Below are 72,089 nucleotides of genomic sequence, written 5' to 3'. Positions count from 1 at the left end.
CTTAGGGAATATGCCAAAATCTTCAAATGTCCAAAAATCTATTAATAGCAAACTTTGAGAGTGGATCTTATTTTCCATATGTATAACATGTACATAACCAATGACTTTTCATACATAAGTTTTCTCTCTTGCAAGTTCTCATCAGTAATATTTTACCACATAATTTTAATTGAGAACTTATTCTAAATACTGTAGAGTTATACTCACAGTTTTTTTAAAAAAATTGCAACTTTAGATGCATCCAACCATAATAAGCTTTAGATAGAATTATCATATTCTATTTCTCATGAGTAGATCTTTCATAGTCAAATATTTTGCTTGCAACCCTTTAATAAGGATGATGACAAAAGAATATCATAAATATTATAAATTAATAACTCAATCCCCTTTTTTTATTCATATGAGATCCATTACAAATAACTTTTAAAAGTAATGCATTAACCATCACAAATTTTCACTACAGCAAAACAGGTTTTTAGCAATGTTTTTTTCGGCCTATAGCGGCGCGGCGCTAAAACAATTTGTAGCCCTTTTACAAGCGCCGTAAAAAATGCCGCTAAAAAAACGCCGTTAACATTTTTGCGGCGTTTATGTAAAAAAAACTGCTATAGAACATAACCTTTAGCGGCTCTTTTTTCACAAACGCAGCTATAGAGCATGACCTTTAGCGGCGCTTTTTCCACAAACGTAACTATAGAACATGACCTTTAGCGGCGCTTTGCCACAAATGCCGCTAAAGAATATGACCTTTAGCGACGCTTTTTCCACAAACGCCGCTAAAGAACATGACCTTTAGCGCCCACAAATGCCGCTAAAGAACATGACCTTTAGCGATGCTTTTTCCACAAACGCCGCTATAGAATAGACCTTTAGTGGCACTTTTGCCACAAACGCCACTATAGAATAGACCTTTAGCGGTACTTTTCTCACAAACACCGCTAAAGAACATGGCTTTTAGAAAAAATATTTTAATTAAATAATATTTATTTCTATGATGAATATTATATTATGTTTTATTTTTAAAATTTGAACTTTAAACTATATACTTTTAAGGATAAATAAAAAAATATTAATTAAATTAAATTTTCTATTAAAATTTTAACTTTAAAACTAAATATAAAAATTAATGAATTTAAAATAATAAACTAATAACACAATTAAAATCCAAAAGTTAGACTCAAGTTATCTTAAATATTAAAATAAAAATAAAAATTTAGAATCAAAACTAAAATAAATAATAAAAATTAGATTAAATATAAAGATATCAATAAAATAAGATATTATAATGAAGTTACTTAAATGAAATAAGGACTTAAATCATAACTATGTAAAATATAAGATTTGAATATTCATTCCCATGTGAAATATCAACATTGATTATTTAAATTGATTAAGCTAGTAATTAATATTCTCTTTTCTAAGTCAAAATTGTAATTCGTGTTTTTCTTCTTTCAACGCAAACAAAAATAAAATGTTGAAAACAAAACAATTAAATAAAAAAATAGAATAATTAGTTGACAGAAGATTATTATTAAGTATATGCAAATATGCAAGTAGACGATTACAAAACTGGGTGTAGTTTTTGATCAACTAATTAGTTGATCCTACTGCAGGTTCTATCTATAATTTGCTTAACTAACATACAAACATAAGGCACTCTAATACTTTTTTGCACATAAAATATCTAAAACTCACACCTGAATTCAGATTCAGAGCACATACGGTGTCAACTGCATGTTGATCAATACCATTCTTATTCGCTGCTGCAATGCCTCCCACAAGCATTCGTAAAGGTAGGAGCCAGTCATTATGTGCCTTCTGCAAATTGTTCTTGGACCGCAATCTAGTGTAGTTGGTTTTTCCTATTCCATTTGTCACCAGTCAAAACATAAAAAAAGTTATTGCCACACAAAAAGTAATCATCAAAACGATATCCAAATGAAAATGAAACAAAAATGGATATAGAGGGAGAAAGAAATAGACAAATAAACATACCATATCTGACAAATCTTTGCCTGTCTCGACATCCCATTTTTTGACAGAGTGATTGTAACACCCCTAACCCGTATCCGTTACCAGATTAGAGTTACGAGGCATTACCGATCAAATTACCACTCAATACGGTCATACAATTCAATCATGCTCATAGTAATATTAACTCCTTTACAATAATTTTTTTTAACTATGTTTAACCAAATATAATCATGCATTGTATTTTATTCCAATACATACACATATTATACTTAATATGCAATATCACATGGCAAATAAACCAAAACACATTCGGTATAATCAACCTCACCAAATGATCAAGTATAAAATTTTTAAACATCAACGTCATGTACTCATTTTACCTAATTAATATAAACCATTTTAAAACACATACTACTAATCAAAGTATAATCAATTTACAAATTTAATAATCAAGCCAGTCCAAATATTTTTTTTAATTCACCTCATGAATTATTCGGTTAACACAATAATCTAAATTAAACTATTTCCACGGCATAGTAAACACATATATTTTACACATAAATAATCTTTATAATAAGACCAATACAACAAATTTTGTGACGGCCCTAATTAGACCCTAGTCGGAATGTGGTTTCGGGACCACAAAACCGAGTCACAAAAATTTATTTTTGTTTTAATTGCATATATTTATGTGTGATAGTGTATGTGTGAAAAAAATTAAATGCTTAAAATTAGCCTTAGGAATGTGAATTTTCTTGAAAGGACTTAGTTGAGAAATTTAGAAAAGATGATAGGTAAATTGTAAGGATTAAATAACAATAAGGTGAGAAAGCATGGATTTGCATGTCAAAATGCCCATTTTTGCACTAAGTGGCCAGCCAAGTAATGATGCCCTTCCACTAATTTAAATTAATTTGTATATTAAATTGGCAAAGGAATAAAATATTCAAATCATAATGAATAAAAAAATAAAAAGATGAATAAAAGAAAAGAATAGTGTTCATCTTCTTCCTGGTTACAAACCGAAACAAAAGGGAAAGAAAAAAAAAAGAGAAATTTCATTAGGGCAATTCGGCACCTTCTTGGCTAGTTGGAGGTAAGATTTGAAGTTATTTTTGGAATTTTTCCTTTAAATGTTTAAGTTAATTGTAAATGCATCTCTTGGCCATGTCAAAAAAAAAAAAGAAATCAAAGTTCTATGGTAGTTTGGGCACTAAGCCGTATATCAATGTAGTAGAATTGGAGGTTGTTTTCATGTTGTTTTGAATATGTAGATGAGAGAATGAGATTGAAGTTGTTGAATTATTAGTTGGGTAGTACATTGTGTATTAGGCCATATGAGGATTTGAATGGAATATTCATTTTGTTTGCTATTTTCTTGTATGAGTAATGGTTCAATGTAAGCCGAATAAGTCATGATAGATACGTTAAAATGCAAAATTCAAGATTATGAGGTAAAATGAGTAGTTGACTGAGACATGGAAGAAGGAAATAGATTGGTGTCTTATGTTTTGGGAGTGTAAGGCATGATGTAAACATAGTAAGTTTAAGTGCATATTTTAGTATAAGTGATAAGTAAAATTTGGTTAAAATAGTTTGACATATGTATGTTTGTCGATTTTAAATCAAGATAGTTTGGGGTGACTTAATTTATGTATTCGAAATTTATTTGAGTAGTTACTATGGGCACTAAGACGTTGAACTCATGAAATTAGAAGAATACGAGCTTGATAGATTTTAAAAGAGCACTAACCGAAAATGAACTTAGCTAATAAAATTTGGAAATGTGAATTGCCGAAATTGATCTTATAATGTATTGAATTATAGGAATATATGAGAAGTATGTTGGATATAAATTAAGTTTAAAGATTTAAATTTTAAATTATGTATGAGCAAATACTGAATCTTTGTGTGTGTGTATCTATGAGGAAGAAGTATAAATTGGGGTTATGATGATTTAGTAATTTTATTTGCTTAGCTGGAGTTGGAGCTCAAGATCAAAGGGAGCCAAGTTCGGAAAAAGGGAAAGCAAGAGTGATGGAGTAGCCGATCAGAGTTGTCATCCGATTAAAAAGGTAAGTCCTTAGGTAATCAAGTTATAGTTAACTTTGAGCATAGATGAGACAAATTAAGTTAGATAAGATATCATAGTATATATATGTTCTTGGGAATCGAATGTGAAATTATTGATCAATCTATGATAATATGATGATTAAAGATAAGAAAATACAGCACTATGTGTGCGAAGCTATGTGGCACTATGTGTGCGAGAAAACATTGCACTATGTGTGCGAATAAGTAAAAGCACTGTGTGTGCGGACTTTCAAATCGAGCACTAAGTGTGAAATGTTGATTATGGAGTATTATTTGTGGCAATTGAGAATGCAACTAAACATTAAATTGGAGATTTGATTGATAGATGGAGTGGCTTGGTTTATGCTTTAAATTTTAGGCTTTGTATATTATATATATACATATATATATGTATACGTCAATGGTTGTATATGACATTGCCATGGTATTTTAATTGTGAATATTTAGAGTAGGAGTATATGGTGTATTCGGGTAAGTATGTACCAAATGCATAAGGTACGTTTGTGACATAATATATTTCCTTGTGATATCATGGCTAAGTTCGAATAGTATTGAGTTAATTATTTAGTTTGTAGATAATTGAATTATTATAGTATTGAAATTTTCTTAGGACTTACTGAGTTAATAACTCACTCGGTGTGTTTTTCGCTTTGGTATAGATCATTTTATTCGAGGAAAGCTTGGGAACCATCACGAAGTCATCGCAACTTTTGTCAACCTTTTTGGTACTTTTGTTTAAAACTTTAGTAGACATTATGGCATGTATAGGATAGTAATTTTTGGAGGTTAGCTATTTTGATATAATTGTATATAAAGCCATACGAATATGGCTGAAGTTTTATGTATGAATTTGAAAATGTTTTGGTTATAAATCTTGATTTAGAACTTCATATTTGTGATAGGATTGAATTATATATATTATGTATGTGCACTCGGTCAATAGGGGACAAATCATAAAATGAATAGAAGGGTTTTAATCGGGTAATATTATTCGTAAATTTTAAGATTTCACATAATCGACTCTTGAACGTTGAACAATCATTGTCGTCAATCTGAAACTCTGATTCCACATTTGAAACACATTCAGCTCGTTTAGCAACCAATTCATCGTCGACTTTTTGGGATTCAAGTATTTGATGAATCAATAATGGTTTGGCCTTTAATTCTGCTACTAACACATTATTGGATGAAACGGACAGGTGAACATTCATCGCTCTCAAAGCAAACAGCGATTTACGACTTAAAGCATTGGCAACCACGTTAGCCTTTCCCGGGTGATAATCAATGACGAGTTCATAATCTTTCAACAACTCAAGCCAATGTCTTTGTCGCAGATTCAAATCTCTTTGGGTCATCAAATATTTGAGACTTTTGTGATCAGTATAAACATGGCATTTCTCTTCAAATATATAATGACGCCAAATTTTAAGAGCAAACACAATCGCAGCTAGCTCGATATCATGAGTTGGATAATTTTTCTCGTAAGGCTTTAATTGTCTCAAAGCATTTGCAACAACTCTACCCTTCTGCATCAGTACACAACCCAAACCATTCAAAGAAGCATCACTGTAAATGACAAACTCTTTACTGGATTCGGGCTGCACTAGCACTGGAGCTTCAGTTAAATAGGTTTTCAATTGATCGAAACTTTTTTGACATTTTTCTGACCATTCAAACTTAACATCTTTTTGAAGTAGTTTCGTCATTGGTGTGGCTATCATCGAGAAACCCTTTACAAACCGTCTGTAATAACTAGCAAGTCCCAAAAAGCTCCGAACTTTCGTAACATTTCTCGAAGGCTTCCAATCGAGTATGGCTAAAATTTTGATCAGATCAACTTGAATACCCGATATGGATACCACATGTCCCAAAAAGCTAACTTCTCTCAACCAGAACTCACATTTACTGAACTTAGTATATAACTGCTTATCCCGTAAAATCTGTAATACTAATCTCAGGTGCTCGGTATGTTCGATTTCATCTTGTGAATAGACCAAAATGTCGTCAATAAACACAACTACGAACCGGTCCAAATATTGTCTGAAGATTCGATTCATCAAGTCCATAAATACCGCAGGGGCATTAGTGAGCCCAAACGGCATCACTAAGAACTCGTAGTCACCGTATCTCGTTCTGAAAGCAGTTTTAGGTATATCTGAGTCTCAGACTCGCAAATGATAATAACCCGATCTCAAATCTATCTTTGAAAAAACTGAGGCTCCCTTCAGCTGATCAAATAAATCATCAATACGCGGTAATGGATATTTGTTCTTTATTGTTACTTTATTCAATTGACGATAGTCGATGCACATTCTCATGGTATAGTCGATGCACATTCTCATGGTTCCGTCTTTCTTTTTCACAAACAATACTGGTGCACCCCACGGTGAGAAACTCGGTCGAGCGAAACCTCTATCCGTCAACTCTTGCAACTGAGTTTTCAATTCTTTCAATTCCGTTGGTGCCATACGGTACAGAGCTATCGAAATTGGTGTAGTCCTAGGTACAAGTTCGATGCTGAATTCTACCTCTCGAACGGGTGGTAATCCCGGTAATTCCTCAGGAAAAACATCTGAATACTCACAAACCACTAGCACTGATTCAAGTTTCTTTTCTGACTTTTTGCTATCAAGTACGTACGCATGATATGCTTCACACCGCTTTTTCACATATTTCTGAGCCAACATCGAGGATATTATTGCTGGCAATCCGTTCAGGTCAGTAGACTCAACTCGGATTATCTCATTATTTGCACATCTCAAATCAATGGTCTTTATTTTGCAATTTACAACTGCATCATGTACAGTCAACCAATCCATACCGAGAATAACATCAAATTCATCAAACGGTAAATGCATCAAATCGGCTGGAAAACAGGAACCTCGGATTAATAGGGGGCATTTCTTACACACCTTGTCGACAAGCACATATCGACCCAAGGGATTCGACACTCAAATTACGAACTCAGTAGACTCAACAGGTAGAGTCTTACTGGACGCTATTGTTTCACATACGTAAGAATGAGTTGAACCAGGATCAATTAAAGCAAGCACGCTAGTACTATAGAGAGTAAATGAACCAGTGATAACGTCAGGGGAGGATGCCTCCTCTCGTGCACGGATGGCATAAGCTCTGGCGGGGGCACGAGTCTCAGATCGAACAGTCGTATCAGTAGTCCCTCTCTGATTACCACCCCTGCCTCCTGCATTTCTCGGTGGTCTACCTCTAGTTGTTGTACCACTCAACCTCCCACCTTGCAGTTTATTTTTCTCGTCAGATTTCGTGCAATCTCGAACGAAATGATCTCGCGAACTGCATCTATAACAGGCTCTGTTAATAGATTTACCCCAACATTCACCTACATGTCGTCTTCCACACTGTGGACATTCGGGTTTTTCTGGCCGATTGTTGCCAACACTAGCAACCGAAATAGCTCAAGAGTCCGTTGATAATCGCTCCTTAATAGAAATTCCTGCAGTCGTCTTTGATCTATTAGTATCGTCTCTAAACTTCTTTGCAGCCGAGAAAGAAGTTTTACCCATCGATCTTTTGCAAAAATCTCTAACTTCAGTTTCAGCTTTCTTTTTCTCCTTTCCAAGCTCTTCAGCCTTGCAAGCTAGTTCAACCAGTGTTACAAATTCTTTTAGTTCTAAAATACACACCAGTACCTTTAAATCTTCATTCAATCCCTCTTCAAATCTTTTACACATGGTAACTTCATCAGCTACACACTCCTGAGCATATCGACTGAGCCTTACAAACTCACGTTCATATTCGAATATCGTCAAACGGCCTTGTTTAAGCTCCAAAAATTCTTTGCACTTTTGATCAATAAATCGTTGACTGATATACTTTTTACGAAACTCCATCTGGAAGAAGTCCCAAGTAACTCGTTCCTTTGGAACAATTCAAATCAAGGTGCTCCACCAATAGTAGGCCGAATTGCGTAATAAGGATATGGCACACTTTAGACACTCATCAGGTGTGCAAGATAGCTCATCAAAAACACGGATAGTATTATCAAGCCAAAACTCAGCCCTTTTAGTGTCATCAATAGCGGTGGCTCAAAATTTCTCGGCCCCACGCTTTCTAATCAAATCAACAGGAGGTTTACTCAGCCTCATAGGGTCAGTAGTTGCTGGTATTATAGGCACCGGAGAAGGATTATTCAAATTCGGGAATTGTTGAGCAGCCGGGTTTGTTCGGGCATACTGTGCAACCCACTCATTCATCATGGTAAAGAAGGCTTGTTTAGCCCCATCATCTTGATTACTCGTAGATGGTTGAGGTTCAACAGGCGTTGTCCCTTGCGTGGGAGCAGGTGCTACACTCTCAACGTCATCCGCTAAGGCTATCTCTGGAGTAGATTCTATTTACTAATCAAACAACAATTTCAACCATTAGAAGTCATCACACTATCATATCCTAACATTATGGCATGTATAGCTAGACTCATACGCGCTACGGTAGTCCTAGAATCGACTAAACCTGGCTCTGATACCAATAAAATGTAACACCCAAATATCCGTGTCGATTACTAGAGTAGGTTCATAAAACATAACATGCTCAACTTTTCAATTTTCTTTTGTATCTCAAGTGTTCTATTGAAAAGTTGAGCATGTTATGTTTTATGAACCTACTCTAGTAATCGACACGGATATTTGGGTGTTACATTTTATTGGTATCAGAGTCAGGTTTAGTCGATTCTAGGACTACCGTAGCGCGTATGAGTCTAGCTATACATGCCATAATGTTAGGATATGATAGTATGATGACTTCTAACGGTTGAAATTGTTGTTTGATTAGTAAATAGAATCTACTCCAGAGAGAGCCTTAGCGAATGACGTTGAGAGTGTAGCGCCTGCTCCCATGCAAGGGACAACGCTTGTTGAACCTCAACCATCTACGAGTAATCAAGATGATGGGGCTAAACAAGCCTTCTTTACCATGATGAATGAGTGGGTTGCACAGTATACCTGAACAAACCCGGCTGCTCAACAATTCCTGAATTTGAATAATCCTTCTCTGGTGCCTATAATACCAGCAACTACTGACCCTATGAGGCTGAGTAAACCTCCTGTTGATTTGATTAGAAAGCGCGGGGCTGAGGAATTTCGAGCCACCGCTATTGATGACGCTGAAAGGGCTGAGTTTTGGCTTGATAATACCATCCGTGTTTTTGATGAGCTATCTTGCACACCCGATGAGTGTCTAAAGTGTGCCATATCCTTATTATGCGATTCAGCCTACTATTGGTAGAGAACCTTGATTTCGATTGTTCCAAAGGAACGAGTTACTTGGGACTTCTTCCAGATGGAGTTTTGTAAAAAGTATATCAGTCAACGATTCATTGATCAAAAGCGCAAAGAATTTTTGAAGCTTAAACAAGGCCGTTTGACGGTATCCGAATATGAACGTGAGTTTGTAAGGCTCAGTCGATATGCTCAGGAGTGTGTAGCTGATGAAGTTACCATGTGTAAAAGATTTGAAGAGGGATTGAATGAAGATTTAAAGCTACTGGTGGGTATTTTAGAACTAAAAGAATTTGTAATACTGGTTGAACGAGCTTGCAAGGCTGAAGAGCTTGGAAAGGAGAAAAAGAAAGCTGAAACTGAAGCTAGAGATTTTCGCAAAAGATCGATAGGTAAAACTTCTTTCTCGGCTGCAAAGAAGTTTAGAGACGATACTAATAGATCAAAGACGACTGCAGGAATTTCTATTAAGGAGCGACCATCAACGGACTCTCAAGCTACTTCAGTTGCTAGTGTTGGCAACAATTGGCCAGAAAAACCCGAATGTCCACAATGTGGAAGATGACATGTAGGTGAATGTTGGGGTAAATCTATTAACAGAGCTTGTTATAGATGCGGTTCGCGAGATCATTTCGTTCGAGATTGCACGGAATCTGACGAGAAAAATAAACTACAATGTGGGAGATCGAGTGGTACAACAACTAAAGGTAGACCACCGAGAAATGCAGGAGGCAGGGGTGGTAATCAGAGAGGGACTACTGATACGACTGTTCGATCTAAGACTCGTGCCTCCGCCAGAGCTTATGCCATCCGTGCACGAGAGGAGGCATCCTCCCCTAACGTTATCACTGGTACATTTACTCTCTATAGTACTAGTGTGCTTGCTTTAATTGATCCTAGTTCAACTCATTCTTACGTATGTGAAACATTAGCGTCCAGTAAGACTCTACCTGTTGAGTCTACTGAGTTCATAATTCGAGTGTCAAATCCCTTGGGTCGATATGTGCTTGTCGACAAGGTGTGTAAGAAATGCCCCCTAATAATCCGAGGTTCCTGTTTTCCAGCCGATTTGATGCATTTACCGTTTGATGAATTTGATGTTATTCTCGGTATGGATTGGTTGACTGTACATGATGCAGTTGTAAATTACAAAAAAAAAGACCATTGATTTGAGATGTGCAAATAATGAGATAATCCGAGTTGAGTCTACTAACCTGAACGGATTGCCAGCAATAATATCCTCGATGTTGACTCAGAAATATGTGAAAAAGGGGTGTGAAGCATATCTTGCGTACGTACTTGATAGCAAAGAGTCAGAAAAGAAACTTGAATCAGTGCCAGTGGTTTGTGAGTATTCAGATGTTTTTCCTAAAGAATTACCGGGATTACCACCCATTCGAGAGGTAGAATTCGGCATCGAACTTGTACCTGGTACTACACCAATTTCGATAGCTCCGTACCGTATGGCACCAACGGAATTGAAAGAATTGAAAACTAAGTTGCAAGAGTTGACAGATAGAGGTTTCGCTCGACCGAGTTTCTCACCATGGGGTGCACCAGTATTGTTTGTGAAAAAGAAAGACGGAACCATGAGAATGTGCATCGACTATCGTCAATTGAATAAAGTGACAATAAAGAACAAATATCCATTACCACGTATTGATGATTTGTTTGATCAGCTGAAGGGAGCCTCAGTGTTTTCAAAGATAGATTTGAGATCGGGTTATTATCAGTTGCGAGTCCGAGACTCAGATATACCTAAAACTGCTTTCAGAACGAGATACGGTCACTACGAATTCTTAGTGATGCCGTTTGGGCTCACTAATGCCCTTACGGTATTTATGGACTTGATGAATCGAATCTTCGGACAATATTTGGACCGGTTCATAGTTGTATTTATTGACGACATTTTGGTCTATTCGCGAGATGAAATCGAACATGCCAAGCACCTGAGATTAGTATTGTAGATTTTACGGGATAAACAGTTATATGCTAAGTTCAGTAAATGTGAGTTTTGGTTGAGAGAAGTTAGCTTTTTGGGACATGTGGTATCCGCATCGGGTATTTAAGTTGAACCAATCAAAATTTCAGCCATACTCGATTGGAAGCCTCCGAGAAATGTTACTGAAGTTCGGAGCTTTTTGGGACTTGTTGGTTATTACCGACGGTTTGTAAAGGGTTTCTCGATGATAGCCACACCAATGACGAAACTACTTCAAAAAGATGTTAAGTTTGAATGGTCAGAAAAATGTCAGAAAAGTTTCGATCAATTGAAAACCTATTTAACTGAAGCTCCAGTGCTAGTGCAGCTCGAATCTGGTAAAGAGTTTGTCATTTACAGTGATGCTTCTTTGAATGGTTTGGGTTGTGTACTGATGCAGGAGGGTAGAGTTGTTGCATATGCTTCGAGACAATTAAAGCCTCATGAGAAAACTTATCCAACTCATGATATCGAGCTAGCTGCGATTGTGTTTGCTCTTAAAATTTGGCGTCATTATATATTTGGAGAGAAATGCCATGTTTATACTGATCACAAAAGTCTCAAATATTTGATGACCCAAAGAGATTTGAATCTGCGACAAAGACGTTGGCTTGAGTTGTTGAAAGATTATGAACTCGTCATTGATTATCACCCGGGAAAGGCTAACGTGGTTGCCGATGCTTTAAGTCGTAAATCGCTGTTTGCTTTGAGAGTGATGAATGTTCACCTATCCGTTTCATTCGATAATATGTTAGTTGCAGAATTAAAGGCCAAACCATTATTGATTCATCAAATACTTGAATCCCAGAAAGTCGACGATGAATTGGTTGCTAAACGAGCTGAATGTGTTTCAAATGTGGAATCAGAGTTTCAGATTGACGACAATGATTGTTTGACGTTCAAGAGTCGATTATGTATTCCAAGAAATTCGGAACTTATTTCGATGATTTTAAGCGAGGCTCATAGTAGTCGAATGTCAGTCCACCCGGGTAGTACAAAAATGTACAACGATCTGAAACGTCAATTTTGGTGGCCTGGTATGAAACGAGACATTTCTGACTTTGTTTCAAGGTGTTTGATATGTCAACAAGTGAAAGCAGAACATCAAGTGCCTTCGGGATTACTTCAACTGATCATGATGCCCGAATGGAAATGGGTTCGAGCAACGATGGACTTTGTATCTGGTTTACCGTTGACACAGAGTAAGAAAGACTCAATCTGGGTTACTATTGATAGATTGATGAAGTCTGCTCATTTTATCCCTGTTCGTATAGATTTCTCGCTCGATAAATTGGCAGAATTATATGTCTCCCAAATTGTTCGATTACATGGAGTACCTATTTCTATTGTGTCAGATAGAAATCCGAGATTTACATCGCGATTTTGGAAGAAATTGCAAGAAGCATTGGGTACCAAGTTGTATTTTAGCACCGCTTTTCATCCCCAGACTGATGGTCAATCTGAGCTGATAATTCAGATACTCGAGGATATGTTGAGATGTTGTATCCTAGAGTTTTGTGGTTCATGGGAAAGGTATTTGCCTTTGATTGAATTCGCTTACAACAATAGTTTTCAATCAAGCATTAAGATGGCACCTTACGAGGCTTTGTACGGTCGTAAATGTCGTACACCGTTGTTTTGGACCGAACTTAATGAAAGTAAAATCTTCGGGGTTGATTTGATTAAAGATGCTGAACAGAAAGTAAAAGTGATCCGTGAAAGTCTGAAAGCAGCTTCGGATCGTCAGAAGTCGTATGCGGATTTAAAAAGAAAAGACATTGAATATCAGGTTGGAGACAAAGTGTTTCTTAAAGTTTCACCTTGGAAAAAGGTGCTCACATTTGGCCGTAAGGGAAAATTGAGTCCGAAATTCATCGAGCCGTATGAAATATCCGAACGAATTGGGCCGGTCGCATATAGATTGATTTTACCCCCTGAACTTGAAAAGATTCACAACGTTTTTCATGTTTCGATGCTTCGACGTTATAGATCCGATCCATCGCACGTAATTAATCCATCAGAGGTTGAGATTCAATCTGATTTGAATTACGAAGAAAAACCGGTTCGTATTTTGGCTCGTGAAGTAAAAGAACTACGAATTAAGAAAATCTCATTAGTGAAGATACTGTGGCTTAAACATGAGGTCGAAGAAGCTACTTGGGAACTTGAAGACACTATGAAGAATCGATATCCTAACTTATTCGCTGGTAAGATTTTCAAGGACGAAAATTCCTTATGTGGGGGAGAGTTGTGACGGCCCAAATTAGACCCTAGTCGGAATGTGGTTTCGGGACCACAAAATCGAGTCACAAAAATTTAATTTTGTTTTAATTGCATATATTTATGTGTGATAGTGTATGTGTGAAAAAAAAATTAAATGCTTAAAATTAGCTTTAGGAATATGAATTTTCTTGAAAGGACTTAGTTGAGAAATTTAGAAAAGATGATAGGTAAATTGTAAGGATTAAATAACAATAAGGTAAGAAAGCATGGATTTGCATGTCAAAATGCCCATTTTTGCACTAAGTGGCCAGCCAAGTAATGATGCCCTTCCACTAATTTAAATTAATTTGTATATTAAATTGGCAAAGGAATAAAATATTCAAATCATAATGAATAAAAAAATAAAAGATGAATAAAAGAAAAGAAAAGTGTTCATCTTCTTCCTGGTTACAAACCGAAACAAAAGGGAAAGAAAAAAAAGAAGAGAAATTTCATTAGGGCAATTCGGCACCTTCTTGGCTAGTTGGAGGTAAGATTTGAAGTTATTTTTGGAATTTTTCCTTTAAATGTTTAAGTTAATTGTAAATGCATCTCTTGGCCATGTCAAAAAAAAAAAAAAAAAAAGAAATCAAAGTTCTATGGTAGTTTGGGCACTAAGCCGTATATCAATGTAGTAGAATTGGAGGTTGTTTTCATGTTGTTTTGAATATGTAGATGAGAGAATGAGATTGAAGTTGTTGAATTATTAGTTGGGTAGTACATTGTGTATTAGGCCATATGAGGATTTGAATGGAATATTCATTTTGTTTGCTATTTTCTTGTATGAGTAATGGTTCAATGTAAGCCGAATAAGTCATGATAGATACGTTAAAATGCAAAATTCAAGATTATAAGGTAAAATGAGTAGTTGACTGAGACATGGAAGAAGGAAATAGATTGATGTCTTATGTTTTGGGAGTGTAAGGCATGATGTAAACATAGTAAGTTTAAGTGCATATTTTAGTATAAGTGATAAGTAAAATTTGGTTAAAATAGTTTGACATATGTATGTTTGTCGATTTTAAATCAAGATAGTTTGAGGTGACTTAATTTATGTATTCGAAATTTATTTGAGTAGTTACTATGGGCACTAAGACGTTGAACTCATGAAATTAGAGGAATACGAGCTTGATAGATTTTAAAAGAGCACTAACTGAAAATGAACTTAGCTAATAAAATTTGGAAATGTGAATTGCCGAAATTGATCTTATAATGTATTGAATTATAGGAATATATGAGAAGTATGTTGGATATACATTAAGTTTAAAGATTTAAATTTTAAATTATGTATGAGCAAATACTGAATCTTTGTGTGTGTGTGTGTCTATGAGGAAGAAGTATAAATTGGGGTTACGATGATTTAGTTATTTTATTTGCTTAGCTGGAGTTGGAGCTCAAGATCAAAGGGAGCCAAGTTCGGAAAAAGGGAAAGCAAGAGTGATGGAGTAACCGATCGGAGTTGCCATCTAATTAAAAAGGTAAGTCCTTAGGTAATCAAGTTATAGTTAACTTTGAGCATAGATGAGACAAATTAAGTTAGATAAGATATCATAGTATATATATGTTCTTGGGAATCAAATGTGAAATTATTGATCAATCTATGATAATATGATGATTAAAGATAAGAAAATACAACACTATGTGTGCGAAGCTATGTGGCACTATGTGTGCGAGAAAACATTGCACTATGTGTGCGAATAAGTAAAAGCACTGTGTGTGCGGACTTTCAAATCGAGCACTAAGTGTGAAATGTTGATTATGGAGTATTATTTGTGGCAATTGAGAATGCAACTAAACATTAAATTGGAGATTTGATTGATAGATGGAGTGGCTTGGTTTATGCTTTAAATTTTAGGCTTTGTATATTATATATATACATATATATATGTATACGTCAATGGCTGTATATGACATTGCCATGGTATTTTAATTGTGAATATTTAGAGTAGGAGTATATGGTGTATTCGGGTAAGTATGTACCAAATGCATAAGGTATGTTTGTGACATAATATATTTCCTTGTGATATCATGGCTAAGTTCGAATAGTATTGAGTTAATTATTTAGTTTGTAGATAATTGAATTATTATAGTATTGAAATTTTCTTAGGACTTACTGAGTTAATAACTCACTCGGTGTGTTTTTCGCTTTGGTATAGATCATTTTATTCGAGGAAAGCTTGGGAACCATCACGAAGTCATCGCAACTTTTGTCAACCTTTTTGGTACTTTTGTTTGAAACTTTAGTAGACATTATGGCATGTATAGGATAGTAATTTTGGGAGGTTAGCTATTTTGATATAATTGTATATAAAGCCATACGAATATGGCTAAAGTTCTATGTATGAATTTGAAAATGTTTTGGTTATAAATCTTGATTTAGAACTTCATATTTGTGATATGATTGAATTATATATATTATGTATGTGCACTCGGTCAATAGGGGACAAATCATAAAATGAATAGAAGGGTTTTAATCGGGTAATGTTATTCGTAAATTTTAAGATTTCACTTTTCAATTTTCTTTTGTATCTCAAGTGTTCTATTAAAAAGTTGAGCATGTTATGTTTTATGAACCTACTCTAGTAATCGACACGGATATTTGGGTGTTACAAATTTAACATTAACATTTTACTGAACACTTGACTAAATGATTTAAACTATCATTGCCAAATCACAAAGTTGATTATAATCATCATATATAATTTCATCACATAACCGAATACACAACACTTTATAAATAGTTTCCAAATTGATTCATATAGCCAACACACCTCATATAAGTACCATGAAACTTAATTCCCCACATGAACATATATCATGATCAAATCTATGTAATCATAAGCATTATTTCTAGCCGTTTGGATCCGAACCTATAAAGCCAATTTACAACCAAATACATATCCATCATTTTACCTCATCACCAAGCCATATTATACAATCATCCAGCACACATTATACCACATTTGATACTTCCAAAATAAGTTTAAGTCATAGCCACATACACTAACTTTAACATTATAATCAAGCCATTTTCGTATGGCTATATATATATACAAACTTCAAAACCAAATATATCAAAACAAGCCTATACATGCCACATAACCAAATCTCAAAGCATTAGTTACCGAAATGATAACCGAATAGTTTGATGACGTCTCCAACAACTTCCAACTCGAGCAATTCACTGAATCTCTAAAGACATAGGAAAAACACACAGAGTAAGCTTCGAGAGCTTAGTAAGTCATAAGCAAATAAATAACTCAATATTAATATCAACTTAGTTTAATCAAACTAATTTATACTATCATGATCACATTTATTTTCAAGCTCACAATTTCATATATAACATATACTTCCATGTACAAATTTTACCTTGACCGAATATACATGTATCTATTATCAAAATAACATACCCTTTCAAAGCCATATTATCAATGTATATATAACCGAATATTTAAACTCTTATATACATATCTTCATAAATCAAACCATAATAACACACACACATATATATATAATATGTGGTCGAATATATATTTTACAATTGCCCAAATATGAAAACACATAATTTCATTTACAAAATCACCTATACTTTTCATTTGGCCAATTATAGATTTTCCTATACATATATACTCTCATTTATGTCATGAATACATAAGTAAACCGAATGTATACTTTCACATATGCATACATATAATTCACATTAACATGTAACATTTATATCATTAATCCGAACATTCCACTTGCCATAATTTCATAATTTAGTATGAATACATACCAGAGCCTTTTAAATCAATTTTTCATGCGTCAGAAAATAGCATTACATAACATTTTTATCACATATCTTTCGGCCAATTTACCTTCATTTCAAATAAGTAAACCATATTCACATACCTGATCACTTTAGCTCATTTAACACATTTGATTACTTTTACCATTGTTCACATAAAATTTGCTAGGCATAAAGCCTAGTATAATACACCGGCACAGAGCCTGCTAGGCAATAAGCCTAATATAATACACCGGCATATAAAGCCTGCTAGGCAATAAGCCTAATATAATACACCGGCACAAAGCCTGCTAGGCAATAAAGCTCGAATATCACTGATACAAAGTCGGTCTTACACATAATTCATATTTCGAAAATCCTAATTATTTCTTAATGTTCATATTAAGCTTTTCAAACATCATATCTCAATTGAATCGAACTTGTTCCCAAATCTCATAAACATTTATACATTCGGCTATAACTAATAAAAATTCACACAATTAAATTCAGCATATAAAGATCATATACATTCAAATTTTAAAATGTTTATTTCTTATAGACTTACCTCGGACAACGATAATCGAAACGAGACGACTAATCGACCACTTTGATTTTCCCCCCAATTCAAATCCGAATTCCACTTTTGCCAATCTAATTAATATCCAAAATTAACTCACTTATTCAACATTTCATTAAATTTTATCTAAGGACACATAATCTAGGCATTTTGCATTTTATCCCCTAACATTTCACATTTTTACAATTTAGTCCCTATTTCAAAATAACACAAATTACTCAAAATTTCATCAAACCTATGTTAGGCCGAATTTATCTTAGGTCTCTAGCAACCCATTTCTTTTATTTATTTCACGTTTTGACCCCTCAATTTACAAATTTCTAAATTTAGTCCTTAATACACATTTTTATAAAAAATCACTTAATTAAACATGAAAATCAAACATCAAAGATTTATTATTCATCATCAAACAACAACTTCATCACATAATAAATAATGGAAAATCTAAAATTATTCATTAAATCCAAAAATTAGGGCATGGGTTTACTAGCACTCGAAGCAACGATCTCAAAAACGTAAGAATTATAAAAAACCGAGTAAAACACATACCCGAATTAAGCTTCCAAAGGTGCCGAATATTCAAAGCTTCCAAACTCATCTTTTTCTTTTCACATTCGGCTATGGAGAAAGATGATAGCATAAGAAGACAAAAAACATGGCTTTTGATTTATTTAATTAAACTTTTTTAACATATTACCATTTTACCATTAAAATAAATTCATATTTACACAAATACCAAACCAAATATCATCCACTATCTTATAAATGGGCTTTACCATTTAAGGCCAACATATTAAAAAGCCAAGGCCAATTGACACCTTTAACTAATAGCATGTAACTTTTACGTTTTACGCGATTTAGTCCTTTTTATTAAATCAAGCATACAACGATAAAATTTTCGTACGAAAATTTCACACATATCAATTCACATACTTTAAACACAGAAAATAATATTAAAATATTTTTTTGACTCAGATTCGTGGTCCCGAAATCACTGTTCTTACTAGGGTCTAAACCGGGCTGTTACAGTGATCCCATGATGCCGAATAAATTGTATCATGCTAAGGCCAAACCACAGAGGAGACGCACTGTGTATGGCCCACAAGTGTAGAGATGGCCTCTCCCTGCACAAAACATGAAGGATATAAAAGAAAAGCCAATGCTTATAAATAAATGCCCAAGATTCTTTAGAATAAAATTGTTATGTCATAAATGCTTAATATCGATGAAGATGACCACTAAACCTTCTAACTTGATGATACGAACAGATGAAATTGCACCACTGTGTCCTTCTAGCATATGTGTACACCATTCAGCTTGTTTCCATATCCTTAAGAAAACTATATAGAAAAGAAAACAAAAACACGATTTCTGTCAAATTAAATTCCTCCAAATAAAACGTCCATAAAAAAACATGAAATTTAATCTATTTACCTTCCCAAACTATCATAGCAACCAGTCAAAATGAACCTGCAAAACAATGTGTACTAAGTAGTGTTATGGAAGTGTAATGCCAATGAAATCAAACTCATTTAATCTTCCTTTATAAATAAGACTAATTCCCAGAATAACAGTAATGCTATATTCCAACAAATTAAATTACACCTACGAACAATGAACAGCCATGAAATTAAAAAATAATCTAAGGATAAACAAGAATTAAATAAGTTAAAAAAATGATCCATTAATGTATTTTCTAAATCAAGAAGCTATAAATTATTTAATTTAAGGATAAAAACCAAGAAGCTATAAAAACATGATCCATTTATGTATTTTCCAAACATTTATTTAAATTCTTCCATCCAAAATGCATTTGAAGATAAAAAAATTGGCTTAACAAAATAATAATTCAAAAATTAATCTAAAGATGAACAGCCATGAACAACCATGAAATTATATATATTGTATTTATATCACAACAAAGTAGCCATGAAAACTTTTATAATAAGGTTTAATTTTTATATATATTGAATATAACCTCTAAATATCCTCCAAATATAATAAAAACTTAGAAAAACCAAACCCATATCAATCAGACAAACCTTGGTCCAACTAACAGTATGTCCCAGTAATCTATATAATAAGCCTTAATTTTTAAATTAATTTTTATATAATAAACCCATATCAAGCAGGGAAGGATGTGAGAGTAAGAGAAGAAAGGCAGATAATACTCGATGTCATATCACAAGAGATGACTAACCTTCTCCAAATATCTGGTCCGCAACCTTATTACCTTCTAATTCTCTCAATCTCTAGAACAACTTATTGTTATTTGTTATATACTACCATGGAGCTCAAAATGCAGGCAAAGTTACAGTTTCCATGCCATGGAATATGGATGTATCTTATCAGAGGAGTTTGGAATATACGCTAAAATCTCATTAAAACATAGCATGAAGTTTTAGCAAGGATAATCAAATGAGAACAAGCTAACTATAACTACTGGAAACAGTTCAAATATATCAAACAGTAACAATAAAAACACAGCAATCATTCAAGCAGGATCGATCATATATAGGAATAGATGAACAACCTTGTTTCTATTGTCGACAACAACAACAACATATAAAGCATTGTTATGAGTTTAAAAGACCCAAGAGCAAACCTTCAAAATCGATTTCAAGGTTGTTGATTTGGGGAAAAATAGTTGGGCTGTTTATTTCAAGTGGAACTTAGGGATTTCGAGGGGGGAAAAGAGTAAGGAGAAAAGGTTGAGGAAAAAAAGTAGAGGAAAAAAAGTTGGGCTACAAATTTTGGGAGAAATTTAGGGGTTTTAGACTGGGGAAAAAGGGGGAAATGAAATTCAGAAGAAGGGGGAAATGAATAAGGTTCATCGGGTTTATTGGTTGGCTAAGAAAGGAGGAGAGCAAAACGACGACGTTTTGCCTAAAAGAAATCAACCTTTGCGGCGTTTATCCACCAGCGCCGCTAAATCCCTACATATTGCGGTGTTTAACCAAAAAACGCCACTAAAAAACCTACAAAACGAACCATTTTGATTAAAACAAAATAACATTTTGCGGCATTTTTCACCTAGCGCCGCTAAAGCCAGACCTATTGCGGCATTTTAATAAAAATGCCACTAAAAAATCAAATAAAACGACGTCGTTTTGATTAAAACAGAATAACTTTTTGCGGCGTTTTTCACTAGTGCTGCTAAAGGCCGACATATTGCAACGTTTCACCAAAAGCGCCACGAAGAAATCCAATAGAACGGTGACATTTGTATTAAAACAAAATGATTTTTGCGTATAAAAACGCCACTATTGCTTACCTTTTGTGGCGCTTATGATAAAAACACCGCTAATGCCTTTGATACTACTAAATATTTAAAGAATATTTTTATAAACAATATTTATTTTGTCTGCTAAAAATTATTAGTTAAGTGATTTTATAAAACATTTAATATTACTATTTTTTATAAATTAGATTTTTATAATAAAAAAAACAAGTACTCTCAAAATAAATATCGTATATTTTAATAAGAAAACAAATTATTAAATTACTGTAATTAATTATTAAGTTAGAATTATCCAATGTAAGCAATCAATCTCTCACATATCAAATTTCTATTAAAGATTGAGACGTTAATCATGATTTTATGTTATTCTTTTCCGATCTAATCTTCATTTTATTAGAGATATTTCTTCCTAACTAAAATATAACCATTTTGCTAGATGTTCGATGTGGAGTGTTTAAGTTTTTGTATTTCATTTTTATTTGTTATAATTTGGTCCTATCCAAAGTAGATAGTTACCTATCCATATCAATCTGTTACTTTATTTATTTATTTATCAATGTTTTTTTAAAATTTAATATTTAAATATATCAAATGGTTTAGATTAAATATTTTTAAATATAAAAGCATTAATTGATTGTATAAAATTTCATCATTTAACAAATCTCAAGTAAACCTTAAATCCTAAACCATTTAATATATATAAAGTTTAAACTATTAATATTAAACTATAATCATAACTTTAATATATTAAAATTAATATTATCTCTTTTACAATTATATAAGAAATTATTTAATATATAAATTAAAAATACTAATTAATCTAAACCCTAAACCCCTAACCCATATCCTTTAAACCTTAAATCATAAAACATAAACCATAATCCATAATCCATAGACCTTAAAATAGTAACTCCTAAACCATAAACCCTAAACTATAATAATAATTAATTCAATATTTAAAAATTAATACTATCTCTTTTACGATTATATAAGAAATTATTTAATATATAAATTAAAAAAAATCAGTCATATATCCAAAAAAAACTTTAAAATTATTTTAAATAATAGTATTTTAATTTTTTTCATTTTTAACAAATATTTTTCTATGTTTTTACTTTCAAATTTTTTTACGTGTCATTATTTTTTTTGAAGAATTTAAATATTCAATTAAAAATAAATTATATTTTAATTAATATAAATAAACTAGTTAAATAATTAATAGATAAATAAAATGTTTTTTTTGCGGCATTTTTGACAAAGCGCCGTTAAAGCTCGATCTATAGCGGCGTTTTTCAAACAGCGTTGCTAATGCCACTAAAGCTCAACATAAGACGACGGCATCTTACTGAATTTTTTTTGCAGCGTTTTTCAAAAAGCGCCGCTAATGCCACTAAAGCTCAACATAAAACGACTTAATTTTTTTGCGGCGTTTTTCAAAAGCGCCTCTAATGGTCGACCTATAGCGGCGTTTTTTAAAAAGCACCGTTAATGTTCGATCTATAGCTGTGTTTTTTAAAAAGTGCCGCTAATTCTTGATCTATAGCGATGTTTTTCAAAAAACGCCGCTAATGCTCAATCTATAGCGGCGTTTTTTTATCCAAATGCCTCTAAAAACCTATTTTGTTGTAGTGTTTGTGCTTTTTAGATAGTGATATATTAGCTCTTCTGGAGCTTTCAACTGATTTTGTATTATCAAATATTGGAATAATATTTGCTTGTTTTAGTACCAAATAAGATAAATAGTTTCTATCTGTAATAATGATAGAATTCATTACTACATTTTCATATCATTCCTCAAAGAATATTACATTTTCATATCATTCCTCAAAGAATATTAACAGAAACAAAATATTTGGTCATACGACACATATGTGGCCAATAATCTTTCATATCACATTGATAACTTAAGTTATCTTTACCCTTTGAAAAGTTATCTTGAGAACTCTCATTGTTCTCTTATTTATTACTATGTTCCCACTTTTAGTAGTCCATGGTTATATCTTTTATTTACTTTATGTTTACATTCACTTCGAGGAATGCAACAAATCTAGTAGGACGAACTTATAAACATATCAATAGATTCTTTATTTCATAATCACCATTACAAACATGCGTGACATTTCAAATCAAAATCTATCTATGCATGTTGTCATGATTAGTCTCCAATTATAATAAACAATAAATAAAACATAGCAAAATATACCTGAAGATCTTTAACATCATCGTCATCACCTTGACTATTATCACGAGCATTATTACAAGTAGTAAAACAACTTTGTTTTTGTAATAACTTTTAGAATCTAATAGTAAAAATATTTTAACAAATAATTAAAATTTTTGTATACGATGCTTGAAACTTATCTTATACATATTGTACCAAATTTCAATACCATCAAAATGTGAAATTTATGTCAAAAAAAAATTAATAGTAGTCATACCTTAATTGAAAAAGAAAATATGGTCAAAATATAAAAGTTTCTTACCAAATCTATACTTTACCCATGCTTGTACAATAAATCAAAGATCGAGAATAAGAACTATAATCCATTCTGAGATTGAATCTTACTTCTCGATTTCATATACATAACAGTATCAAATCTTTTACCATCTGTAAAAACTTTGCATCTTGCTATCAAAGATATTGAAAATCATGAAGGATAACTTTGATTGTCGATAAAAGGAACTATCACTTTGAGCAAGATCGTGCTGATAACGTGTTATAAAATAAAGAGAGATGGAGAGAATAAAGAACAAAGAAAATATGAAAGTAATAGAGAATGTAATTTATTAATCAAATGGGGCGGTTACAATGCTTCATCAGAGTCTATATTTATAGGCATAAGAAGTATAAAAGAAGTAGAGATCTAATTCTAATAACTATTAGAATTTAAAATATACAAAAAAATTATCTTGATCATGAAAGACATCCACTTAATAAGATATTCATAACAATTAGTAAGTTTTTAATTTAAACTGTAAAAGAAAAAGATTTTGGATGAATTGTTAGGAGAAACCTAAGGCATTAGTGAAAAGTTAACATAGTGATGACATAATCCCACGTGTTAGTCTTTGATTGGGTCATGTGTTGCATTACGTTAATATTTATCACCGAAATATCAAATTGGTAGTCAAAAATCAAAGTTCAAGTGTAACATTGAACAAATTAAAAGTACAAATATCATATTGACAAATTTGTTAAAGTCTAGAGGTAATTCCTGTAATTAGCCCTTCTTTTTATATTAACTAGTATAGTCAACCATGTTTTGTGAGATTTGATTATTTGTTCGTGTTAAATTATAGAGTAAAAATTTGAAGATTAAAGAAAATACTTTAAGCAAGGTTTTCAAAACTGGACATGTGATCGAACCAGTCAAGCCATTGATTCGTATAATTCAGTTAAATAAATTATTAAAAATCATAAAAAATTTAAAAATAAAAAAAAAATTGTTCAACTAGTTTTTTAGCTTGGTTCAATCGCTCCGTATTAGTTCACAGGCTAACTGATCTGATGCCTCTCTCCATACCAAAATCTTGGTTAGTTCTCAATCTAATTCAAACTACCATGACACTAAGTCTCTATACACTTTGTACATTTAGAACTTAGTCTTTCAACTTTTATTTTCAAGAATTTAACCCCTCTACTTTTGGGATTTAAAAATCTGCTTTTAAATTATACATAACCACGTAATGTTTTAATCAAAAAGTTAATAATATTAACTATTTGAACTAATTAATAACATTATAAAATTTTAGAGATAGAATTATGTTAGAAATTAAACTATAAGAATTAAATTTCAAATTTAAGCATAATAGGAGATCAAAATTGAAATTTAACAATTTATTTATAATGCAAAAAAAGAAAGCATAGTAGACCCACTTGTCAATGCAAGAAGGTCATTTATATATAGTTACTAGTATGGTTTTCAGCCCACACTTCGCCTTGGATTGATTATATGTTTGTATTAGATTATAGAGTAAAAATATAAAGGACAAATTATACTCTAAGCCCCTATACATTTCATACATTTAGAATTTAATCCTTGTATCAAACATTCAATTATTTAGTTTTCAAATTTAAAAATTCAAGTCCAATTGTTACTATCGTTAAAATTATTTTATTAAATTTAAATCACAAATTTCAGTATTGTCTAGGGGCCAAAATCATAATTCCATAAAATACCCTCAATGTTTAGGGGTTTTAGGTTTTGTGCCCTTGACCCCCTTTTTTTTATTGAGGCCCTCAACGTAACGATTTTTCCACAAATCAACCTATTTTTAATGGGAAAAGTTAGTTGACAGTTAGTCAAGCGTCGGTCAACATAGCTATCTATGTGGCGTGCCAGGTTAAAGGATGACATGTTAAAAAATAAATATAATAAATAAAAAGAAATAAATAATCTGAAAAAAAAACGAAATCGTCCCAAAAAAATTGAAATTCCCAAATTGTGAAAACCTTAAATCATGAAATCCCTAAAAACTTCAGCAATCTCCAATTTGAATCATGGCTTGAGGAAATTTTCTACATCCTTAATACCTTATTCCCAAATTGTGAAGTCCCATAAACTCTAGAAAATTGTTATTTTTCTTCCTTGTCTTCTGAAATCATGGAATCAAGATTTTTTCTCAAATCTGAATCACATAGTTCGTATAGCCAGTCTAGAGATTGGGTAACGTATTCGAATGGTTTGAGGAAAAAATCGAGGTATGCAAATATTGTTACTTCATCGCGGAGGAAGTATGTGTATGATAGGGAAGTAGTAAAATGTCACTGCAATAAGTTAGCTCCAAGAGACACTTCATGAAGCGATTTAAATTTGAGGAGGAGATTTTATGGTTGTTCAGATTTTCGGGTAAGTGAAGAAAAATTTTGTTTTCTACTTCAACTCAATTTGGATGATTTCAAAAATTTCCTTAGGTCGAGGGTTTATGATTTAATTTTTTTTTATTGTCACTCATTTGGGGTTTGTTTGTAGGACGGTGGTTGTGATTTCTTCAAGTGGTACGATGGACAAATATGTGATCGTGCGACTAAGTTACTGCATCAATTGTGCGACAGTGAATGAAATCTTTCAAAGGATAATTTTGCACTTAGAAAGAAGGTTATGGTTTAGTTGCATTTGATGGTAGCCATAATGGTGGCAGTAGTGTTGTTGACGCTGAGGTTGAAGGAGGTAGACCAGTTTATGGTGTTAAAGGAGAACTAGCATTAAGGAACAAAATGATGAAAAATGAAAGTTATCAAGAAGGAGACGTCAATGTATAAGATGTTATTTTGTTGCTCCATGTTATGTATTGTATGCATCACCATAGGTTTATTTGTTGGCAATAGTGGTATGAGGAATATGCAACTAGCAGTTGGAAATGTTAATTGAATGTAAAATTTTCCATCATATGTTGTTTATGTAATTTGGAACCTTGATATACATTATGCTTGGAACTAATGACCAATTTTTGTTGTTGTTTATGTAATTTAATTTAGATTAGTAAATAATGCAGTGAAAAGAAACATAAGATTGAAAAAACAAATTTGATCATTTAATCATATGATTTCCCTATTACAATTGGGATAAATGTACTTTACAAAATCTTTCTATTTAGCTTATACACCATTCATGTTATACCAACCAAAAAAAGTTGATGTAACAGATATAACATACTACTGTAAGTGAGATATATCTAGCTACATCAACCACAAAAAAAACCCAACAACTTGGTTATTAATACGACAAAATAACATTCAACCTTGGTGTATTCCAAAACCAGATGGTTGTAGGCTCAAAATGTGACAAAATAACAACTATTTCTTCTATGATTTACTCATGTTTCTTACAACTGATTCTTGTGTTCCAAGATGGTCGAGATGAGCATTTCTCTTGTTCTTCGGCGACTTGGGTGTTGAAGAAGTTTGTCCACTACCATCCTTACATGAACTTGTCGTCATGCTCCTTGTGGTTCTACCAGACTGCGATAATATTTTAAGTTGATCAAAACAATATACAATGTTTGATCAATAGTAAAAGAAAGAAAACTCAAATAAAATGTTTGATTCCTAGTATTCAAGTTTGTATACAACCCTATTCCATGTATTTTGCCTTTATTGGGTTGCTTTCCCTTAGATTTATCTGAGGTAGTTGACCTTTTAATAGGATATTTCCCTTATTTTTTTAGGTGGTTATGCATCTTGGTACAAAACATGGACCATAATGAAAGTGGTTAAACAAAATAAATTTACTCAATATATAAGTGAAGAACAACATTATACCTGTTTAGCATGTTCATTTCCTTGTGTACAGGACCGCTTGTTATGGCCATGTTGGCCATATTGAGTACATGTCATGAGTAGACCTTTCCTACTCAAGTGGCTAGGCTTCAATTTCTTTGGTTCATCTTTGGTCATCCTCCTATTCTTTTTGGGTTTTCTAGGCATCTTCCTTTCAATAGAAGGTAGCATTGGCTTAATACCAGTTTTTGCCCAATCATGTGGCCCATTTATAGGTTGTATTGGAAATCAGTAAGCTTTCTTATAGGTTTTAATATGATAACATTCATGTAGATAGTCATCTGGTTGGAGCTCTAGGTGATACAATGGTAGCACATGTATGGGCATATAGGATCCCACTAATTTTCCAACTTCTACAATTACATATCATTTGACTTAGGTCTACTGTATATTGATAACTTCCTTTCCTTATTTCATATCTTCACCATTCCATATCAATTGCCACTATACGCAGTCCTTCTTGTTGGTATCGAACTTAGCTTTCACCAATGGACCATAATTTTGCTTTCATCCATTACATAACTTCATTTTTCATACTATACTAGTCATTATCTTGGTCCTAATATCCTCAAGCATTTTGATAATACTTTTGAACCTAGCTTCTACAATGCTTGAATTAAATGATTCACACAGATAGATTATTAGAAAAATATAGTTAATTATACTTAACAGAATAAAAGGACAAGACCAAGCCTAAATTAGATAATTCACTGACTTTTTGTTGGTCACTGATAATTGTGTACCTATACCAATCTTTCAAGCCCAAATAAGTTAATAGAAGACTGATAAACCAGGCCCATGAAGTAGTGCACTCCACTTCAACCACAACACATGCAATAAGGAACATCTGGTTGTTTGCATCCCTTCCAACAACTGTGAGAAATTCACTCTTAAATGGGTCTTTTAGGAATCAACCATCTAGCCCAATGAGTGGCCTACACCCCGGTTTCCAACCTTTCTTTAGTGCATCAAAGCATACATAAAACCTCTTAAAATGAGGAGAGGAGTCTACTTTCACCCTTTAAACAACCATTTTATTGTGCTGCCTAGCGTCTTTAACCTTAACTCATGAGTATAGTCCCATAACTGACCAAATTCCTCCTTATGATTCCTAACCATTTTCTCCTTCACTATTTTCTTAGCTTTATAACAACAATCAATGCTTACATTTACATGAACCTCTAAAACACATATTCTTTTAATTTCCCTCAGTTTCATCTTAGGGTGATCCTTGATAGTTGCTTCAAAATGTTGGGAAATCATAGCAGTAGTCCATTTTGTTCTTAAAACTAACCAAACAATGGTGCTTCTCTTGAAAATTTATAATTTGCATGCATTTGGCAATAAGACTATAGCTAGCCAAAATTCTCCATGGATAGTTAGGGGAAGCAATGCACCTTACAACAACCCTTTTCAGTTCATTCTTAAGAAACTTTAGTTGTCTTCTACATTATTTGGAGTAGTTTCGAGTTGTACTCTTAAACTATTTGCTATCCTTAAAAAAACATTCCCAAACTAAATTTTAATGAATCAAACCGATCATTGTATAAGGGAAACTTGCTTCTCCTCCTCTCACCATCTTTATGTTTTTCATCTTTATCGGATCCATCCAAGTTGCCATGTTTATTTAAGTCTTATACCTCAGTCTCATTCCCGTCTTCCTCTTCTCCATTAACTGCAGTAACAATATTGTCCACTCCATCTGATGTTGCAAAATCGACAGCATTTTCATCACTAACAGATGATCCAAAACCACTAACATTTTCTTCTCCAACAGTTGATACTAAACTAATTTGCCCATCACTTTCCCCACCACTATACTTATCTGCTTCAGCTTGTACACCTTCTACATCATCCTCCATATCAGCTTGTACCCTTTCTATATCACCTTTCCCATTAGCTTCTACCCCTTCAACATGATCTTCCCCTATAGCTTGTACCCCATCTACAACTCCATCCCTATCTAAATCTACCCCTTCAACATCACCCTCCCTAACAGCTTGTACCCCTTCTACAACGTCATCCCCATCTAAATCTACCCTTTCAACATCACCCTCCCTATCAGCTTCTACTCCTTTAACATCACTTTCCCCAGCAGTCAATAATAACATATCATCTACAATTATAGGATTATCCACCTCATGTTCAGCATATAGGTGAATCTCCTTAAACTTGACCCAAAAGTCTAACATAGCTATTGTGGAAGTGTTATCATAAATCACTTTTAGATTATTTTGTAACCCTACTGTACCAGGCTCATGAAAATATACTAACATGGTAGTGTGAAACCCTAACCTAATTTTTACTATTTTACATAATTCAAAATAATATATTGTGTCTAGGTCCTCTTTAAGCCTAATCACTTCCCCACCTACATATCCAATATATGGATCCTTTACAAAATGCCCACCCATGTGCAAAATAAGGTAATATTCCTTATCCCACGATATCTGCAAGCATAAACAAATAATTTATTCAACAAAACCAGCAAAAAAAAATTCAAAACAACATAGGGACCATTTCTTTGAATACAACAACAAACACTAAGACATTACTAAAAGTAAACAACAGAACATAGTAGGCATCCACCATTTTCGATATTTAAACATATTTTTAAAGCTTCTTGCTTGGAATTATTACTTTTTTATTTAGTTCGGTACCTACATCTTATACCCACAATCGCATAAAATATTGACAATACTAACAAATTTCAACCACCACTGCTATTAAAAAACCCATTTTTGTGGCAATTGAAACTACAACAGACAACAACCTTAGATTGTCATCATTAACCCTTCGATTTTGGGTATCTACACTATACCAAATTAAAAATAAAACAAAAACCATAACATTTTCCCAAAAAACCCAATCAGAAATTACCTACCTCTTGATTTGGGTTACGAAGTGTAATATCCCTAAATCGGGTTTAGTAGTTTCAAGTATATTTTTCAGGTTTCGAGTGTTGAACTAGGAATTTATGGGGTCTTTAGTAATTCTAATTTAATTTAGGAGGTTGATTTTATCTAAAATCGATTAAACAATAATCTGGAAAAATAAAAATATTTTTGAAAAATTAATTTTAAAGTAATTAAATAATTATTAGTGAAAATAATTAATTTGGGTCGAAAAAGAATTTTAAAATAATTTTTATTCAGGGTTAATTTGAGTTAAATTTAAATATTAATTAAATTAGATTTAACTGTAAAATAAGGGAAATTTTGGAGTACTTATTTGGAAAATAAACCTTAAAATTCAGAATTTTGAAGGGAATGGATTAAATGGTAAAACAAGAGAAATGTAAGAATGGCCGTTAGGGAAATTTCCCAATTTTTAAATTCTAGTGGATTGTTTCAATTTTAAACAAAAAGCATCTATCCTACTTTTCACACCATTTACCTCATGTTAGATAGCTATAAAATTCGTTTTCTTTGCATGATTTTAAATATATATCATCAAAGAATAGATTCAATTAATTTTCTTCTCAAAATACTCTTTCAATTCACCCAAAATTATTCTCAGAATTAGCCAAAAATATTTTGAAATTTCTCAAGCTTCTTAAATTAAGATTTCCAATCAACGAATTTAGAGCGAATCAAAGGTAATCTTCAATCCAAAACTTTTTTTTATGAAGATTAAAAATATTTTTACATAATTTGAGAGTCAATTAAGGGATTCTTTATCAATGTCATCTTCTTCCAAGAACACATGGTCCTTTAATGGTGGATCATAAATTTTGAGAGGAAATCCACAAATCAATGGATGTTCCAACTCAAAATGGATCTATTAAAAGATTTTTGGTCTTATTTATCATGATTAAACATGATTTGTGAGGTAATTTGAAGAAATCTGAATTTCATCATCTTCATGAATCGATTTTTTAGATTTTTGTAAAATTGATTTAAATGTGAAATTGATGCTTAGTTTATGTGTATTTGGTTTAGTATTGATGTTTGGAAGTGATTAGGAGGGCTAGAGAGATCGATTTTGTGAGGAATCGAGTTTTCGACTTGATGTTACAAATCCAATAAGGTATCTTTGTGAAATGATTTTGATTAGCATACTTAATTAAAGTTCGTGTTTAATATAGCCTTGGAAATGTGGTAATGTCTACTTTACCTCTGTTGAAGTTCTGAATCTTGAAGAGGACCAAGATAACCAAAATTGAAGCTTGGAATTGCCTAGTTGGTCACTTGTTGTGATAGAATAAAATTGTGTGGTGAGTGTTTCTAAAGGCGATTTGGTAAATTGACCCTCAATTATGTTTTATTAGTACCCTAATTAATGATTAAAATTAATTAAATATGTATCACCAAAAAAAATTAATTATGGATAAATGGTTGATTTTGCAATATTGGTATTAATTGTGCAAAAGTTGAATTTATATTGAAAAAATGGCAAGTGATTTTTTGGGTGGTGTTATGCTATTTAATTAGATTAATTTTAAGGATTATTTTAAGCATGTGTACTAAAATTTTTTATCATGATATATTCGTATTACAATTGGTAACTGAATATGGGAAATTGATGAATGAATTGCTTGATTTAGTTGGATGTTAAATAGCTATGTTACAAGTTATACATAATCATTTTATCACATTAAATCGAGCACAATAATGACTGATTTATATGCTATGTTTGTTTGAATATATTGGAAACATGCATGGTGGATCCATTAGATATAGTTGGCATGCCATAGGATTTATGGGTACTCACATGTATTTGTGACATTGTGAGCATATGGCTCTAGGTTGACTGATTTGTTTGGAGTAGATAAGGGAGTGTTGAGCATGAGTCTCCATTCAATGGGTTATTTGAGGCGCTATAAAGGAGCATGTGCTTCGGCCCGCTCAACTCGGTGAATTGTATTTGATATTTGTGGGAGTTTGAAGATCTGTTTATCTGATGTATGATCACCCGGTTAAGCCATAAGAAGTGTATGGCAATATATTTTTGTGTGATTGTTACTATATCAATTGATGATTGAAAGCCATGAATAATTGATTTTTGGTATTGAAAATACTTATGGAAATTAAATCAACATGTTTAATTATTTTGGCTGACAATTGGTGAATGATTGGGTGTGAATTAAGCATAAATTGGATGTTAATTTACTTGTTATTTTTATTAACATTCACTGAGCTTTTTAAAGCTCACACCCTCACAATTCGTGCAGATAATTGACGTGCTTGAGGAGCTAAGGAGTCGAGCAAGAGAGTTCCAAGAGATTTAGACTTGGCAGGGATTTTATTGCACATTTTAGAGACTGTAATCAAGCATTGTGGAACTCCCGGGAATTAGTTGATTTCGGTTGTAATTGGACTTTGGACATTATTTTGGATGGTTTTATAATAATTTTGAGGCATGTTTGAGTTTAATTATTGAATGACTTAGGGTGTATTGTTGCTTGATAACACGGTGATTGGTAACACAGTGTGTGAAGCATGAAATTTATACTAACAATTGTTTAATTAAAACTTTCATGGAGTGGTTTACTAGTGACTAAGGTACGCCACTTGTTTGATTTATTTGGTGTTTGATGTGCATGAAATTAATTTCTTAATTCTATTTAATTGAGGCTTAATTGATGTCAATAAATTCAATTGAAGTTGTGTGTATATGTATGTTAGTTAATAGTAGTTAAATCGAGTTAAATTGGCCATTTAATTATGTAAAATCGAGTTTTAAAATGAGTTTTTCGCAAAAATAGGTGTAGTGGTTTCCACACGAGCATGTGAGGGGTTGAACACGGGCATGCAGATAAGTGACACGGGTGTGTGGAAACTGGAGCTATAACACGCGACCATGTGGGATTTCCACATGGGTGTGTGTGACCTGCCAAAAAGTTTTTCACGACACGAACATGGGCATTTGATGACACATGGTCTAGGGGACACGACCGTGTGGATTTTTGGGGTTTTGAATTTTTTTCTTTTTAAATTGGTATTTTAATTTGTTTATATTACAATTTAGTTTTGAAAATTGATTAATCTAATTAGAGCCCTAGATGATGATGGGTAGAATTCGATAGAAACACACTTAATTTGTAACTTGGAATAGGTCCTGATAGTTTGTATTTGTTACAAATTAGTCCATAATAATGAAACTTGAATTAGACATAGCAAACGAACTCAATTTAAGATGAAATTTTTAGGCTTGCATAATTTTGACTAAAAGAAGGTCAGTAAACATTTAGATCTAAAATCAGGTTAGTTTTACCATATGTGGTAAAATGATGAAAATGTCCTTAGGTTAAATTACATAGGAAAAATTTAAAATTGGCTCATAATCTGCTTTCGCGTTAGTAGATAACTAATATTTAGATAAGATTGAGGTGTTATAAGGTCGGGGTGTGTCTTGGGTGGTCGTTAGCCGGAGAGTCACTTAGGTGGCTACTATAACGCTTCAAATTTGGGTTGGTCCGTCCCAGTCAGTTTTGGTGTGTCACACAGAGTCTGCCCTAATCGTATCAATCTTTGGCTCCCCCTCTTTCCCCTAAGATTTCTTTTTCAATCAAACTTTTTTGCTTTCGCAGGTTTCTTGAGGATTGGGGATTATTGAAGCTTATTTTATCGTAACAATTTTAGGGATTCAATGACGATTTGTGAATTACAATTTGTAGGGATTTCACGATCTAAGGTTTTCAAAATTTAGGAATTTCAGTTTTTTTGGGACTATTTGGTTTTTTTTCGGATTATTTATTTCTTTTTATTTATTATATTTAATTCTTTTTTTTACACATCATCCTTCAACCTGGTAGGCCACATAGACAACTATGTTAACTGGCACTTGACTAACAGTCAACTGACATTTTCCGTTAAAATGGGTTGATTTGTGAAAAAATATTTATGTTGATGGCCTCAATAAATAAAAAACGATCAAGGGCACAAAACCAGAAACTCCTAAACGTTGAAGGTAGTTTATGCAACTACACCCAAAAAAAAAAGGAAATGCAACCTTAAAAGAAATGGGAAACGGGAAACCATGTATCAATCTCTAAGACCTTAAGGCTTTCAAATTATATGCAATCAAGTCATATTTTAATTGAAAAGTTAACGATCTTAACTATTTGGACTAATTAATAACATTATAAAAATTTAGAGACCAAGTTATATTAGAAATTAAAGTATAGAGATTAAATCTAAAATTTAAGCAGATGGACAACAACATAAACACTACTTTAATATATAAGTATATAAATATAGATATTTACGTATTCTATAATCAAATTTAAATAAATTATAAGCTAGGTGAGTACTGGAGGTGTGCATGGGCCGGGCGGAGCCAAGCTAAACTAAAAATTTAGACCCGTTTGCTAGGCTTGGGTCTGGACCGAAAATGGGCCTAAAATTTTGCCCAAGCCCGACCCGGATAAAAATGTTAAAACCCAGGCTTGACCTGCCCACCCATATTAATTTTTATATTATTTTTATATAATTTTAAAATATATATAATACATCAAAAATACTAAAAATATCAAAATAAATATTTCCCAACAAATTGAAAATAAATTTTTAAAAATATGTATACTTAAATAACACTAACATAGATGCAACTTAACAAGCAAATGCCTCTAAAATAATAACAAAATTAATAAATGTCTTTAAAATAATAACAAAATTAACAACAAAATAAGATTTATACAATATCCAATCAATAACAACAAATAGTAGCAGCATAATAGTAAAATTGTAGCAAAATAGGGAGAAAACAATAAGAAAATAATATTTTAAAAAATAGATTTTTTTGTCCTTTAGTGAATTCGGGCTGAGCCCGGGCCAAAAATGCCTTACCCGAGGCCCATCATGTTTCTTAAATGGGCTTTATTTTTTTGTCCAATCTCATTTTTTGAGCCTATATTTTTGCCCAAACCCTCTCACATTTCGGGCAGGGCCAGGTGGCCTGACCCATGAGCAGGTCTAGTGAGTACCCTAATATTAAGATTTAAATCTTAAATCTATATATCAATTTATTTTAAAAATAATTATATCAACTAATTAGTTAAATTATTAATATGCATTTTGTTTATTTTATATAGAATTATTTTTGGGTTGGATCGGATTAAGTTTAGGTTAGGCCTTTATATGAGATTAATATTATACCTAATTATCCGAGCTCGGTTTAACTCAAAATATAGGTTTTAAATTTTATTTAATTCTATCCATATTTATAAATAGTTAACTTGTTTGTATACATACATGTGAGTAAAAATTAGACAAACCTTAGCCTATATCTTAAATGAGGCAAACCAAGTTTAGACTTTTTCTTTTAATATTAGAGCTCGAGCTCAATCCAAATTTTAAATATAATTACTCGACCTTTATGGAAACTTATTTTCAAGTTTAATATTTTCATTAAAACTCTTCAAAATTTCAGCTTGATTTTTGAATTTGAACAAATGGTCAGGAGATAGATAAATTTATATAATATCATTCGTTTGATTTGTGCATTATGTTAGGTTAAATTTTGTTATTAGTTCATGTATTATGTGTATGTCATGAATTTAGTTCATATGTTTTAATTTAGTCATTTTAATCTTTGTACTATTTGAATTTTAAATTTCAATCTTGATTAGATGATGGATGTTAAATTTATTAAATTAAGTCCTATTATTTGCAAACTATTATGTCGCAAATATTATCACATATTTAATACTATGTTAGCTTGTTATTCCACATAATACTCACACACAAAAAATGCTAGTTAATGACTTTAACAATTGTCATTTGTCTCGAGACTAAAATTTCAAAAAAAAATTTACAGGAATTAAGAATGATCAAAATAAAAAGTATTGACCAAATCTATTGCGTAAACAAGATTAACAACATAATTTAACTAAACAATTAACTATTACTATTTAGTTCTAACTAAAATTTTAAAATTTAAAAAATATAAAAACTAAAATACATCAATTTAAAAAATATATAAACTAAACTTAACCACAATAATAAAATTTAAACTTAAAAGTAAAAGCAAACGCGGTTTCAAAATTAAAAGTACAGCAATAAAGTTGTACTAAATAAATATTTTAATAAATTAAACTGCTAACATGAGTAAAACAATTGCTTTTATAAAAAAACTTTTAAAATTATCTGAATTTAATTCATCAAAATTAAGACGTATCCTTACGATTAAACAATTTCATGTAGTCTCTTGTTTATAGGTGAAGTTAGGTTTAAGTATGATATTAATATAATTTATCTTTGTTCGAGTTTAATTTAATTTATATAATGAGTTTAAATTTTTTTCTAAATCCGTTTATATTTGTAAATAGTTAACTCAAGTTCATTTTAGGTTTATTCATATATTTTTTTAATTTTTTAAAAAATATTTATATTATTTTAATTTAATATTTAATAATTATTTTTAAAAAAATATTATTATTAATAGGAACCATGAACAATAATAATATAAAGACATGACACTTAGTATAAACTAATTAACAAATGTTATGTTTGCAGAATAATCTCGAAAAAAGATAAAGATAAAATGACAGTAACTGCAATACTGGAATAATTTAGAAACAAACAAGAGATTTATCAATTTGATCACATCGTTGAAATTTACATCCTAACATTGTCATCATCAAATCAAACTGATGGTGAACATCAACCAAAAAAAAAAAACTAAAAGACCCACTGCATCAGTTATACACAAAGGGTTAAATATCAGATAGCATATCCTCCTCATTATTTTGGATCTATCATCATTACTATAATCTATCACAATAAAAGTCTTTTGAGAACGGTTTCTAATAGATCTGGAGACACCCTTATATTGGCAAATATCATATATTCGGTATAACATGACTAAAAATTAAAAACTAAAAATAAAATCATATCTGCTTTCAAAGAAAACAAATTAGACAAAATAAAATCATGAAACTGTAGACAAAACTACAATAATGTGAATTGAAATTAAAAATAAAATAAAATTACGAAAAATAATGATGAAGAAACCGCAGCTAACAACCAGCTTGAAGGTCGATAGTAACAAAAGAAATATTTAATTTGAAAAAGTTGGACATTCAGGATTTTTTTATGAAAAGAGGAGAGGGTTTTTAAATTTTAATATCTAATAATTTTATGTACTTTTTCATTTATTAAAATTTTTTATAAGCATCTTACCATATTTTTAGAGTAAATCATATCAATACTCACCTATTATGGATTTTTTTTTATTTTGTTCATCCAATTATGAAAAATTACAAAATTGTTATCCAACTATTAGTATTTTTTTTTGTTATCCAACTATGAAAAGTTACTCAACTATTTAATTTTGTCTTTTGTGGTTACTCAACTATATTGGTTTTTTTTGTTTGTGTTTTCATTTTTACATTAATCTGCTTGTGACCACAAAAGACAAAATTGACTAGTTGGGTGACTATTTTGTAATATTTCATAGTTGAATGACAAAAAAAAAATATTAATAATTGGATGACAAAAAAAAACCATAGTTAGGTGACCTCTTCTATAGTTTACCCTTTTTAAAATAGTTATGTTATGGTATTATATAGGGTAAACTACACCTAAGATCACTAAATTATTAGTAAGCTTATATTGTGGTCACTCAACTTTAAAAAGTTATAAAATGGTCACTAGACTACTCAAAAGTTTTCATTTAAGTCACTGGGCTATTAAATTCATTGTTATATGACATTCTTTGCTTGCACCACCTGCACTAATCAAAAGCTCTTTTTCCTTTTCTCTTATATAGTTCAGTTTTTTTTAATAAAATAACTTTGAACATCACGAATTTGTGAACCAAAATCCAAATAATTTTTTTTCTTCAAAACCCGACATTAATCGTCATATTAACTTTGATCTAAGGTATGTTCTACTTGTTGATAGGTATTGATCTACCGTACCAATTGTCGAATCACCACTTAGAGCTCGCTAGTCGAATTTTTTATTTTTAAAAGAAACTTAACTGTCTAATGACTCACATAAAAACTTTCGAATAGTTTAGTGACTTGAATGAAATTTTTGAATACTTCAATGATCATTTTGTAACTTTTTAAAGTTAAGTGACCAAAATATATATTAACTAATAGTTTAGTGATCTTGGGTGTAGTTTACCCTATTATACATTACTATAGTTTTAGTTTTTATGTGTTATAAATTATATAGTATATTACGAACGTAAAAAATAGCTCGAACTTCGTCGGGCTCAAGTCTTAATATTTTTAAATGGGTTTATTTTTTTCCCAAACCTATTGTTTAAATTAATAATTTTATTCAAGCGCTCCTAAATTTCCCGCTTAGGCTTTCGGATACACATATCTAGTTGCAAGACATTTAATTACTCCATAAAAACATAAATTATTTGTACATATAAAAGGGGGTAATTTGAAACAAATAGATAAATATTGGTGGCAAAATTAAAAAGAATCTAAAATATTCATGTATTATCATAAATAGGTTAAAATAAAACAACTCCACCGAAAATTTCAACAGTCCTTTTATATTTGTATTTTTTTTTCAAACGCCATTTTTCAAATCTTTTCCTTTGAATTTCCGATCCCTTCAGAGTGCTGAAAAATATTCAGGTACTTCGGTATTTTTCAATTTCGCATTTTATTTCCTCCGATCTTTGAATTTAGTTCCAATTTATCGTCATTTATTTGCTGAATTAACTTGTAAAATAATTTTTAGCACCTAGGGTTTTGTTTTTTTATGTAGGGTTGTTTTTAATTTTAGTTGGAGAATATATTGTGGTTTGATTGCCTGTTAGGTTTTGATATTCATAGGGTTTTTAATTCGAATTTCTAGCTTAAGTAAGGACCTCATTTCTTCTGCCTCAAATTAATTAAATTTAATGGTTAGTATTTGTAAAATTTAATGTAATGTAAGTTTTTCACTGTTGATTTTTGGCATGTTATTAATTGCAAAATATTTGGTATTTGGGGGTTTTTCATTGTTACTGCAATTATATAATTGGTTTTGATGCAGAACATATATGCTTCAGCAAGTCAATATTTATGGATGGGATACTTGTATTTTAAGCCTGGAAAGTCATTAATAGGTTGAATAAATACTGCTTATAATTTTTGTTCAATTTTTTTCTTGAATTTTGGTTAACTCCTTTAGTAATTATTTGGGGCTTGTTATGTTACGAATTGGTACTGAGTAGATATGGATATTCTCTGAGAATTTTTTTTACTTGCATCAAAGCCTTTTTTATGATGTTTGCCTCGTCTTTACAAAGATTTTGTATTTTGTTTTCTACCTAGTTTTTTTTCGTGCTGCCTAATTTGTCGAACTTCTAGCATTAGTGAAGTTTTTATGCAAATTTTTTGTGTGCTATCATAGGTGCTATTGGCTGGGGTTTACAAGGAGCTACGTCAGGCATGGAGGATGCCAAAGAGCAAATCGTACAGGAGTCCAAAAATTCCAAGCCACCATCTCAAGATGAGGTTGTGTTCTTATCTTGGTTCATTGTGGAATATTTGATTGGTTAAAGATCTTAGCTATGTACAGGATTAAAATTTCATTCTCAGGAGTTCTATAGTTGCTTTTGATTTACTTATTTCATTTTATGTATATTTTAGGAGGCAGCTATAAAGAAAAAATATGGAGGGATTATTCCCAAGAAACCACCACTAATCTCTAAGGTAAACTCTTGGAAAATTGAAAAGTTTTGGGTTCCTGGATCATGCTTTCTTTTTTGGGGTATATTACAAATTGGGGGAGGGGATGCCAACAACAAGGGTTGAACCTTGATCATTGGGGTGCCAACAAGAGCCTTAACCACTACTTCCTTATGCTGTTGGCTCGTGCTGTTTCTCATCTAACTTTTTCATTTTGATCTCAGGACCATGAACGTGCCTACTTCGATTCTGCTGATTGGGCACTTGGAAAGGTATTTTAATGATTCCCTCCACCCTGCTGCAAATCCTTTCTTTTTTATGTCTTTTTATTTTAGCATGGCAATGGTAATGACTCCAGATTAACCTGAAGTTTTCAATATCTTTTAATGCTTTTCGATGCTAACAGCAAGGTGTTGAGAAGCCCAAAGGACCACTTGAAGCCCTCCGTCCCAAATTACAGGTATTAATTCTATGCTTGTAAAAAAATATTTAATATAATATTCCCTCGTGTAATCAAATTTGACTTCTTGAACTAGATACTTTGGTCCAGATCTCATGGAAAAAACATGGCAAGAATTTTTTATATAGTTATGCAGTTTAAGAATTGTAGTAAACTTCTCTGATTAGGGAGATAAACCCAGTAGCTACTTCTTTGCTAATGCTGCAAGATGGGTCTGTTCGATGAAAGCTTAAATCAGTTTGGTACATTTTTGTAGGATTCTCTAGTCAGCCAAAAGTTAAAATCAATTCATTGTTCTTTAATAAGACTTTAATTTTGTCACATATAGGCCTAGTTGTTTCAGAAATAGTAAACAAGCTTTACTAGAACTTTTACATGTATGGAGGAGCAAAAGGGTTTGCAATATGTAGACCCTCTAAGACCTTTAACTACTGGAGCAAAGTGCTTTCTTTTATTGGTTCTGCATGTGCTAGGTCTTTCCACGTTATGTTAAACTGAATCACTGGCAATTGTGTCATTTGGATTTTTGGATTATTTGCTTTATGATTTAATATTTATGATGATGTAAGAAATTTTGTAACCTAGCATTTGCATTAACATGACCTAAATTTTTACGTTCAGCCAATACCTTTATTATGTCCTTTATTTGGTACTGGATTGACACGAGGATATTGGTTGTTTCTTCTGCATAATTAATTTGGCTCGTATGTCATGCTGAGCATCTGTCTGGTGATTTTTTCCTGGAGCAAATTTATGATTTCTTATACAAGATATATCCAGAGCCATGTTGTAATGATGATTTTTACGCAGTTCATGTTTGCAATTTCAATCCTTCACTTTTAGGAAAGAGAAAAATGAAAGGATTTGAGGATGATATATTGGTTGTAGACTTGTAGGTTACTTTTTCTTCCTGTTCTTTTTATTCCTGATACATGTTTTGGAAGTATAGCAGTGATAAATCGTATTAGTTCTTCTATCCTATATCCTTGTTCTGCGAGTTATTCTCTTTTCACACAATTTGTATAGTCCTCTTACAATGCTAATGATTATTTTTTCTCTTTTTTCAGCCAACACAACAACAAACACGATACAGGAAATCTCCTTGTGCCCCAGCAGATGGTGCAGGTATTTATGCCTAGTTATTGACATAGCAAACTCCTAGGGACATGGCGCTTAATCAAAATTCTATCGATCATGGCATTATGTAGGTGGAGGGAGTGCTCAACCAGAGGGTGGGACTGCCGACGAATGAGAAACTACCCTTAATTGTCTGATCTTGTGAGGACTATTGTTTGTTACTCTAATATCCAGATAGGTAATGAATAATTTTAAACTGTTTCCATGAATAAAAACTTGATGAAAGATGTTTTAATTTTAGTTAAGTTCGACAAGTTACAACATTTATGCAGCTTGAGAATTGTGGGAACTTAAAATGTCTATTGTTCCAATGTTTTTTTTTTTTTTAATCTAATGTGGAACATTATTCTTCGTGATATGAGAATCTTCCCCTTTTATTCTCACAGTATGCTCCTATGTTAGGTTTTTTGCTTCTTTGTTCTATGGAAAGTGAAACAGTCATTTCACATTTACATGGCATTTTAAAGGGTACATACACTTTTTTGCTTTGTTTCCTTTCCATTATATATTCTAAATTAACCCAGTAGCTTGTATTATGCAAAAGGTTTATGGTAATCTACCTGGCTTTGGTGCCACTTTGTGCAAGTTTTGTCTGTTTTTCCAAAGCAATTGATTTGTTTTTAGGCTAAACCCTCAAATATGAATCTTTTTTAAAGTTAATAAATAAGGATTTTTCTTGTATTTCAAGTTCCAAAATTATGTTTTAATTTTCCAATAACATATGATTCGGTTATACGTCAACATTCATTTAATTTTGTACTACTAATTGGAGTGAATGGGGTGAAGTGTTGTTTGAGCACATTTGAAAAAGCTTGGTGTTTATGTGAGCATCTATTGAAAAGTTTTTCCTTAATCTGAACATTTGGCTTTATTTTTAATATCACAAGGCATATTCCCTTTTTACATGTATTTTTCTCTCCATATGCCAGCATGAGCATACATACATACATATAAACATATTTATTTGGATACAGGGGCGTAGCCAGGGGGCTGGCATGGGCCCGGCCCCCCTAAAATGGAAAATTTTATTTTAGGCCTTTGAAATTTTTTAAAAATTTTAAATTAGTAAAAGTAAAATTGCACTTTGTCTCTCCTAAAATTATAAAAATTTAATTTAATCTTTTATAAATTATAAAAATATAAACTATAAAAAATTAATATTTTATCCGGCCCCTCTGGCTTCGTCCCTGTTTGGATATGAAAGAAGTTTCATATTTTAATTTGATATTATTTATTAATATTTTATGCTTTAGTTCAAATATTGAGTACTGTTCAAAAATTGTGTTAATAGGTTGAATTGAATTTCTTTTCAGAATAAAAAAAGGACGAGTTCAGTTCAATTTGGATTCTTTTTGGATTTTTTAAATCGTTCATAATTTGGTATGATTATCCGTTTTTCTTATTAATTTTTTATATTTATTTTGAAATTTTGCTTTTATGCTGTTAAAATATTCTTCGATAAAGTTTCAAAATTTATATATATATATTTCAAATAAAACAATCAGTAACATTTATATGGCGCCTTTTAAAAAAATATTTTTATATAAAACTTTTTAACTTATTTTTATTATTTTATTTATAAAATATTTATTTTTACATCTGAAAGATTGAATAAAATACTTGTAATTTTTAACTTATATTTCATAAACGATTTAAACATTCAAATTCAAATTAATTTATTTTTAATTTCTTGAATTTTTTTTCTCATCGGTTGAGTTTATTTATTTTTTAATTTAGAGAAAATATAAGGACGGTTGATTCGGTGAATGCGCACGTAAATGCAAAGCATGTATATATATCTTAGAATATAATACATTTATAAATTACACTTTTTAATAAAGTAATTAAAAAAATAAAATTAATATAAAAATAAATGATGCTTTTGTCCTAAATTCAATTATCATTGAATGCCCATTTTATAATTGTTATTTAAAAAGATGAAAACATTCTCAAAACTTTGTAAAATGTAAAACAATGATATTTTAAGTTGATATTGAGTTACCAAATCAATTAAGTGTTCAATATATAAATAGAAATCTTATCACATGTATATGCTTGTGAATATGTATGTTTAAAAATGATATACGATAAATAATAAAAAAATATAATTAAGAGTTAATTAATAGTAATTAATGAATTACGTACGATATTAAAATTTAAAAAAAAAAAGAGATCAAATTGTGAATAAAAACAAAATTTAAACATAATAGCACACAAATTAAGACGACTAAATGACTACAATTATTTATCATTATTTTATCATCAATCTTGAGTTTGTGTTAATTTAATTTGTGATACTATCTTAACTAACAATATTATTAATACACACAAATATATAAAAATGTACAGAACAAATATATCTAATATATCTATTAAAGTTACGTATAAAAACAAAAAAAATTATCTTTAGTTCAAATCTTATTATAAGTAATTTTTTTATGAAAATATAAAAATACAAACTCTCACATAATCATATAATCATATAACTTGGCAAATAAAATTATTATCTTTTTTTGGTCATTTTTGCGACATAATTAATAGTTGACACAAACTCAATAAATAACTTAAATAATCGAATAGATAGATATATATGAGGGTTAAGTTTTAAAAATTATAATAACTTATTATATATACATTATATCAAATTTATATAAAAATGTAAAAAATAAAATCACTTATACTAATATGGTTTTTAGAAGTATAGATATGTGAAAATTTACTACATACATTGCTAGTTGAATTTGAATTCAAAAACTCAAACGAGTAAGGTTAATTCGATGAAAGGTATAAAATAATACAAAATTATTTAAAAGAAGAAAGAGAGATCAATAGCATTTGAACCTGTTTGTGGAAAAAAGACACTGTTGTTTCAAATACTAACCCTATATACATAAATGTGTGTGTTTCCATTGATAGAAGTAACTGCAAGTAAAAAGAGATTAGGTGACAATCCATTTCAGCCAAAACTTGTGAATTAAAATCTTTAGTGAAGCTCCAACTCAGTTCAACTGAAAATATAAAAACCCTAAAGTACCATGGCTGACAGTTCTCCAAGATGAAAAAGCTGTATGCAAAATCATCCAAGCAAAGCAATTCTTGGGGCCACCAACAGAAAAGAACACAAACAGGAGTTGCCGGATGTCCAAGATGACGGGACTGTTACTGTACCCCAAGGAAGAAACCCCATTGCTTTGCTCCAATCAATGTTCTGAGCTATTATAAATATATGCTTATGCTTCCAATGGCAATGTAAAGCTCAGATGAAGCTAAGTAATGTGCATATTTCAAGCATGGACTTCCCTATGCATTTTGTTTAGTTGATTGAATGCTTACGGCATGAGAAATAAGCTGATCTCATGAACCAAAAAAAACACTTATCGATGTTTCGATTGCGGACTGTATCATCCAGTCAAGAAGATGATTATTTAACTCAAAGTTGAGTTGCATCCATTATCGTCCTGCATTGAAGTAGACAAGCCTTGATCAAAGAGGGGGATAAAAGAAAGCATTGAACTGAACGAACAGATTCATGATGTGTCAAATATATCAATCACATTCAAAACAATAACAAGTAGATATAATCCAAAAAAAATGGGAGAATGAACATATCATAACAAATACTAAGCCAGGAGATCCAATAGGCCGAAAGAGACTATATGACCAGACTTAGTCAACATACTTTCCTTCACCAAACTATATAATCAGGAGTTATTTTAGAATTATAGAATCCATAAGCTCAATCAATTTCCTTTTGTGATCAAAGCAATGAGAAAACAATAAGGCTTTGGTAGCAACAATGAGAGGGTGTATACTGTTGAAATCATTTTCAAATCAAGTTTTGGAAAATGAGAATCGATTTTAAAAACGAAAACAGGAGTCACCACCAATCTTTTTAGGTGTGATTGGATCACCTTTAAAATATTTTGTTTTAAAATCATTAGTTTTGGTCCACAAAATAAAAGAATGGGTTCGGGAGTCGGTTACGTACGAGGAAGGATTAGCACCCTCGTAACGCCCAAAAATTGGTACCTAATTGATTATCAAATGTCTTTAATGTCGAAAATTTAAAAAATTTTAAGATGTAATCCTCTTTACTTTGATTTTGAAAATTTGGGTTCACTCGTATCAACATATTGACACTAAGTTAGCCCCCTTTTTGAAATCCCTATCTCAAAACGACAAAATGCCACATCCAAGAAGTTAGGACACAACGCTTTAAAATTCTAAGACAGTTGCTCGTATTTTGAAAACCTTAAAAAAAATTAGAAGGGTACTTGACTATTCGAACTCAACGAGAAAAGTTGCAACCCAATAAGTTAGGGCACTACTTTTTCGAAGCTTCCAAACACCTAGCATTGCCTTTTTATTTTTGAAAACTTTGAAGTCTCATTTTCAAAACTGATGCATGAAGGAGCACATCAACATAATAAAACATAACATACAAGATAACATATTATAGAAATAGGTAAATAAAAGCATAATAACAATAACATAAATGTCATACATTAATTAATATATATATAAGAAATATAAAATATGGCAAATTTTAAAAAAGTAAAATATACATACAAAAAAACAACATATATTAAAGAAGAATAGATAAAACATATAAACATGTAATTCAACATATATTTAAACATATTAATAAACGAGAAAATGATGCATAATGTATGATTGTATAAAAACAAAACAAGACAAACAAATACAATAATATATAAAAATAAAAATAATAATAATATAGTAACATATGTTATCAAGCAATCAACACTTTATAAAATCATGAAAATAGCATTTAATACATGGACAATTTATAATATAAAAATATAAAAAGGTTTAATAAAATAAAGTGAGTAATTTGGATATATGTGTATATAATTAAAATACAATTTAGAAATGGGTGATAATAATATATTATAGATAAACTTTAATTTTAAGATAAAATAATAAAAAAATATGATATTGTATTATATCAAATAATATAAACATTTAATAATACATAAAAATATAATATTTAATAGTGAATTTTAAAATAGATAATATATGATAGTATATAAAAATAATAATAAATGAAATAATTTATAATATATAATATAAAAATGTAAGTTTTTAAAATAATGTATAATATAAATAAATAAATATATAAGATATATAAGTTAAAATATAATATATAATAATAATTTACAAATTTTGAAAATATAAATAATATAATAAATAATATATATAATAAATTAAAAATAAGTTTAAAAGTATATAAAAAAGGGGTGAAATTAAAAAAAAAGTTGAAAAATTAAGATAGACGAAGAATAAAATAAGAACAAACCAGAGAGAGTAAGAACGCAAGAGGGAGAGAAATTTGAGTGAATGCTCTCAAGAATTCTTATTGCTTCCCAAAACTCTAGTGTCTTTACAATGAAGGGAGATGCCTCTATTTATAGTTGAGCCTCTCCAAATTCAACGGTACAGATCAATTACATCAACGGTTAAGATTAAAGGATATCTACAAATTAAATCTCCAAGATTACAAAATCATATCTTCTAAGATTGTATATCATATCTAAGATTGCAATCATATCTAAGATTGTATCATATCAAAGATTGCAATCATATCTAATATTGTATCATATCTAAGATTACATATCATTGAAGATTATATTTTCAGATGAGTCAAGCTTGTAGATAGACCTTAAATCTTTTCAAGTAATGGGCCATTCCGATCAGGCCAAATTATATTTATAATTCTAGACTGAACTTGGATTTCGTTTTTTTTTTGGGTTTATTATTTTAAATACTAAAATGGGCCGGACAAAATTGAGTGTCTACATATACATTAGCAATTTTCTTTTTCTTTGTAACAAAACCCAAATGAATTTTCTTAAAGTCATTATTTGCAATCTTCTATGATCCTCATGTCTGCCTATTACCCAGTTTCACACATAGAAAAAGTATTACTCATCCCATGAGACACAAGTGAAACAGATAGATGCTGATGCACATACACTGAGATCATGTAACTTTGGAAAAGGTGTTTTAAATGCATAACTGCAACAACATAAAATGATTAGAAAGCAAAAGTCCAAATCTACTCAAAAGGATGCTTTTTGGAAACCGAAATGTAGCAATTATTTTGTAATTGATGCTGTAATATACTTGCTGCAAAATCCTGTGGCTCACTCTCTTTTGCTTTATGGTACCGAGCTTTATGCTTAAGAAACTCTTCCAGTTCTTTCTCCAACTTCTCAATGTATTCACTTGTATGATCTAGGGATTGTTCGTACTTGTATTTTTCCAGAGCCTGCAATATTTGCATGGAAAAATATAAACTGTATTGATATCACGTACCGGAATAAAAGACTGATGAACTGTTGAACTCTGCTTAATGAGTGAGCCACAAGTAAAATACAGTATCCTTGTCGAACAGAAAACAACTTCACTAAAGAGAGAATATTTATTTAGATGCATTACAATATGACAATGAGAGTAACACTGAATTGTGTTTACCACTATAGTACAAATAAACCCCCAACTACTACAGGTCTTAAGATGCTAAACCAGCCTAAAATTCCAGTCATAACTTTGAAGCATAAATACTTACAAACACAAACAGAGCCGAACTACCTTTTTTCTTTGTACACACACAAAACATAAAATAAAATAAAATAAAAAAACCTGATGCATTAGTAGTTCCATGCATTGATGCTAGCATGAATGAATGGAAACGAGAAATCACACAAAATACCGCCAACTAATTCTCAAGGAGGAAAATTTAGGAAACATAAAATATATAAGCAATAAACAGATAATCAAAGAAAGCCAAGGAATATTACTTTGTTTTTAGACAGTGTATCTGCTGGAGACATAATATTTGGTTGCACGTAATTCTTTCCACGGTAAAAAATTATAGTATTGTTAGGTTTGATGTCAATCACAATGCCTTTGCTAAGTCGAGCAAGTTCTTCAGCATATTCATGAACCTGCCCTGGCTTGCAAGGCTTGCAAATGACCTTCACAGTTTCATGTTTCTTCCAATGCAGATGCATATTGAGCACAACACCTCCAAATACTCCTCGTCTTCCAACTTGAACATAGTTTTTTTTCTTCTCGCCAGTACGCTTTAGGTAGTGTTTCTCTTCCTCAGTTAAAATTTCAGGATCATATGCTTCAGCTGGGGCCTTGGGAACCTCATATTTTCTCAACTTTTCGATCAACCATGCTTCCTTTCTTTTGGCCTGGAGTATTTAACAATCAAAGACATATCTTTTTGGAATAAATTCATATAACTAAGTTACGATTATCTTGAAAAGAGAGAACAAGGGAGGAAAAACCCAACATGTTAGACTTTACTAGCGACTACTAAGAAAGCTCGCATCCAAGAAAAAGATAACAATTCTTAACAAAAATCTGAACTATAGTTAAAATGAGAAGCTATCTAACCTTCTCGAGTTTATATCTAATCCTAACTTCTGGATTTGGCGAATTCATCTTCTTTTTGGCCTTTAGACGATAGAAACGAAGCTCATTCACTTTTGCCTTTTTAGACATTTTTCTCTTTCTGGTTGTAGAGGCTAATCGACCAACTGAATTATTAAAAGAAAACCTGATAACATCCTCATCTGTCTTTAGCTCAATTGATGCATTACTCAAATATCTTGCATGCAACCATTTACCAAGTATGTTGTGATGCTGAAGTACATTCTGCTTTGCCAGCAATGACAAATCAGGAGAGGTTACACATAGTGCATGTAATGAAGGACTCACAGCACTGTAGCTTCTCTGGCTCGCAAATGCGATACAATCAAGACTAGGAAAAAAGGACTCATTTTGGACAAAACAACAGAACTTGAGTAAAGGTTCCCTGCAATAGCAAGCAAAATAATATCTGTGACCAACTTTGACAGATTAGAGTTTACAATTTCTATCTAAGAAAAAAAAAATCCTATCATATATATTTTTGATACAAGGAGGTTGCGGCAGTTTGTGATGGTTCACCCACTGGGGGAAAGCTGTGAGAGGGTTGAGATAACCGGAATGTGGATGTCAAGAAAAAATTGGAGAAGAGAGGAGAGAGTTGAGAGTGCGAGAGAATGTCTTAGGCTCTTAGCCCCATTTTATTAGGTCAATAAACTTTCAAGGGGTTGTTTCTGTTAGTTCTCAAGATGCCATGTTTCACTCGTATATTGGTTCTGATCCCCCTGGAATTTAGCCAATCTATTAATGACTTATTGCCATAGGTATGGGCTATCATGTCTAATGACTAGTAATAAATAGAGGCTGTCAATGGATATGTGCGCCATCTGAATGACAGATATCGTATCCGTGTCAGACATGGTCTCATCAATTCACGTTCACAAGGTCTTTGAACTCGCGAATTGTTGGACTCGCGGGCGTCCTAGCTCACAAGGTGTCTCCTTAGACCAAGGTGTGTGTCTATATATATAATAGAAGTTACATCATAGATTTATAATCTCTCTGTCAAACCCAGAATTTATATCTCTTGAATGTTAATAAAGAACGTAACATTACTTAGAATTTCAAATTTCTTTTTCTTCTGTCTCTTAATTGCAGCAAATGAAAGAAAACTTCATGCAAAGCTTAGCATTCAAGTTCTCTAACACTAACTATAAAAGGTTCACAAAATCATCAAAAACAAAAAAATGAAAGAGAAAAATTGATAAACATAAGAGAGATTCAAGGTTAAAAGAAAATTGGTTAAGAATCAAAATGTTCCTTTTCCTTCAATTCATACATTTTTGAGCAAGCAGTAAACTAAATTAAACCTTTAGAAAAAGAGAGAGAGAGGAGAAAATGGAGCAAACCTTTTGACAAATTGCCGGCTAATTTGTCGAATTGAAGCAAAAGTTGCCATTATTATAGTCACTAGCGTTTCAACAATTCATGTCAGGCACCAGTTGCTTCACCTGATTTCCAATGAAATAATTAAGCTAAAATAAATGAAAAAATAAAAAAAATAAAAAATTACAAAAACTAAAAACCGGATTGACTAAACTTAGATTAACCGTAATCCATTCAGACAAAATTCCAAAAGTTTCCTTCACTTCGATCAAAAATCAAACACAACCATATTTTGAAGAAATATCTTGTAATCAAACCCCATTTGTGAATGACAGAAGCCAGAAAGGTTTGAAAATCGTTTTTCTTTTTCTTTTTTGTTTGAAACAATTGAAAACCTTGGGGGGGGTTGATTATCAGACACCACTTTTCTTGTTATCAAACTTCATTTTACAAGGAAGATAAGAAATAGTAGAAGAAAGGAACGGAAAGAATTTGTCATTAATCAATCTTACTTTTTAAAATCTCTAAACCTTCAATTAAAGGGAAAAAGAATGGAAAAGATTCACAGTTATAAGAGTCTCTCCTACCAAAATGAATGGCTTTCTCTTTCCCTTCGATTTTTGAACGGCAACACCATCGCTATCACTGTCATCACCGCTCTCGGGCACAAAATGGCATTGCTCGGGTCCGCTCTATGTCCTTTTCTCTGATCCCCAAATATTTTATCTCGGAGAGGTGTCGGATTTCACGAATCCAAACCTAAAGTCTAAACCCTTAACCTTCTTGGACTCACTTCTCTGGCTGTCCGATCTAACTATAGTTTTGCTTGGGCCTACCTCTCATCTTTGAGCAAAAGACACAAAGATAGCCCTAGGTTGAAAACCTCTTTCATGCTTTCTTTTTGTGTTCTCTCTTATATGCCTGTGATTGCTTTTCCTTGCAGTTTTTTCTAGGGGGTTTATGATTGTTTCTCAAGTTTTTATTAGGTGGAAAAAAATACGTGAACTGCTGACTATGCAATTCCTTAGTGAAAAAGGAGATTTTTAATAAATTGGGTATTTTAAATAATTATTTTAATTAGATTGATTAAATTGAGAAAAAAAAAGATTATAGTGATAAAAATATGATCAACTTTATTTCAGAGGGACCATAGGCATAGTTTACTTTATTTTTTACAAGAGTTTTTACTAATCCTTTTAATTTTAAGATTAAATTTGTAATAATTATTCTTTACTCTATATCTAACTATTTAAAACATGTGTTAAATAAGTCTTTTTCTCATATTGTTATACTAGTATTAGTATTTACTTATTTTGTCATTTTAACTTTTAAATTTTTTTGTGAGATCACTTTGGTCCTCAACATTCTAAATTTAGTTAAATTATTATTTTCAGATGAAAAAGTGCACTGAATTGTTAAAATTTTAGCAACACTAATGTGGTATCATGTGTGCCAAACTATATCTACTTCATAAATTTTTAAAAAATAAAAAAAAATCAGCAAAATTTTAAAAAGTTCATAAAAATTTTAAAATTTATAGACAATTGTTGATTTTTTTTCAAATTATTATTATATTTTTAAATTTATGAAGTATAATTGACTGTCATACATATTGCCACATCAGTGTTGTTAATAATTTTAATGGTCCATTCAACTTTTTCATCTAAAAAAGCAATTTAAGTAAAAGTTGATGGCTGGGGGCCAAAATGATAAAAAAGAAAAAGAATTAAGACCAAAATGGAAAAAAGTAAATATTAGGAGATAAGTTTATCATAATACTAAAAAAATTATAAAAGGACTAAATCTCATATTTGAATATAGTTAAAGGACCAAAATCAGAATTTGACCATTTAAAAAATCCTATCAACTTATCCGGTCGCTGCTATCCGCTATCGCCGACGAAGCATGCATAGAGAAACCCTCCTCAGTTAACGATTGCACCGCCGATAAGTCAGCTCCGTGATCCGCTTCAACCTCCTCTATGGCATCTATCTCCGCTGCAATGTCCGCCATTTCAGGCCGTTTCTCCGGCGACTCATCGCAGCAACGGAGAGCAATCTCCAGCAACTTCTCCGTCCCCTTAGTACCGTTTTTCTCCATAGATATCTCCATATCAAATACCTCAGCAACCCATTCTTCTCTAAAAGCTCGTTTGACCCATTTGCAAAGATCCACGCCATTGATGCCCGGCGGAGCCGAGTGAACCGAGACTCTCCTCGTCAGTAATTCCAAAAGGAGGCAGCCGTAGCTCCACACGTCGGATTTCCTCGAAACCCTTTTCCATGTCTGGTATTCCGGTGATTTATATGAGACCATATGTTGAGCTGCGACGGGAAGGGCCATGGATGAAGCGAGGCCGTAATCGGAGACGAGAACCGTTTCGCCGTCGTCGTCGAGGAGAATGTTGGTTGATTTCAGGTTGCCGTGAGGGACGGTGCATTGGGAGGGGTTCGAATTGAGGTGAAGATGCTCCAACGCTCGTGCCACGCTTCGAGCGACGGTCAATCATGAGCTCCATTTGAAAGAAATCCGGTCCCGGCTACCTCTCGCGCCTGCATTTTCGTTATGTGTCTTGGTCAGGAAATTACTATTAGGGGTCATGGGGCACACACGGCCCAGCCTGATTTACTGTTTAGAAATAATAAAAAATATAAAATAAAATTTACTTTATTTTTTAACACTAAATGAGTCTTTTGGATGGCTTTGAGCTTAAATTTCAAGTTATTTTAGAACCACTCCTCGACTCAATCCATAAATACTCTTTGTTATTAAGTATTTTTGGATTATATTAAAAAATAATAAAATATATATATAATATTTTTCCATCTTAGTTTTGAAAAAAAAATTATTCACATCAGTCTTAAATTTAATAATTCTTTTCAATTTAATATTAAAATTTAAATTCTATTAAAATATAATGTGATATTTTAAAATTGTGTCATATCATCACTTAAAAATTTTATAAATAAATATAAATAATTATATATCTTAAAAAATAAAAATAATGACATGACACAATTTAAAAAATCACAGGTCATCATACTTTCAAATACTAATGTGGATAAAAAAGTTTAAAGACCAAAATTTAAAAAGTTATCAAATTCAGGGATTAAATATTAATTTATCCCTATCTATAGAGAAGGTGAAGAAGACATAATTGATAATTTGATCACCATGAAGGCGGTTGAAGAGGTTTCCATTTTTGGCATATCTGTAGACCAACAACTTCACATCCTTGGAACACCAATACGCCATTAAAGGAAGCAAATTGGGATGCTTTTGATCTGCAATCATTCTCACCATCTTCATGAACTCCTCCTTGCTCATCAATGGCTTCAACCCCCTCAACTGTTTCACAACAACAGCCACCCCATCATTCAACGTAGCCTTATAACTATCCCCGCAAACTCCTTTCCCTAACCCTTCAGCACCAGCCCCCATCAACTCGTTCAGCTCGAAACCTCCATCATCCGCCAAGAAAACCAGCTTCATTCCATCACCATCGCGGGTTTCCTCAAAATGGCGTCTTTTGATCAGGTTCTTGAACTTGCTAGATCTCTTACAGTAGAGAATCAAAAGCAAAATCACGGTGACTAGACCGATTATGTCGAGAACCAAGAATACGATTGCAATGGATTCCTTCTTGGATTCTATTGGGGCTGGTGTGTTAATTTCGCTGAAATGGCACAACGGATCGCACATGTTAGGGCCGTTGTTAGCGTACGAATCAGCGGTGAAAGACCTCAAAGTGGTCGTTCCGGGGATCGGGCCACTGATATTGTTGTAGGAGACATTAAAAACTGTTAAACCAGCTTGGTTGAACTCTGGTATCATGCCACTCAAATGGTTCTGTTGAAGCTGCAATGACCGCAACAACTCGAGATTGATCGAACAAGGTGGGATCGGTCCTTCCAACATGTTTTCCGACAGATCAATGTCTTTCAACTTGTGATTGTAACAGAAATCCATTATGTTCCCATACACTAAATTGTTCTTGAAGCTAAGGGTGACCAATTCAGAAAGCACAAGCAATGAAACAGCACTTGGGTTCCCCGATAACCCCCTATTTTCCAGCAATATCGACGTGATTCGGCCATTGATGCACTGAATACCATACCAGAAGGAGGTGTTTTTGTAGCAGTGAAGGCCGTTCCAGTTATCGTTTAAGAAAGGGTCGTTGAATGTGTGCTTGAGAGCATAAAGGGTGTCCCTTTCTTGCTCGTATTGAGCTATGGTGGTGCTGCAATGTGAGAAAAGAATCACAACGAGAAGGTATTTGGGAAGCAATGGAGATTCCATAGGTGAGTGTCGTTAATGAAATTTGTATTGGATTTAATCTTAATAGGTATAAAACATATAACGTATTTATTGAAAGTCAATATATAAATATATATTCTCGAGAAATGCCATTACAGCTATGAAAGGCAAAAACAAGGACGATTTTTGAACTGTTTTGCTTTTGGATTTTTATTGCTTAGGAAATCTCAAGGGAGGCAATCTTACGTTGTTAATTTAGCCCTAAGGTTTACGGTTTTTTTTCTTTAGATCATATCAACTTTTGATTTAAATTATTGAATTATTCGAAAATTTTTATTTAAATTACTGAATTATTCAGTTATATTTTATTATTTAAAATTTAGCTTGCAAGCTCTAAGAGACAGCTCGATGATTGGTATGGTGGATCAGCACCCATCGAGTAGAAGAACGTATCTTATATCTAAGTCAATATGATAGTCAATGTCGAAGATCAGAGAAGAAAATTGTTTGAAATTTTATTTGCAAATTTGTGATGTTCAAAGTTGTTTAATAAAAAAAAAACTAAATTGTAAGAAAGAAGAGAATGAGAGCTTTTCATTGATTTAGGAGGTACGAATAGATAAAGCCATGCCCAATGACTTAATGAAAACTTTCAAATAATTTAATGATTATTTTATAATTTTTTTTAAATTGAATAACCAAAACGTAAATATACTAATAGTTTAGTAATCTTTATACATTTTTTGAGAACACGTGGATTAATTGCCACGCAAACAATCAGTTCAATATAGCGCTTAAATTTCAATGGTTGAATCACTTTCCATCCAAATATAATGCAATTTGATTAAAATTTCAAGGTAAAAGATTAAAAAAAAATTAAAGATAAAGCGACCAACGAGATCAATCTTAAGTGTTAAAATTATCGTTATGCCTTTTATATATGGTGAAAGTACCACGCAAGTCCTCTATAGGGATTGATTTAAACTAATTCTATACTATTAAATGGATTAATTAAATTCTTGTATTAGTAAAAAAAATAAAATAATCTCAAATTTTAATAGAGTTAGCATTTATTGTTTTAAAAATGTCATTTAGATAATATTTTCAAAGTTTTTATGAGTTTAAAAATAAAATATTTTGTTTGGAGTTGAGTTACAAACGAAAAAATAATCAAGTCATTTTTCAATCCATTTAATAATAGATGGACTAATTTGAACTAGTCCTTATAATAGAGGAACTTGCTAAACATTTGGTCATAAAATGTGTTTCATTCTTACGGATAGAGATCAATCCCTCAACCTCATAGTTAATAGTAAACAACCACCACACCACACCACACCTCACCTCACCTCACCTTATCTCATGATTTATTGTTTCAATCTTTATTATTTGTTTTTTCTAACAATCTTAAGGCTTTAAAAAGTGTCTTTCATATGAGAATTTAATATATGGTGGACGAAGGAAGAATAGTGGATTATCACTATGATGGATGCTTTAAGATTAAAGTTGAAACAAGAATTATTCTATGGCGCCCCTACAAATTGCAACTCTTGTCTGGTCTTCGGTTATACAAGTTAACTACTTATTTCATTTAGTTGCACGATTTTTTTTTGTTATTTAAAATACAATTTATGAATTGATAATTCTAAGGGTTTAATTAAAATAATATATAATTTTAAATAAATTTTAAAATGCAAAACATTGATATATCATAATTAAAAGAAAGAAAGAAGGAAAATGACAAATGGCCATTTTGTAGAAGAGACAGTGGTGGCACTTTAGCCATCAATTATTTAATGACAGTGACGACTTTAGATTGAAATGGCATGAGGCATTTTTTTTTTTGCCAAAAAAAGATACAACATTTGGTCATTTTCTGCTTGGTAATTGTCCGTAAAATTTTGTTAACGGGATAAAATAATTGATGATATTTTTAGTGACAATATTATTGTCAAATATAAATTAAAATGTGTATACCGACAAAAAAACTGCCTTCGATAAAGATTTACATTGACACAACACCTTAGCGACGATGTACATTTCGTCGTTGTATCCCATTGATAGTTTTATATTTAAAATCAGTGACGAAATCTTATTTGTCAATAAATATATATTTTTTTAAATCGTAAGATTTAAGAAGGTTATAATGTTATGTCCTTTCGGTGGAATAATTACTGTATTGAAAATTGATGTTTATTGGTAAATATATTGATGTATCAATTGGGTACACTATAAATATAGGTTGGTGTTATATTTGTAAAATACAAGAATTCGATGAAATTAGATATTTTGTTTTGCTAGTGGTTATATTTGATATATACTTAGTGAAATATTAAAGGTACATAATTGAAGCCTTCTATATGATTTGAGAATTATTGTCAATTTGGATAAAAACAAATCAAAATCCTCTTATAATCTATAACTATGTTGTTAAGATTTGTTTAAAACTGTGATTAGAGCTCTTATCTGGCATTTAAACGATATGGTTTCAAAATCCTGTCCTGACAGATCCAGTAGATGCATTTTTTTATAACAGAAATAGTAAATTTCATTGCCAAATGTGGAAGATAATAGATAAAACTGTATTTTTAGTTGTGAGATTAATTTTTTTTAAAATGATATAAATATCTTACTACATTGATTATTCTAAATATTTTTTTTTTAAATTATGTAAATACCATACTATATTTGATTTTTATACATATAGGTTATAATGTTTAAAAAATATAAATATCTAAAATAATAGCAAATTTTAAAAATATTCATATAAATAAAACAAAATATGTGGTTAATCTTTGTACTTGAATGATGTTCTAGATTATTCTTCACACATAAAAGTTTTAAAAAAAATTAAAATTACTTTTAAAAATTTATAATTCTAACTTAATTGCCACCATTAATTTTTTTGTTAAAAGGTTATTAACAATATACTTATTAAATTGTACCAACTTCAAAAACAAAAGATTATGTACTTAAACACACTTGAATTTATAATTTTCACATTTTTATTTAGGGTTTATAATAATCATAAATATATATTCAATCAACTATATTATAATAATTGAATATAAAATCTAAAACAATAAGATTTAGTGGGATTGAAGATTTATACATAACAATAACGCATGACGGGATTTGAACATGAATATTTAAAGATCAAAACCTCGACTTGTATCACTAATATTAAAGCCTCATTCGTGTACCGCAACAACCACCATTCCGATAGAGATAAGTCTCAACTAGGGTTATAAATTTGTGTTTGACTTGATTAATGATATTTCAATAGGGCATGCTTCTCATTTTTCTCTCTGTCATCGAATCCCCCTCTTAGTTTTCTCTTTTTACTAACGAAAAATCCCCGTTCTTTTCCTCTCTCTAAAATGGTAGTCTCAAAATTCTCTCTCACTTTAATCCTTTCCGTTCTCTCAATCTACGCCGTCGACGCCGCCCACATCCACGTGGATACGGCGGCGCCGTCCCCTTCTTTCTCCTCCATCGGGGACTGCACGTTCCTGTTTATCAACATGGCCGATTGCTTGTCGTTTGTGTCGAGCGGGAGCCAGGTTTCAAAGCCAGAAGGAAACTGCTGTTCTGGCTTGAAAACTGTGCTCGATACAAACGGCGAGTGCTTGTGTGAGACTTTTAAAACAAGTGCTTCTCTCGGCGTTCCATTGAATCTCACTAAGGCTTTCACTTTGCCGGCCCTCTGCAAAATATCCGCTTCTTCTGTCCCTAAATGCGCTTGTGAGTGGTTTTTCCTTTTCTTTTAAAACAAATATTTTGATGGAAAATTTTGGTTAGTTTTTGTTTGGGAAGTGGGAATTTCTATCCCATTGACATTTTTTTAATGTAAAATTAATTTTCCTTCCATGCAAAGAATGAATTTGAGTTCGATCTATGTTAATTTTCCTTCGTTTTCTTTTTGCAAAAGAAATTAAGCATGCATGCATTCATCAACAATGACGAAGTAAATAAACAACCCTAAACTATACTAATGATATTTGAATATTTGACTAAATCTAAAGGTTGAATCTCTAATCGAGACAAAACGCCCCAAAACTCAAATTTTATGAAACTTACTAAAAAGAAAACAATGGAATTTGAGTTTTAGAATTGATGGCTAATAACCTGGGTATTTACTTTGTGTTTTCTTTGGCAGTAACTCTTACACCTGCTGGTGCGCCAGGTATGTTCTTCACTTTGAAGGTTTAATTGTTGTTTTAGTCCCTCTACTATTCTAAAATTTAATCTTTTTATTTAGTTTGAACTAATTTAATTTCTCTATTTTTTTTTTAAAATAGAGCTCTATTTTTTATAACTTCTACTTGATGGTTACTTGAATCGGTAGTCGGATAGTCTGTTTATAATAGTTTGATATTTTTGGATATTATATCTATAATATATATAAAAATATGTGTTTAGAAATTTTTTTGAACTGAAGTGAATACTATTTATTTTTCATTGTATTAATTCATAATTGTACACTTTAATGAAAGTTGTGATAATTACATATTTAAAAATAATTAAATTTTTATTAGTTAAAAAAATTATGCTGCTTTTAAAATAGAGTTATTTATTAAATTAAATTTCAAGCGTATTAATCATCAAACTTAATTAATATTAGAGTTAATTATTTAAATTAATTATTATTTTAAATAATATTAATTTTTATTAATTATATAAAGTAAAATTATATTGTATATTGAAAATGTTAAAAATGTATTAAATGTTATTTGAAAATTTCAGCTTAGTAAAGACGCGCGCTACAACCATAGTTAGACCTAGTTTAAAATTTGCTACCAAATTTGTAGGGGTGCAACCATCGACATCAGCAGGTGCGCCAAAGACGGTCTCACGAGGAGGAAGAGCAGTGCAACCGCCACCGGCTTCTAGTGGGTCAGGCTCGCCATTGCTTTCTGTTTCAATTGGATCTCTTTTTATTGGTTTCATAGTTATGTTATTCATAGGGTATTAAAGTGAAATGTTATCATATGAGAGACCATTTTGATGTTTAGGATGTTGGTGATCATCTAGTTTCCCTTTTGTAGGTTTAATTCGAACTTTGTTTCAACTTTATACAGTAGATAATAAGTATTATTTATATTGTTTGGTATGTGACCTTGAGTATGTTGGGTCTAGACTAAATTTAGAGTCTGATTTAACTTGGAGGACGAATTTTTTTATATAGTAACTTTTTATGTCGTGTTTAGCGATACAAAATACAATTCTATATTTACATAATTTAAATTTTTAAAAAATATTAATTACTATAAAATTATTAATAATAATTGTGAAAAAAGTAACAAAATTAAAATTAAATCATCATATGTAATATGGTTAGTCCAAGAAAATTGTTGATAATATTTAATTACAAATAAAATTAACAAGAAAAATAAGCATCATATGCAATTTTATAACACCATTTACCAGGGCAAAATCGATAACGAGAATAAAATTTAGCCATCAATGACAAGTTTACATTTGACACTTCTTTTTAATGTTATTAAGTTCATTTTAAACCATTAAACATCTCTGAATACCATATATATATATAATATCATCAAATTAAAACTTGGGTCAACAAAGTAAATTAAAATTTCATAGCTCTCAACTTTTTTGAGTACCTTTCACTAACTTTTCTATACATATAAAGACTATAATCACCTTATGTACATGCCATTTCCAAGTCCAAAATCATATATCAAAAGAGTCTTGAAGCCTTTAGAGAGTTGATGTGATCCTCGTGAAGTTCTTCTCGAGTTTTCTATCTACTTTTTTTCACTTACTCATTTGTTTAAGTAAGTATTCAATTGAATTCAATATTACCATATTATATATATATATATATGTAATTTAATTAATTTTAATAATATTTATTCACCCAATTTCTTTCACTAATATACTCAAACTTTTAATTCATTTCCAAAATGTAAAGTCATTTAATTAACTTTATAACTTATAGTTTTTTCTTTAACACATATAGTCACTAATTAACTTTCACATTCATATATCAAGATTTTTTTCTTATATAAAAAACATAACATAAACACTTAATTTACATGTATTACTAAAACACATACATCACAATAACATTTTTATTTCCACATATCACTTTTGCAGTCCTTAGTGAATCTTGGAGAAGTTCAATAATTTTGATACATTGAAGAGATCCAAACCAAACATGAACTCTCGACCTATAATGAAACTCTGATAATGGGAACTTCAGAAAAATATATAGGAACTTTAGTAAACATGTCGCATAACCTAATATTCTCTCTTAATCCCCTTCGAATCCTAGTATCACCAACTCGGTTCCTATCCTAACCCCCAACCCCTTTCAACTCCAAAATCATTTCATTATCATATATCATATTTCCTCTGACTTCACTAAGGCATTAATGATCACTTTCATATAACATACTTAATATATCACATATATCACTTAGTATCACATTACTTATTCACTTTGACTTACATAATCACATGCACTACATCTTCACTTCATACATTAATTCACATAGACTTTCCTTTCATTTTTCAACTTTATTTAAGTTGTTTCCATGATTGAATCTTCCTTTTCTTTCTTTCCCTTTTATTTTTGCTGCCCAAACTACTTTTGTTCAACCTTCGTAGAAAATTATATATATATTTAGTCCATATATTCCATCATCCAATCAACTTTCAACACTTTTCAACATTAAGTTCTATAAATTTCCACAAACTTTTCACTTTATCAGATAGGAGATTTTAATCTCATCATTTCTAAATAACAATTAAAGATGAAAAAAATTGCATTTAGGTCCCTCCTCCATAAAATGAGAACATTACACTTTAGTATTTGTACTTTTCCACTTTATTAAATTTAATCCCTATCTCAGTTTCCCAACTCTGCATATCAATACATATCCATATCACATTCATAATAATATTTATTCAATTTCACCTCATTTCAAAAAATGGTCAATTTTCACTTTTAGTCCTTCAACTTTAAAAGATTTCAATTGAGTTCTTACTAAATTTCATTATTCACACTTTCTCTCCAAATACTTAATTCACTTTTAAAATGCTTATCCTTTCTCAAAGACTAAAATTTTGGGGCATTACAAATTGTATCTAATTGCTCTAATATTCCATATTTGTTGGGTTAATCCTTCTCTAGCATTTAACATATACTCATTATTCTGTTGGTCCTTAACTAATTTCTTTATCATCTAAATCGAAATATGAATATGTATCATTAGGACTACCATGATCTTCTTTTATGTACTTTTTAAAATAAAGATCATTCCAATTCCAACTATGAATGAAGTTATAAACGTTGCAACATATTAGCACAATCTAACCTTTTTTTTTTCTAAATTAACCATATTGAGGGTGTTAATATGAACTGTTTTTTAAATAACAAATGTCTTCTTGTCCACATTTCGAAACTGTAGATGTTTTAGGTTAAATAGTTCATAAGCCGTCTTTAATGCTTGTGTCTAGCCCCCACTATCTCAAAGGGTAGTATGCTCTTGCAATAGAACTTTTTGCATATGCATAACCAACTTTGTAGATTACAAGATAAGAATTGACTTATGCTAAGGTGTCAAATAGCAGACCAACTTTACAACTTTTTATTTATTTATAATATTTCAGTTACTATTATTCCATACAAATTAGGTCACAATATAGAATTTATAATATAACCTTTATAAAAAAAGGTTTTATAAAGTTCTCAATAGATTTTATAACACTTATACTAGGGTGCTCAAATACATATTTGTACAAGTATAATATATAATATATAATATAGTTTTTATAAACTTAATTTGTTATTAGATAAAAAGTCGTGTGAAATATTTAGATTTGATGTGTTCATATTTTTGGTCCAATAATAAATATATAATTCTATTTTTTAAAAATTGAAATATATCCTATAATTAAAATGTTTTTTTATTAGTGTATAAAATAACTTTTATAAGTTTTTATAAAACTAATTTCTTAAACTTAAATAATATATGTGTTTGAAAAATTACTGGGTAATTGATAATTGCCTGTATAATTACTCTCTAATTTTTAGACGACTCCTAAAAAATGAATAGTGTGATTATAATGTTCCAATTACATTTAATTCGGTAAAACTCACCAATTATAATAATTGTCTAAACATAATACTCGTATGTAATTACAAATATATTATTATATTTGTTAATAATTAAACTAATTTCTTAATTTCCCCCTCTCAATTTTAATAAAATAAAAAAACCGGAATTTATAATTAAACAAAATTAATCTTAATAATTGAAAATAATGCTTATAAATAGGCTCGGATAATTCTAGATACTAATATCAAAATCTGGCTAAAATATTTTAAAGAAAAAATCCCCATAAATTTTGCATTCCATTGTAATAGAAGAGATTTTGTTTTTTTAATTCTCTACTTTACTTTTTCACATATAATCAAATCAGATTAGATCAATCGGTATATCAATTTAGAATAAGAAAAAGAAACAATTGACTTATAAATTCGTATAAATTAAAATAAAAATTACTTGAGTCAGCGATAAAATCGAATGATCCAAATTTTATATTTTTTTAATTAACAATCAAACTAATCGAATCAATAACTAATGACATGATTTACTTGACTTTAAAAAAACCATGCATATGATTTCATCTTTGTCGTTTAGTACTTATTTAAGATTATGAGCATATCCAAATTAATAAAATAATGAATATCATGTCATCATCACTTCAATGACAGTAACTAATGTTTTTATCAATTTGAACTTTCTAATAATATTATAAAGTGAAAAAAAAACCAAATTAAAATAGAAAATTATATCTAAATGTCATGATTAAAAGTCTAAAACCAAAATTAGACCCATATATAGATCATGCAAATTATAAAATTACTATTTTTTTAAAAAAATAAACAATTAACCCCCTAATTCCTAACGAGTAATTAAAAATATAAAACTTGGAAGCCTTGTAAAATTAAAAAGTTACACTATCAGTATATATATATCATATAATTTATTATATAATTAAGCTTTATGTTAAAGTTAAATATAAGATTTTGCCAAATGAAGTTCGCAACAAAGTCCACTTGTATAAATCCACTATGATTGTGAAGTTCTATGAATCCGCATGTTTAAAATTTGGGTTTAAGATTTAAGGTGTTAGATTTAAAGTTTAGGGTCTCGAATTTAAGATTACTTTTAAATTTGTTTATAATAAATTAATATTTAAATAAATTTATTATTATTATTTATAATTTATAATTTTTGGTTTATTCAATGATGAAATATCATGTTATTATTCACTAATAGTACATAAAATTCATATGGATAATGGATCAAATATCTTCTCAATTAGTATTAAATATTATAATTTTCAAATCAATTTGAATAAAATAAGTCTTTTTGCACAAAACTATGATTTAGTTAACCAAGTTCGATGTGGATTAGGCTTAATGTTGATGTAAAGTTTCAACGAGGTAGAGCGGGTGATGAGGTTTTAGAACGATTCAACAATGTAAGGCGTAGATCTATGTGTGATTGGAATGGGGAAGAAAAGTATTGAAGAGCTCCCTTGATGAGAGAATGAGCCCAAATATGTGTATGGTGATTGGATTCCCTTTGCCTAATTTTGAGAAATGTATATAAAGATGTCCTTGATGAGACCTACAATGTGACTAAGATGTTTATGATAACAATCCTTCTAATTGAAGGAAACATTATAAAGTGACTTTTCTTGAGACAAAAGCAGCAGTAAAATTTTTGTCTTGCGGATGAAGTCAATTTGATTTAAGAAAATTTACATATATTTCTTCTTACAAAAACTGTGGTAATCCGCAAGTATTTCGAATTACACCAACATTGTAAGTATTGCAACCATTGGTAAGTAATTAAAATTATGCTCATAGTGAAGATAAAACAACCGTTTGAAATTAAGTTTGCCTCGAAGACGGAGCAACCATTTGAGATTACATTGATGTAATAAGGCGAATCATTGTTCAATGAGACTGTTTGGGATTATGATCAGTATGTGTAGAATAATTGTTCAATGAAATCGTTTGAGATTATATTGAATATGTGAGAACTGATTAACAGTAATTGAAAAAGTGTAATAAAGATATTATCTTTAAAAAATTCATAAAAAATGACAAAGCTCGAATATTGTCATTTTCACATTCATACATTACATATTTGTCTAATGATATTTTCAAAATTTTTAAAGGGTGTAATGATATTTTCCCAAAATTTTAGAGGGGTAATGCCAAATGAAGATGAAGAGAGAATGCTTAATGCCAAAAGACAAATGGCAATAACTTTTGTAGAATCATGTCCTAGTGTATCTACGGTGAACTTGACCAAGTGGAGCATTGGATTGAGCCTGTCATATATCATAAATTGAATTTACAGTAAGGTGTTGAAGAACAACAGGGATAGTCTGAAGCCAAACGCGATAGTTTAGATTTGGTCGTTTCATGTCCAACCAAATTCGCAGCTTAGTTTTACCTTGATCAAAGTTATAGACGAAGAAGATGGTCACGTTATTGATTAAGGATACACCCAACTTGTAGGGTACGTCAATTGGAGGCGTTAATGATTTTTTTCAAAAATAATTTATAAAAAGAATAAAATAATAAAAAAACAATTTATATATAAATCAAAATTTTAATATTAAATATTATTATTACGAATCAAATTTTTATCCCTTTACATTTAACTATTAACTATTAATTTTTTTGGTAATATACGTTTATTTGTTAGTATTTTTTGTAAAAGAAAAAAAGTTCACGAGTATATCAGTTAGGAATTAATTAATTTTTTAAAATTAAAAAAAATTTAAAAAATATTTTTATATATTTTTGAATTTTTTAAAATTTTAAAAAATATTTAATTGCCCCCAAAATGAATTTTTTATCGTAAATTTAAATGATTTGAAACTTTAAATGAAGAGTTAAAATAATTTGTTTAAGTGCTAAATAAGTTATTGTGCCAAAATAATAACTAATGTCAAAGTTTAATTACTAATTTTAACATAATAAATAGACAACACAAATTTTTATGGCAAAATCCAACTCATAAATTTATGCATATCATTATCGAAACTTAAAAATTTAAAGTTAACTTGTAAAAAATAAATTAAAATTAAAATTAGAGGTGTTAATGATTTTTTCTTCAAAAATTAATGGATTAATTTATAGAAAGCATATAATAATAAAAAACAATTTATATATAAATCAAAATTTTAATATTGATTATAATTATTATAACTCAAATTGAATTCGAATTAGTATTTGAATTTTGTTTAAAAATAGTATTACTCAAAAACATGTTTTAAATATATATTAATTTATCTTATTTTTTTGAGTAAATACCAAAATGTTTTAAGATATTTAAAATAATTTTAAGGCACTTTTGTAGTCAAGTCTTAGAACATAAGATCATATGCCTAGATACACGAAAGTTTAAATACAAAAATCTACTTCAAAGATCGTATGTCTTGAGATATAACCTGCCAACGACTATATAACTATTTTCAACCATATTTTGAGATATTTTGGCAAGTCTCGAAACCTGAGTTATAAGAACAAGTTTTAAACTTGAAATTAATGTCTACTAAGCTAATAATAGCAGATATAATGATGGAAGCAAGTATTGCATTTAAAGTGTACTTGAATAATCAGGGGCGAAACTAGGGGGGCAGGCATGGGCCCCGGCCCCCCCTAAAATGGGAAATTTTCATTTAAGCCCTTTAAATTTTTTTAAAATTTTAAATTAGTAAAGGTAAAATTATACTTTGGCCCCCCTAAAATTATAAAAATTCAATTTAATCCTTTAAAAATTATAAATATATAGACTATAAAAAATTAAAATTTCCTTCGCCCCCTCCCAAAATTTTTTTCTGGCTTCGCCCCTGTGAATAATGGAGTTATGAGTTCCAATGTTAGTAGCACAACAGAGGCCATCACAATATTAGATACGACAGTATTACATCCAGCCATATAGTTTACTGTCGAGCGAGAGAAGGATCTTGCATGAGCATGCAAATGATTAAAATATTAAATAGAGAAACCAAATTAAAATAGAAATATTAAATCCAAAAGGACTAAAAGTTTAAAACCATTTTTTTATATAATAGAATCTCTAATTCACACCTGCATTTAAACTTGATCACGTAAACTACAAAAAAAAATACTACTTAACAAAATTGAAATTATAAAAAAAAACTTTTTTAAGAAAATTTACAATCAACCCCTCAAATCCCTAACAAACATTTTTAAAAAATAAAAAATGGAAGCCTCGATTATAAGATTAAATAGTTACCATGGGTAAAATTATATAGAACTCAATAGTTTGAATAAAATAAAAGTTTTACACTTAAATATGATATAGGAATCAAAGTTAGATGTGGATTAGAACTCCGAATATATATATATATATAAACATGCACTAGTTTATTCATACTAAAGTTTTTTGTTAACAAATCTATCATTATTGACATAAGTTTTGAAGAAACGAAGATGTCTGACTTATACGTTCTTTTTGCATCATCCATGCCATGCATGCTTTAACTAAGTACTACTGTTCATGCATCATACATTATACATTAAACAAAATACTATTGTTTATGCATCATAATACATTCTTTTTGCAACTTGTTTTGTGTTGAAAATGATCAAGAATTCATTCTTGTGTTGTAAAACTGATAATACATTCTACACTTATAAACTCTTCTAACAAACTAACTTACACAAACTAACTCTAACTACCCAGCTAATTGTTTTCCTTTCTCAACACTCCCCCTCAAGTTGAGGGGTGGTATATATCTTTAACCCCCAACTTGGATACTAAATACTCATGTTGTTTAATTCCTAAAGCTTTTGTCATTAAGTCAGCAAGCTGTTCAGTTGTTCCAACATGCTACATCTGAATCAATCCTTCTCTAACTTTATCACGTACGAAATGATAGTCAATTTCTATATGCTTAGTTCGTTCATGAAAAATGGGGTTGGCTGCAACTTGTAGAGCTGCCTTACTATCTAAAAAAAAGTATAGACTTATCAGACTGATTTCTTTTAACAATCCATCCAACCAAATAACCTCTGTTACTACTGATGCCAAACTTCTATATTCAGCATCTACTGATGATTGAGAAATAGTGGTTTGTTTTTTTTTATTTCCATGAAACGAGAGACTCTCCAAGTTTAACACAGAAACCAGTAACTGATCACCTAGACATAGGACAAGAAGCCCAATCAAAATCATAGAAGGCAACGATTTGCATTTTACTAGCCGCAGACAATAGAATACCTTGGCTAGGATTTTTCCTTATGTATTGTACCATCTAAAAAGCAGCTCTAAATGTGATTTTTTTGGTTTGTGCATAAACTAGCTTAAGTGTTGAACCGCAAACATTATGTCTGGTCGTGTATTGGTTAGGTATAACAACCTTCCCAACAGTCGTTGATATACTATAATATCCTCAATTAAATCTTCCCCATCAACCTTTGTTTGTACCAATTCATCATATTCAACCGAGGTGAGTTTTTGATTTTGTTCAAGAGGTGTACACACTGACTTCGCTTCTCCTAATCCCAGATCAGCTATCAATTCCAACGCATACTTTTGTTAGTTTAACCAATCCCTTCACTCGATTGCATTACCTCTATTCCAAGAAAATGCTTTAATGCACCTAAATCTTTCATTTTAAAATTCTGGTACAAGATTTGTTTCAGTTCATCTATCATACTAACGTCACTCCTTATAATTAACAGATCATCAACATAAATGAGTAAGATGACTATGTCACCTCATTTCCTTTTGGTAAATCGGGAATAATTGTACTTGCTTTGTGCATAGCCTTCTTGTATTAAGGCCTCAGTAAGCTTTAAATTCCATTGCTGAGAAGCTTACTTCAGACCATATAATGACTTAAGCAGACGACACACCCTAAACTCCCACTGTCTGCGAAAACCATTCGGAATGTCCATATAAACTTCTTCATACAAGTCACCTTGTAGAAACGCATTGTAGACATCCATTTAGAAAAGAGGCCAGTCATGAATGGCGGCCAAGCTAACAAGAGTTCAGACGGTAACATGCTTAACAACAGGGGAAAACGTCTCTTGAAAATCAACACCAGCCTGTTGATTGTATCCTTTCCCAACCACCCGGGCTTTAAACCATTCTACCGAACCATCAGAATTACCCACTTACAACCAATAGGAACTACACCAACAGGTAAAAGAACAACCTCCCATGTACCATTGGCTACCAAAGTTCGAATCTCTTGTTGCATAGCTTCGATCCATCTTGGATCCGAGACAACCTCAACATAGGTTTTGGGTTCAGTCAAAGAAGAGATATGGGCTGCAAAGAACTGAAAGTGAACAGGTAAATGCAAAGAGGAGTAAATATGAGAAATAGGAAAGAAACCTATGGCCCAAGAAGCGGAAGAGTGTGTAGCACCCCAAACCCGGCCCAGACGTTAAGGCCGAATCCGACGTGCCACTTTGAAGTCAAAAACCCGTGTTCCCTTTTTAGTGTTTTAAAAAGCCGACTTTTGTCAAACTAACCAAGTGAATGGAAGCTGGGCACCAGGTAGGTATCCATAACAGAGGAGGTGAGCCATGAAGGCTGCTTAAGTACCAAGCTCTCCGATTGGATTCAATCCTAGACATGTCTACATCCATTACCACACTTGGTTATAACAAGTTGAAATTTTTTTGAGTGGTTATCTTTGGTAAATTGAATATTCATGACATCGTGTTATTTTAAAAAAAACAAGTATCGTTTTGAAATTGTGCCCTAAGTCTAGCCCATTTGAATTATTATCCATCAATTTAAAGTTGTTTAAAATAATATAATCCCAGAAAATCAAAGAAGAAAATAAAGTTAAAATGGCCTTATTACAACCCAAAATTAAATAGTAATTAAAAATAACTTACGAAAACCAGTCTCTTTTTCAAACCCAAAAGTGTTCACCATGGCCACTCTGAATCCCCTCTGGCTCCAAGTCACCCACATCAAGGCTCACCTGCAAGGTTAAAGAAGGGGTGAGTTTGGGGAAACTCTGTGTGTAAGGAAAACCCATTCAAAGCCCAAGTCAGCTCAAGCCCATTGGGCCTAAGCCCATTCAGGTAACAGTGGTACTGGGCCAGAGCCCTTTTCAGATTACAATAAACTGGGCCTTAGCCCCTTATTCAGATAACAGTATGGCCCATAGGCCCATTTCAAAATACATACAACATTAGTAAACATATGCAAGCCCATTTGGGGAGACTACTCAACCCACCAACCACTACATTCCACTCGTACCAGCCATACACTCCATGTGGGGAATAGCTCAACGCACCCAGCCCAACACTCCACAGTTGCACCCTTGCTGCTCAGTTAACAGTAAATTGAGGCAAAGCTTCCAGTACGTGGACAAGCCACTTTCAGTACTTCCTCCGTCAATATCCTAGTCCCATGCATCAGATAATAGCAACATGGCATGCAGTAAATAACAACAGTCAAACTTGCATTTAGGTCAATTTAACCCTAGAGGTATTTCGGTAATTTATCTCCTAGGGGTAAAACTGTAAATTTTCTACTTTTAAAGGTATTTCAGTAATTTATCTATTTTAGGGTTTTTCATGCATATTCCTACCTTTCACGTACTAACAGAATCACTACCGAGGGTTCTTACCGAATTGGGCTGTTGGCCCATCATTCCAATTTTGGCCCATTAAGCCCAAAAATATCGAGGGCACAGAAATCATGTACTTTACAGTCCAAACATTGCAGCTTACCAAAAACATTAATCGATTCACCTCATGAGCATTCGCACACTCGCAAATCTACAAAATACCGGTTTTCGGCATTTCGACTTTTCGACTTTTGCCGATCTAGACTAAGAAAGAGGGTGTTAGTTACACACCTGCTTGCTATGATATGCTGACGAGATCCACACACGAACCGCCTACAATTGGATTACTAACACGTTAATCTAACTATTCAAATACAAACTACGTATTAACCCCTTACAATATTCGTCCAACCACACCTACAGATCATGGTAAGCTTATGAGAAATCAATAAGCAACTCATTAACAAAGTTTTGTCAATGTTTACCACATAATCATAATTTCACTGCAAGCTGTCTTCCTAAGCAACAGTCACTAAATCATTTATAACTGGAGCTACGAAACTCCAAATCAAGTGCCGTTAATTTTCCCTGAAAATAGACTCATATATCTTCTATCCATAAAATTTTCAGAATTTTTGGTATGGCCAATCAATACCAGATTTTTCTTAAAGTTTCCCATGTTTCATTGTTTGACTAATCTGACCACTCTTCATTACGAATCAAATTTATCATTGTACAGAATTCAAAATATATTCTCATTTATTCCATTTGAAACTAGACTCATTAAGCTTTAATTACATAATTTATGCAGCTTCTAACTCATCTCCCACAATTTATGGTGATTTTCCAAAGTCACGTTACTGCTGCTGTCCCAAGCAGATTTATTACCAAATCACTCTTTCACACCTAACTTGCATGCTTGTTATTTAAACATGTATATCACCAATCAATCATCACATATCTATGATTTTACTTAAGTATAATCCCCATTTCATCATTTTAAAGCACAACATGTTAGCCGATTTTTCCCCTTAGCATCTAAGGCACATGCATGCTCATTTGTTTGGCTCAACTTCACCTATCTTCCATTTTTCATCAAAAGAACATGAAACAACAACCAAAAACCAAAATATGCTTCATGAGTTAGGGTAGAATCAAGAAGAACTCATGAACATTAAGATAGAAGCAAAGTACCAAGAACTTACCTTCAATTTTCCCCCCTCCTAGTGACCGAATATTCAAGGGTTTCCTCCCCTATTTGCTCTCTCTCAAATTCGGCTATGAAGAACAAAGAATGAACAAAAACCTTCATTTACTTCCTTTTGTTATTCTTATCACTCAACATTTTATGACACATAAATGATATACTAATATTTGTGCCATACTCATGCCATAATTCCAATAAAAATATGCCCATAATGCTTACCATGCCCATCATCCATTAACTATTAAAATGCTAATGCCCATCATCCACTAACTATTAAAATGCTAAAATGCATACATTATTAACTATCCATCACCTTAGCCGGCCATTACATTAAAAGTGGGGAATTTGACATGCAAATCCTCTTATTTTGCACTACTATTTATTTGGCCACTACAAATTAGCCTATAGCATTTTCAAACATTTTCACATAGGTCCTATTTCATAATTTTACTCCCTTTTTCTTATGGAACAAAAATTAACTAAAATTATCGGGTTCTATCTTAAGCTTGGGCCTTCTAGAGGCCTACTAACATAATTAAACCTATGCCAGCATTCACAGAATTCACGAAAATTGGGGCATTACAACTCTACCCTC

At 31.3% G+C, this 72,089-nt stretch overlaps 5 protein-coding genes and 1 long non-coding RNA gene across 9 annotated transcripts; 2 read left to right on the top strand and 4 right to left on the bottom strand.

Moving 5' to 3' along the window:
- Positions 1 to 16,226: 16,226 nt before the first annotated feature.
- LOC107893990 (uncharacterized) lies at positions 16,227 to 20,772 on the bottom strand. 3 transcript variants are annotated; one of them, XR_001683097.2, is made up of 7 exons: positions 20,515 to 20,772; positions 19,344 to 19,379; positions 19,154 to 19,249; positions 18,914 to 19,033; positions 18,459 to 18,527; positions 17,898 to 17,983; positions 16,227 to 16,755 (listed from the first exon to the last, which is right to left on the bottom strand). It is a non-coding gene; the product is annotated as an uncharacterized lncRNA (long non-coding RNA). The 3 variants fall into 3 exon arrangements; XR_001683096.2 differs by lacking the exon at positions 17,898 to 17,983; XR_001683099.2 differs by lacking the exon at positions 18,459 to 18,527.
- A 17,989-nt stretch (positions 20,773 to 38,761) lies between these two features.
- LOC107893992 (uncharacterized) lies at positions 38,762 to 41,996 on the top strand. 2 transcript variants are annotated; one of them, XM_016819155.2, is made up of 7 exons: positions 38,762 to 38,975; positions 39,739 to 39,842; positions 39,978 to 40,040; positions 40,241 to 40,288; positions 40,423 to 40,476; positions 41,544 to 41,601; positions 41,685 to 41,996. In XM_016819155.2, exons 2-7 carry the CDS (start codon positions 39,777 to 39,779, stop codon positions 41,726 to 41,728), a joined length of 333 nt encoding a protein of 110 aa, XP_016674644.1. In that variant the 5' UTR covers positions 38,762 to 38,975; positions 39,739 to 39,776; the 3' UTR covers positions 41,729 to 41,996. The 2 variants fall into 2 exon arrangements, with proteins under 2 accessions (XP_016674644.1, XP_016674641.2); XM_016819152.2 differs by having other exon boundaries at positions 38,872 to 39,451.
- Positions 41,997 to 47,581: 5,585 nt separating this feature from the next.
- On the bottom strand, positions 47,582 to 51,341 carry LOC107893993 (uncharacterized CRM domain-containing protein At3g25440, chloroplastic). Its single transcript, XM_041084980.1, has 5 exons — positions 50,991 to 51,341; positions 50,427 to 50,528; positions 49,045 to 49,465; positions 48,438 to 48,839; positions 47,582 to 47,905 (listed from the first exon to the last, which is right to left on the bottom strand). The coding sequence occupies exons 2-5, from the start codon at positions 50,474 to 50,476 to the stop codon at positions 47,693 to 47,695; spliced, it is 1,086 nt and encodes a 361-aa protein (XP_040940914.1). The 5' UTR covers positions 50,477 to 50,528; positions 50,991 to 51,341; the 3' UTR covers positions 47,582 to 47,692.
- Positions 51,342 to 52,266: 925 nt separating this feature from the next.
- On the bottom strand, positions 52,267 to 52,746 carry LOC107894625 (probable LRR receptor-like serine/threonine-protein kinase At4g31250). Its single transcript, XM_016819882.1, has one exon. The coding sequence runs from the start codon at positions 52,744 to 52,746 to the stop codon at positions 52,267 to 52,269; it is 480 nt and encodes a 159-aa protein (XP_016675371.1).
- Positions 52,747 to 53,505: 759 nt separating this feature from the next.
- On the bottom strand, positions 53,506 to 54,702 carry LOC107894626 (inactive leucine-rich repeat receptor-like serine/threonine-protein kinase At1g60630). Its single transcript, XM_016819883.1, has one exon. It carries the CDS (start codon positions 54,700 to 54,702, stop codon positions 53,506 to 53,508), a length of 1,197 nt encoding a protein of 398 aa, XP_016675372.1.
- A 3,168-nt stretch (positions 54,703 to 57,870) lies between these two features.
- On the top strand, positions 57,871 to 59,773 carry LOC107894916 (non-specific lipid transfer protein GPI-anchored 31). The gene is made up of 3 exons (XM_016820084.2): positions 57,871 to 58,404; positions 58,820 to 58,846; positions 59,472 to 59,773. Exons 1-3 carry the CDS (start codon positions 58,041 to 58,043, stop codon positions 59,633 to 59,635), a joined length of 555 nt encoding a protein of 184 aa, XP_016675573.1. The 5' UTR covers positions 57,871 to 58,040; the 3' UTR covers positions 59,636 to 59,773.
- Positions 59,774 to 72,089: the final 12,316 nt, after the last annotated feature.

Source organism: Gossypium hirsutum, chromosome A13 (assembly GCF_007990345.1).
Source record: "Gossypium hirsutum isolate 1008001.06 chromosome A13, Gossypium_hirsutum_v2.1, whole genome shotgun sequence".
Lineage (NCBI taxonomy): Eukaryota > Viridiplantae > Streptophyta > Magnoliopsida > Malvales > Malvaceae > Gossypium > Gossypium hirsutum.
Note: the sequence above shows the minus strand (reverse complement) of the source record. Positions and strands in the feature narration are given on the sequence as shown.

Bases quoted from the DNA above. Each gene is read 5' to 3' on its own strand.
- LOC107894625 (XM_016819882.1), bottom strand. From the start codon at position 52,746: ATGGCCCTTCCCGTCGCAGCTCAACATATGGTCTCATATAAATCACCG.
- LOC107893992 (XM_016819152.2), top strand. From the start codon at position 39,373: ATGCAGAACATATATGCTTCAGCAAGTCAATATTTATGGATGGGATAC. The intron at 40,289-40,422 runs GTATTTTAATGA...CGATGCTAACAG, and splicing joins CTGATTGGGCACTTGGAAAG to CAAGGTGTTGAGAAGCCCAA. The intron at 41,602-41,684 runs GTATTTATGCCT...GGCATTATGTAG, and splicing joins TGCCCCAGCAGATGGTGCAG to GTGGAGGGAGTGCTCAACCA.
- LOC107894916 (XM_016820084.2), top strand. From the start codon at position 58,041: ATGGTAGTCTCAAAATTCTCTCTCACTTTAATCCTTTCCGTTCTCTCA. The intron at 58,405-58,819 runs GTGAGTGGTTTT...TTTCTTTGGCAG, and splicing joins TTCTGTCCCTAAATGCGCTT to TAACTCTTACACCTGCTGGT. The intron at 58,847-59,471 runs GTATGTTCTTCA...CCAAATTTGTAG, and splicing joins TACACCTGCTGGTGCGCCAG to GGGTGCAACCATCGACATCA.
- LOC107894626 (XM_016819883.1), bottom strand. From the start codon at position 54,702: ATGGAATCTCCATTGCTTCCCAAATACCTTCTCGTTGTGATTCTTTTC.
- LOC107893993 (XM_041084980.1), bottom strand. From the start codon at position 50,476: ATGGCAACTTTTGCTTCAATTCGACAAATTAGCCGGCAATTTGTCAAA. The intron at 49,466-50,426 runs GTTTGCTCCATT...TTGCTATTGCAG, and splicing joins AGCCGGCAATTTGTCAAAAG to GGAACCTTTACTCAAGTTCT. The intron at 48,840-49,044 runs GTTAGATAGCTT...TAAATACTCCAG, and splicing joins TTAGATATAAACTCGAGAAG to GCCAAAAGAAAGGAAGCATG.